At 39.4% G+C, this 72089-nt stretch overlaps 1 protein-coding gene and 1 pseudogene across 2 annotated transcripts; one reads left to right on the top strand and one right to left on the bottom strand.

Moving 5' to 3' along the window:
• Nucleotides 1–33137: 33137 nt before the first annotated feature.
• LOC143587378 (uncharacterized) lies at nt 33138–36461 on the bottom strand. The gene is made up of 2 exons (XM_077068679.1): nt 33798–36461; nt 33138–33702 (listed from the first exon to the last, which is right to left on the bottom strand). The coding sequence occupies exons 1-2, from the start codon at nt 36409–36411 to the stop codon at nt 33311–33313; spliced, it is 3006 nt and encodes a 1001-aa protein (XP_076924794.1). The 5' UTR covers nt 36412–36461; the 3' UTR covers nt 33138–33310.
• Nucleotides 36462–61373: 24912 nt separating this feature from the next.
• LOC143587383 (homeobox-DDT domain protein RLT1-like) lies at nt 61374–72086 on the top strand (annotated as a pseudogene). The gene is made up of 17 exons (XR_013144881.1): nt 61374–61454; nt 65732–65900; nt 66133–66770; nt 66850–66930; nt 67274–67435; nt 67510–67732; nt 67827–67933; nt 68050–68136; nt 68234–68386; nt 68468–68620; nt 68765–68974; nt 69212–69760; nt 69838–70275; nt 70359–70822; nt 70905–71009; nt 71109–71373; nt 71646–72086. The product of XR_013144881.1 is annotated as a homeobox-DDT domain protein RLT1-like (transcript).
• The last annotated feature ends 3 nt before the right edge of the window (nt 72087–72089 follow it).

Genomic DNA, 72089 nt, shown 5'->3' with positions numbered 1-72089 from the left:
TTGTTATTTGATACGTCCATAGGACCTACATAAGACTATACTATATATGAGTCTGACTATACTATATGAAGATAGTGCAACATGGGCATGCTTATTATCTTGAACCCAACTAGTTATAAAGCGAGAATCCAAATACACTAGATAGAATTATGGATAATAAAATTATAAGTTAATTGTTGTTTTGTCATTGAAAATAAAAATGTATAATTATTATGTGATCCGGTTTGCATTAGGTGAGAAGTTGGAATATGATAATTAGGTGTCAATTTAAGGCAGATAGCTTCACAAGCAAGCCACGCAACAGAAAACTTAATGGGTAAGGTTTACCATGCTTTTATCTCTCGTTATGTGGCAATTACCTGCTACAGTATTTGTTTTAGCAATAAAGTTGTATTGTTACATGCTTTGTTGTGTCAAGCGCGCTCGTGTAGATAGGTTAGGGCGTGACTCTTGAAAATATCAAGAATGATTGACTAATCTAAATCTACGAAGCTAACAGTTAGGTTAGTTACAGGAGAGAGGTGGATATGTAAGCAATCTCTAATCTGAGAATCAGTAAGGTATAAGTGATAAGTATAAATAAGAGACGAGAGAGCATGATTCTTTTACAATTTGAAGGAGTCTCTTACTTATACTTGAAAGTGTGTACTGTTTAGCGGGACCTACTACGCAGTTGTTGCCGTCGTACCTTTTGTATAGTTGGTGTCTACCCATTGGGTTGTACCATGTACAATTGTCTGGTACTGTTATTGTGGCCCCCGCGTGTATCCTTTATCTAGGTGGCGTCTTGGGATTGGTCTTTAAAGGGGGGGGGGGGGTTTGTCCTCTTGGCGTTTCCTTCCAACGACTTTGTGTATTCTCTTGGTTAAGATCGTTATTTCGACCCAAACTCAGCCAGGTCCAGCCATCCATGTTGATTTCAGGGCCGTTTATGAGAATCTCAAAAAATTCAAGGGCACGGGATGAGTAAAAACGTGTCTCTAAAATATAAACTCGATAACTCTTATATATAAAAAGTAAATAATACAACGATATTTGTGATAAGAATAAACAAAAGAAAAGTATAGTAAAAAATAATTTAATTTAATACTTAAATGAATCGTGAAGATATCCTTTCATTTTTTTTTTTAAATCAAGGGTCAAGTTATTCTACAAAGGGTAATAAAAATGAGAAGTGTGAGAAGCCATAAATAATTGACATGTGTCAAGTGAGTACCAAAGGAAAAAAGGGTATAAAGGTAATTATACACATTTTATCTCCCCACATGCAAGACACATGTTTATACCCCATCATTTTAGAACGTTTATAACTTTTTCATATGATATTTTTTTAAAAACAAAATTCATCATAATAAAAAGCGTTTTTTATCTTTAATATGAGTATGACTTTTGTTTTATAAAATTTAAAACAAAAATCACGTCATTGTATCTTTCGCACACCATTGTGTCTTTTTCACTTATCATTGTGTCGTTTTTCGTCATTGTGTATTTTCGCACACCATTGTGTCTTTTCGCTTATAATTGTGTCTTTTTTCGTCATTGTGTCTTTTCGCACACATTGTGTCTTTTCGCTTATCATTGTGTCTTTTCGCACACCATTGTGTCTTTTCGCTTATAATTGTGTCTTTTTTTCCTTCACCATTGTGTCTTTTCGCACACAATTGTGTTTTTTCGCTTATCATTGTGTCTTTTTTCGTTATTGTGTTTTTTCGCCATTGTGTCATTTCGCACATAATTGTGTCTTTTCGCTTATCATTGTGTCTTTTTTCGTCATTGTGTCTTTTCGCACAGCATTGTGTCATTTCGCTTATAATTGTGTCTTTTTTCGTCATTGTGTCTGTTCACACACCATTGTGTCTTTTCGCAAACCATTGTGTCTTTTCGCTTATCATTGTGTCTTTTTTCTTCATTGTGTCTTTTCGCACACCATTGTGTCTTTTTTATTCATTGTGTCTTTTCGCAAATCATTGTGTCTTTTCGCACACCATTGTGTCTTTTTTCGCCATTGTGTCTTTTCGCACACCATTGTGTCTTTTTTCGCCATTAATACATGTTACACAATAACTTAAAACGTAAAACACAATGGTGAATACGTATAAAACGGTGACCTAAAACGTAAGACACAATGGCGAATACGTATAACACAATGGCCTAAAACGTAACACACAATGGTGAATATATATTGTAACATCCCAATTTTGTGTTCGGTTAATAATAATAATAAAATATGATATGATAAGTAGGCCTTTTAGATGGAATTAATTATGGACCAAAAGGAAAAGATGGGCCTTAGGTCAATGGGTTTAAGGGCGTATACATACCCCCTTAAACCCTAATCCTTTCCATTTTTATCTCTATACCATTGCCTACACCTTGATAAACACACACAAACTCTATCCTATAACCCGAATCGAGATCCGAAGGCGAAAACCCGAGCTTGTTGGTGCTAGAACGTAGTAACGGACCAAACCTACATCAAAGACCAGCTCGTGTTCGTAGTTCGACTAGTTCAAAGTACGTTTATATCTAGAACTTGTTTCTTGGGTTCAGATTCGTTTAAGTAAATCCTAGATCTATACAAATATGATAAAAACGAATTCAACGAAGCAAACCTCACTGAAATTCATCAACATTTGATAGGTTAATCGAGGGTAAATAGGCCGTAGGTATATATGCTTAAATCGGACCATTAAAAACGTAATATTTGAAAGGTTTGATGGTTGGGGTTTGTTGGCGCTGGAATTCCGAGTTCATTGATACCTAAAACGCGATGTTTCGTTAAGATTTGAGGGTTTAATTGCAGATCTGGCTTAGGTTGACTGTGAGTGTTCTTGGCGATCTTGACTTTGACCCTGAGTCAAAGTCTGGATAAGAATTATGCAATTCGTTATGGTTAGATAACGAATTAGTTCGCCATTCGTTAAGTTCAGATAACGAATCAAATGATTCGTTATTCACCTCCTTCGCTATGTTCAAATAACGAACTAGGTTATGCTAAGATAACGAATTAAGTGATTCGTTACCCGCCAGTTCGCTATGGAATGATAACGAATTAAGGGATTCATTATGTACCCAATTCGTTATGATAAAGTAACGAATCAGAGGGCGAATCAGGTGATGAAAATTTGACGAATTAGGATAAGAAGATAACGAATTAGGCTTAATTCGTTATGGAAAATGGGTTAGCGAATTAGATAATAAATTAAAATCCTAATCGACCCCAGCCAGGGGCTCTGCCCCTTGGACCCTGCTAGGGGATGCCGCCCCTAGACCTCACTGCCAGGGGCGCTGCCCCCGGACCCCCGTTCGCTGTGGGTTATAATTAGACTAAAAATACGATATGGAAAGTGATAGTAATCAATACGCATAATTGTTATACAGTTTTCCGCGCACAACCAAAGAAAGGAGTAACCATTAACGGAAGAAGTAATCGAGTTCAGGTGAGTTTCTAGCCCCATTTCTTGTTAAGTTTTCGGGGCTGTGTGCATACTTGATGTGATAGTTAATACACTTACCTTAACTGGTAAGTGTATGCCATGTATGATATATGTGATAGATACAAATGATTGCTTGTCGGTTCGTGAACGATCTTCGGATATTGCACGAACTGCTAGGTTATAAATAAAGATATGAGTATTGTACGTAATGTAAAGATGATTGCTTGTCGGTACGTGAACGATCTTTGGATATTGCACGCACTGCCAAGTTATAACTAAAGATATGAATATTGTATGAAACGTAAGGATGATTGCTTGTCGATACGTGAACGATCTTCGGATATTGCTTGTATTTCCAAGAATAGTGATTGTCTCCTTATATGGATATTAAATAATAGATTATGTATAGAGTTCCCTATACGGATAATATATAGAGTGTTCCTTTAATGGAAAGCATAGTGTTCATTTAATGAAAAGTACAATGTTCCTTTAATGGAAAGCATAGTGTTCCTTTAATGGAAAACATAGTGTTCCTTCGATGGAAATATATAGGATGTTTCTTCTATGAAAGTATATAGGATGTTCCTTCTATGAAGAATATATATATATATATAGTGTCCTTCTATGGAGAATATAAATAGTAGGGGTAATAGTAATAGTTCTTTTAATAGATATTATGTGACGTTCCTCTCATGGACATTTATACAAGGTTAAGATATGTATATATGTATGATATGTGTATGTATTGGATGCCACCTGATTAACTAGAACTCACTCAGCGTAGCTGACTTTTAGTATGCACGCAGGTAAATAGGTTTAACAAGCTAGCATGAGGATGGCACATGGCATGGATTGAACGGCTGGCATATGAAGATGGAAGAAATGATGTTTTAATATGATGATTTATGTTATGGTTTTAAAGAAAATATTAAATGTTTTGTAATAAACGGTTAAAGTTTTATATTCCCCGAAAGTTTTAATAAACTCTGATTTGTAGAACTGTGTTTATTAGTAAATCCGACGTTAAAGTGAGGCACCGGAAACAGGGCCTTAAATATATAACACAATGACTTGAAATGTAAAACAGAATGGAAATAACATATTACACAATGACACAAATTAACAACAAAAAAAAAACAATTCAAAAACCCATTATTTTTTTTAATTTTTATATAACAATATGATACTCATATGAAAGATAAAAAAACGCTTATTATTATAGTGATTTTTAAAAAAAAAATAATGTCGCATGAAAAAGTTATAGACATTTTAAAATGATGAAGGAATTGGCATGTACCTTACATGTGGAGAGAGAAAGTCAACAAATGTGGGTTATTACCTTAATGCCCGGCCTTTTCAACAATTTTTATTTATTAAATTAATCTCAGCCATTCAAATATAATATCAATGGAATAGATTCCTTCACACCATTCTCATTTTTGTTGTACTTTGTATTTTAACTTTACCCTTTAAATCAAAAGGCCTTTTTTATTTTAATATAGAAAATAAAATAATATGACTATTAACATGGGATCTAGTAAGAATTACGTTCATGACATAGGAATGTCGGGGTGTGAATCGTTGGTTTATAGCTAACAATGTATTATCATGCAATTTAAATACGATAATATCTAATTTATTTATTAAATTCAAAATTTCAATCAAGTAAACCATGTTTAAATAAATTACACGCAATTCCAAATAAACCAAATATCTCTAAGTAATAATACAAACACAATAGTCTTTTTATTAAATTAACTTAAGGTATCTTCAAATGATTCTTTACCTTAGCTTCAAACCAACTGGTAACCTGCATATGCGTACAAAATAATATAGGTTGTCAACACGAGATTGAGTGAGACAAATCACCAGTTTTGATATGATAATAATAATAATGATATGTGATTAAAAGAGCAAAACTGATATTGTGAGCATAAATCAATCAAACCATGAGCAAATAGTTGGTGTCAGCTGACCATTGCTTAGTGAATCAGGCTCTGGCTATTATGACAGTCGTAGAAACATACTATAATGTGATTATGATGGACCTCTCTGAATGAGATAAAATAAAATAACTAAACAAATAGCAATTAGCCATTTAACTGATCAACACACAATATTCACAGTTTACTAGTGTGTATAATATCTAATATGTTAAATATGGATATGTACGTATAAGTCCGCAAAACAATTTTAAAAGCGGTAAAATCAGGTGAGTGATTTACTCACCTTATAACTTAAGCGAGTTAGAGATAATTAGAAATAAACAAGAAACCAAACTTTTAATGTGTTGACCGAGTTAACCCGAACAAACCTGAAACTTGTAGACAATAAAATAAATTAAAACCGAGAACAATACAACTGGAATTATGTTAATTGGATATGTTGAACTCAAGTTATGAGATTTTAAAGGTTTAAGCGAGCTGGTATTGTTCAGAATCCGAACTTCAAGTCGGGAGTCAGGTTTTGACTAATATACTCAAAATTTAACGGTGTAAAAAAAAAGTCTTCTGGCCCGAATACTAGTTCCGACCAGAAGGTAGAAAAATTGATAAGTCGTTATGTTTGATTATCATTCCTTTAACGTGTCGGGATCAAATTGACCCCCGAGACTCCCTCAATCTCAGAAATTGATTGAGGGCTATTGTTAAGTGGATTAAACTACACAAAAACACAGAAGATAATGTCACACCCCTCACTTGGGGCCTAGGCGTGTGACCAATAGTTGGTACCTGTTTTTGTAAATAAATCAGAGTTGCGGTTTATAACGGAAGTCTTTAAAATATTTATATTGAAAACTTACAAAAATCTCGGGTTTAAATACCCGCTTGATATTTCGAATACATTTCTTTATAAAACATAACTCTTTTATAATATTTTTAAATAAAATCTGAGCCACTAGATAGCATCTAATGACTATAACTCCAATCTTCTATTCTTTCTTGCTTGTCTGTTCTAACATTTCTTGTTTCCCTGTAACATGAGGGAAAATACGTCAGCACAAAGCTGGTGAATAACGCTGACTCTAAAAATATCTTTTCAATACCTTTGTGAAACCAACAATAATACCTTTGTGACTACTCATTAGGCACCCAACTACATTAGGATCAAATCACCCTAAGTACCATGTACAATTAATTATATACACAATATCATTTCTCTGAACAGTCCCGTAGACCTTCAGAGGCATGTTGATGATATGCATGGCCTCGGGGAAATGCCGAGTCACCATGTATGTTTGGATCCAGACACACGTATACTCTAAATCAGAGTGCCCGTTTCTTATTATTGTACACAAAGTTTTTAAGGATTCGCAAATCCTATGCAAACATTCAGACTCATTATAAAAGGTTTGGGGCGTATTCACCTTTTCTGTTTATAATCGGTTTCTGGTACTGATTCCTGTTTTCTGTTCTCTTCTTCTTGTTCTGTTACCTCGGACCTATAGTACGAGAATAACCTTTGTATAAATAACTAGATCAACGATCTAGCTTTAGACCTTTAGTCTATTTTTGTATAACTTTAACCTTGATAAAATCATTTGTTTATATAAAACATTTGGAACTTTAGTCATCTTCTTTATTTTATCAATTATATGCTTCGTTTCTTCTTCATGAAGAAACGTCTATACAGAGTTTCTTCTTCAAGAAAAAACATAAATTTCATAACTATAATCTTTTTGTTCTATATTTCTTTGTCGTAAAGAAATACTATTTTGACTATAACCTTTGCTTAAGAAAAGTTATATAATACTAAATTATAATCAAGGTTCAGTTATAACTTCGACTATAGTCTTAAGCCATTTATAATAATATAATAATAACTTAGGCATAACCCCTTACCTCGCATAGGTATTCGGAGTTAGATTTTCCTAAGTTTATACGGGCAGCACTTATACTCTATCTGCACGTTTCTCGAGGCGTTCTTGATCCACCTTCCTTGGCACGCAAATCGAGGCAATATGAAGGTGCCGCCGGGTCGTGCACGTACTTCGAGGCGGATGTCGGGTTACTTTTGGGTGGCACGCACTTCGAGGAAAACACTGGGTATTTGGCACGGATTACGAGGTGATGATTGTCGGGTCGGTGGCACGCAAAACGATGTTCGACACGCAAACCGAGGTAGAGAGAGAAAGTAACTTAGAGAGAGAGAGTATGAGAGGTGTGAGGAAAATAGCCCATGGCCTCCCCTTTTAGAGCTAATTTTGGATGCCATCGCGATACGCGATGGGTCCCTTCTTCGACACCGTGGCGTATCGCGACAGGTGCCTTTCTGAGATCATGCCACGTGTCGCCACGTGGCCTAACACGTCTGTCACGTGGTCTGACACGTCTGCCACGTGTCGCCACGTGGTTTGACACGTCTGCCACGTGTCCTGCCCTGCTGCCACGTGTCACCAGAGTGTGACACTTGTGTGGTGCGTCATCACGGCCCATCGCGCTACGCGATGGCCGTCCCCTTGGACTTATCGCGTGCAAAGTGCGTCATCAAAGCGCCACATTGCGCCCAGTGCCCTTCGCCGTCGCCGTCGCCATTGCCATCGCCCTCGCTCTCTCCCTCGTCCTTGCTCGTGCGCGTCGGGTGCTAAGCACCCTCCGCTAGGACTACTTGGTGCATGATATTCATAAAAGAATATTACTATAGAAAATCTCTTCCTTATAAAGAGCTTCTAATTCTTTACCACTTTTCATGTGGGATGGATTCCATTTCCTTATTTGTACCTAAATGGAATGTTTTCACTTTCTTACATATTCCAATGTGGGATGTGTTTTCTTTATCTTATTTTCTTCATGTAAGAGTACTTAGTTTAGGAAATATTTTTATTTTCTTATTTTTCTTATATTTCCTTATTTAATATTTTCTCATGACTTGTCTTGATATTATTTTTGATCCCTCAACTTTCCTAAGTTGTTAAATTTGGATCGAAATTTTGGAGATATTACAGATAACTTACCCAAACGAGGATCAGAACTAGAATAAGTTCGAAGTCATCGGGTCTTGGAACTTGAAATCAAACCGGAAGGCAAGAGCTTGAAGAAAATACGATACACCGAAGGAGGAGGCTAGGGAAACGATGAAGGTTGATGTTGCAGTAATGTTTTAGGGTTTTAGGCCGTGTTTTGATTAAATACAAGAATTATAACTCGTTTGTATGGTAAAACACTGGATTAAGGTAAATATATAAGCTTATTATCACAAAATCGGGTCAATTAACCGTGAGATTTCGGCTTGATCAAACGAGAATCAATTAACCGTGAAATTTTGGTTTGATCAAACGAGAATAAATTAACCGGGTCAATTAACCGTGAGATTTCGGCTTGATTAAACGATAATAAAAAATCGGGTCAATTAACCGTAAGAAAGGATTTAGCATTAAAGGAGAATCAAAAACGATTTCGCTGATCTGGTCGTTCGATTTACCCGAAGTGACAAGGAGGGTTTCCTTCGAACAACGCGAATGGAGAGTTTCTACCAGATTTTGATTTTTGACAGTTTTAGTCCATGAAGTCCCCAAAATGCGTTTTTAGTCATTTTAAGCAATTTTAAGAGTCTCTAAGGGCTATTTGGCATGATTGAAAGTTATGAATTTATAAACTAAGTTAAAAACACTTTATTACTAATAATTGCATGATTTTATTGATACAAAAGATTTGAAATATATTCCCGAATCGGTTAAACAAATACGAATACGAAAAATCCAAAATGTTACACTAAGGGGTTTTTATGCTGAAGAAACATGGAATGGATCCGGGTTGGATCCATCTCCAAGTTCCCCGGTCTTGAATATGAACGAACCACTGCCTTGATCTTCTTCTCCGGTTGCTCAGATCTGCCATATAAAAGTGGGGGAGTGGAGGTGACTGCTAAGAGAATGAACTCTTGTTTACAGACACAAAAATATGTGGGAGCCAAGGGTCCAAGAGAAGGTCCTTTCAATGAATGATAAAGGTTCCTTATATGGGACTCCATGGCTACCATCATGAACCCTAACCTTTATTGGGCTAGGCCCGGTTAGGGGTTACCTCCACAAACCCCAGCCCAATGGGCCTAATTAGTAGACAATAATAATAATGTAATAAACATAATATATTATGTAATAAATAAAAGGTCGTACCGGGTTTGACGTACTCTACACCTACAAGTCCCCCCAGTCCAGTGCTTCTCCTGGGCGTGCAAGCAGTTTGGTGAAGTGCTGGACTTATAAAGAATGCTCAGGAGCGAGGAGTAGTGCTTTTTTTACCCAATGCTTTCTATATGGGCCTTTTTGCATGTGCGTCTACTTTGTTTCGGGTTGTAAGAAGTTTGAAATCATGATGGTGAGTTTGGCACGCGGGCCTTTTTATCATAAGATGACACGCATGTCACTAATTCGGCGCGTGGCCATAAGGGTTTTTTTATAAGGATTCCCAACCTTTAATTCAGCACTGGCGTTGATATTAGCCTGTAGCCGTGGCGTTGGCATTAGCTTGTAGCCGTGGCGCTGGTATGAGCCTGTAGCACTGGCGTTGACATTAGCCTGTAGCCGTGGCGTTGGCATTAGCCTGTAGCCGTGGCGCTGGTATGAGCGTGTAGCACTGGCGACTGGCGTTGGCATTAGCCTGTAGCTGTGGCATTGGCATGAGCTGTAGCCGTGGCGTTGGCATGAGCCTGTAGCACTGGCGTTGTGGGTGTATTATAAGGTTCCCATCCTCGGGCGAATTATGAGGTGTGCCCAACCTAAGTTGGCGCGTGGCCATGCGGGTGTATTATAAGGTTCCCATCCTCGGGCGAATTATGAGGTGCCCAACCTAATACTCGGATGTCTTCCATCTCGCTAATGTAGCGGTGATACAGCATGATGGTCCCCCAGTTCATTGCTGCTAAATAATGTTAGTAGCATTGAACTTGTAATAATAAACTTGTTAATCAAGTTTTAATCACATGCGTGGACGAGTATAATCAACTTTTTATATCATGACAAAAATGATATTTGTTGATTTAATATGCCACATGAGATTAAATAATTTCTCATAGTCATAATTTACTAATTATCGTTCCAAAGATTTGGTAATATACACGTTTATTAGTAAAGTTTATGACATCTCCATTTCATTTCATAAACTAGTATGTAATATTAGTTATTAATAAGAATGGAAATTGTGTCAAGACATGACTTGAGCACTCCACGCGTTTTATAACGGTATGTTTGCGTACCCGCATGTATGTAAATATATATATTTACGTACCGTAAAAAGTCAAGAAAAATTTGCCACGAAACTTACGTCATTTTTGAAGATGCCAAGAAAGTTCACAACTCTAAAACGCGGGTGTTGTGGTGCTGAAATGTGGTTTCCGAGGTGTTAACGCTCGAGTCTTCATCTAATTATTGTGAACTTTTGCCAAAGCCATCTTGGTGTTTTGTTTCATAATAAATATGACATAATAGTTGAGGAGCCCCTTGTGAAAATTGAAAATTAATTCTCTTTAAAGAAGGTGTGGCCATGTGCTGTTACTGACAATGTTTGAGTGTTTGAATGGTGTACCGGTTCACCACCATTATAATATATATACCATCTTCCTCTTTCATTTCCGTATATATATATATAGTTAGCTTGAAACAGAGCATCTAATGAAAGAATAATAATTTTGTTGAAGCACAGTAGAAATCTGTGGTGACTGATGTTTAGTCCACCGTTGCACATACGTGACCCGTATGATTCATATATGGCCCGCGGTTATGATTCCTACATGACCCGCATGGAGTTTCGCTGAAGCCGTGGCTCACTAGCCAAAGCTTTTCTCGCTGTCTGAGCAAGCTCAAATTGACCCTCCATTGTTTTGCTAATAACTTCTGTGTGATCAGCGGGAACCAAAATTGACCCGTAATTGTTCCGCTATAGTTCACTTGACCTGCGGAAGCTTTGCTTGTGGCCCGCGGTCTTAGTTGTTAGTTGGTTCGAGAGAACGTTTGGTCCGCGGGAGTCAGAATTGACCCACCGTAACTTTGCCCGGCGTATTTGCATGATCCGCAGAAGCTAGAAGCTATGACCGCGGAAGCCGGAAATGACCCACCCTTGTTTTTATCGAAACCTTCACGGGTCTGCGAAAGCTATGGCGCGGAAGCTGAAACGACCCGCCATTGTCTTGCTCAGAGATTTTTAGGTGATCCGCGGAAACTAGAAGAGCTTTGTGAACCAACGTAAATAAGTTGAACGAGGGAAACTTCCGTAATAGACTTCAATCACGTTACCACTCGTTGTAAAGTGAAAGGGCGAAGTGCAAATAACTCAAACCCTTATTTTAATAGCTTCTTTCTTAAAATAAATGAGTACGAAAGTTGAGGGTCTGTTATGAAACTTACTGAAGAAACACTAAATGACCCCGGCAGATCAAGGATAATCTGGGGGTTAAGTAGATGTTTCTCACGAGGGTTAGGTCCAGCAAAGATGGTTATTCTTCTTGACCTGGAAAACAGACACCGTGAGCTCGTCACTGAGAAGGGGGGGGGGGTTCCTCCTTGTGACCACCCTCCGGCGTGAGAATCAGACTTGATTGCTCTGAATATAAGTGTATATAGAGAGAAATAGCAAGAGAAGATAAGATGATGATACCGTTCCAAGGTGTTGGAGTATTTATAGCCGAAGGTAGGTTTCCAAGCAGGTACGGCCAGCTGTATAATATTCCTTTTCCACCAACTACGGACTATGTTCGTGCCACGATGGGAGTTGGTGGGTAGGCAGCGGCTGATAGTGACATTTTGTACTAGAACGTGCTGCTCCTCGTACTATTGTCGGTGAGCTGTCACCCTGTGATTGGTTCATGGGTTGCTTTTGCCAGATCTTGTCTATTTGTCCATACCTTGGTAGGTATAGTACAAAAGATCTTCTAGAAGCGTACGGACTGGCTCTTTTGGGCGGGAATATTCCCGCCCTGCTCATTCCTTCTTCAGGTGACATTACTGAAGTATAAGAGTTAGTGCCTTATGCGTGTAGCCTTACTGTTAGTGCGGGTAGCCCTCCTTGGCTTGTATCCGCAGCTGCGGGAACAGGCAGGGTACTTTACCAAGGGAGGCTTTCCTGCGGGAACAGCTGGCTTACTGCGTGTAAGGTCTTCATCTCTCTGAGCATGGTGGATCCTGCGGATCCAGTTGGTCTTTGCGCAGACGTCCCTCTTCAAGGTGAGTCTTGCGGGTCCAACATGGCTTTGCTGGGACCTACCTCTTCAAGCCCCCCCAATCCATTGTTCTTCTCATGAATTGTTAATGAGGGGAACTTTTGGACTTTAAGCAAGGGGTTTTGAAAAGGGTTTTTCGTTTTTTAAGGTTTTCCGTGGGGATTCTTCCCGCAGTTTTCCTAATGTCACTTGCAGAAATTCCCGACTTTTCTGCCTGATCTTTGGATATGATGCGGGTAGGTGTGTAACCTCCTCGCATGTCGGGAGCATTGAGTTTCACTTGTGTAGATTCTCCACGAGGTTTTGGTAGTTTGACATAGTGATCAGTTATGTTAAACAACCAATTCCACCTTGAAGCTTCAAACAATCTAGTTCTCAACGTTCCCGCCATGCGGGGGTGCTATTTCTCTTTCCGCAAGCATGGCCCATAAGATCCTTCTTGGTTTCAATTCCCTGCAGGTGCTAAGTATGTGAAGGGTTTCGCCTTGACACTGTACCCGCACTTGTCTTACGGTTTCTTGTTTTCCAAGGTAAGGGGGTATATTCCCTCTTATTTTTGAATCTTTTTGGAATTCGGAGAGTTGGTGAAAGGATAAGGACAGTCCAAACGGTTGAAGGGACGTTGGCGTCTTCTGACGGTTTCAGGACGTGCAGGAAATTATGACGACCATGTGGTCAATCAGGACGCTTTTTCAGGCGCGTGGGCTCGAGTTTCATGTCACGCGCCATTCCGACACCTGTTGCCAGCTTGCTTTATCCACACGTGTCGCCGTTTCATTGCACCTGCGCTCTCTCTCTCCTCCGCATTAAATTCATCGCATTCATTGCGATGAGTATATAAGGGGGGAGAGAGTGTATCTCATCCCATACCTTCACTTCACTCTTCTTTTCCTTTTATGCGATTTCCGACGAATACTCATCTTTTCCGGCGAGCATTCTCCTGAAACCGCTTTCTTTAACATTAAAAAAATGTCTTCTTCTACTCATGATCCTGAGGTTAACGTCGAGGAGTCTGACGTTTACTTCGAGAACCCGACGTCTACGTCCGATAAGGACGATAAGAGTACTGCTGGCGAGTGCCAGTGTACTCTTTCTGTCAATGTATACCATTACATCGTCATGAAGTTCATGCTGGAGCCGTATGAGCCAGAGTTTCCGGAGCCCAACCAGACGGTGTACGATGCCCCTAAGGGCAAGATAGGGGTTTACGCTTCGTTCTTCCTATATGGGAATCTAAGATTCCCATTAACGAAGTTCGTGTACCGTGTTCTGGAGAAACACGGTGTTCATTTGACGGAGGTGCACCCAATGGCGATTGCTAAAGTTCGCCATTTCGAATAGGTGTGCCGTATTTTGGACATCGAGCCACGCGTCGACCGTCTGATGACCTTCTACACCTGGAGGTGCATCCAGGGCTGGTATACCCTTGTTACTCGGATCAAGGGGTTGAAGATCTGAGCTACTGAGCGTAGTCTTCGTTCTTGAAAGCGGGAGTTTTTCTACCTCTCCGCTCGCGTCGTCCCCATCGCGATGACATTCAAGAATGGGAGGGCACTCCCTAACATTCACGCCTCCAATTACCAGGAGACGGAATGGTTCGCCAAGATCTCCCAGATCCAGACTCCGGTTTATCGCTTCACGGAGTCTGGGATGGTGTTGCTTGGGATGAGCCGCGCGTGGAAGGATGCCGGGTCTGGGACGCCGCATATACCCATCGTCCTTGAATACGGTTTGAACTATATCCCTTACGGTATGCTCCATCTTTTGTGTTGGTTTAGGGTTTTTCTTCTAACATTGTCTTTTTTTTTTTATTATTTCAGAGGGGAACGACTTACAGTCGCTCTTGCATCAGCGGGAGACTGGTGGTCCCGCACGGTTGGGTACTCGTGATCTCGATGAGAACGAGTTGCCCATTTTGGAGCAGACGGCGGATAGATTCGTAGAGGTCTACCCGCCGGGCCACGAAATTTTAAGCGCCACTCGGCCAGGTAAGGAGTTCTTTAATACTCGTCCTTTCCATGCTCAAACTTCTGCTGGAATTCCTCTGATTTTGTCATCTTCTGATGAGGGATCCGCAGATGGGCCTTTCTTTGTGAGGAAGAAGAAGGCTGCTGGCGTGAAGGGCAAGGCGAAGGTTGCTTCCGTCGTCGACCTGGAGAATCAGTCTGATTCCGAGACTGAAAGTGAGGAGGTGGCGGGGAACCTTGGTGGTGGTGACGAGACCATTGTCTCAGAGGTTGAGACAACGGCTGTCACTTCCGAGCCACCAAGCACTGCGAAGGTGACTGGCGCGAAGAGGCCAGTTTCATCGGGTCTATCTCCGCCTGTCAGGTCTTTCAGGATCAAGAAAGCCAGTAAGTATATTTTTTGTGTACCTTTTCCGCATTTCCTTCCGCCTTTGTTTTTAATATCTTTTGTTTTTCTTCATGCAGGAGTGGACTTATCCGCTTTCGAGAGCGGTGCGGGAGGAAGCGGTTCAGGACCCACGACGATAGGTTTGGTCAACCTATCCGAGGCGATGACCCAGGCGGCTGCGCCTGTTTCTGGTGCTGGTTCAGTTGCTCATACTGTTGAAGCAACTGTTCCAGTTATGACGTCATCTCCGCCGGCCGTTAGTGCCATCTTTACTACATCCTTCACCGGACCGGCGGTGACATTTTCCGCGAGCTCATCTGCGGCTGCTACCACGGTTATGAGTTCATCTCAAATGAGTTCATCTCCGATGGTGTCTACCTCAATGGCTTCTGCATTGTCACATTCGGCGTCAGCGACTACCTCTGGTGGGGCCAGTTCTTCAGGTATGTTTAGAGTTGGGACCTCTAGACTTACCTCTGTTGATGAGGGAGTCCAACCTTTGCCTCCTTCCCATCTCCTTGACCTCTTGGATGGATATCATTTAGGTTTAGGTGATGGGTTTAGCGGCTATCAGCCTGTTATCGACCCTACAGGTGCGTGGGGTTACTTTGGCCTGTTATTCCTCCTGATTCATTTTTTCTTTAACTGTTTTTTGTTGTAGTTTCAGATTCTAATGAGGTCTATGCGCCAAGGTGGAATATCCGCCGAGGCACGACTCTCAGGACGGCTGCAGACTGCGTCGACTGGGCGCGCCATGCCGCTCCAAGCGGTGCACAGGGGGAGGCTATGGCTAGCTACCAGAAGGGCAGGTTGTCCAACGAGCTTCGAATTCTTCTCGCCCGGATGCAGCCGCGTGTCGAGTTACTTTGTCGCGAAAATGACAAGTTAAAGACTGCGCGTAGCCTGGAGGTGGCTCAGGTGCGATCGCTGCGGGAGGAGAACAAGAAGCTTGCCGCCACCGCTGCTGAAAAAGAAAAGGCCTTCAAGGACCATGAGGCCGAGATCCAAGCCAGGCATGAGGCCCGTTCCAAGGCTACTCAAGCTGTTAACGAACAGCTTAGGTTAGCCAATGAAACTGCGCGTAATGCAACCGAAAGGGCCACCAAAGCTGAAGCCGTTGCTGAGCCTCTGCGCGCTGAGAATGAAGAGCTTAAAGCCAAACTGGAGAAGCTTCAGCAGGCTCATGAGGCTTTGGCTTTAGAGGATGCCAAGAAGCTACAGGAGCTCTTGGATCAGAGGGTTGTGCCAAGGACATGTTGCTTGCCAACCTCAACAAGAATGAAGCCGAACGCGCCAGCGATCAAGCTCAAGCTACCCTTCAAGAAGCTCTATCCAATAAGGATTGGCTTCTATGAGAAGCGTTGCCGCATGTACGCATAGCTCCATAATTTCTTTGCTTTGCGCTTTTTTTTATACTTAGAAAAGTTTTTTATATATATATTTTATTGTAGATTGTGCATCGGATATTCGCGAACACATCCTATGATGATGCCATGAGCGCAGCCCTCAACGCTTCTCATGAGGATGGGGAGAAGGCTGGTTTCTTGCTTGGTCTAGGATTTGCAGAGAAAGGCATCCCGCCTTCCAATTTTCCTTTACACGATGTTGAAACTGAAGCTGCCTATGACCAAGCTGTGAACCAGTATGCTGCCTTCCCGCATCCGGTTGTGGAGAAGGTGAATGAATTTGCTGCTGCTGATGACGGGCTAGAGGTTCTCAAAGCTTTCCTCGAACCACCGCAGCCGACTGATGGTGCGGGTTCAAGTGGGTTTGGAGGAAGTGGTCCCGAAGCTTGAATCTTGAGATTCCTTCCAACCGTTAGGATAGATTTGTATTTTTTGTAGGCGGGTAGATACCTAGCCATTTTGTAATGTTTGAACAACTTTTATTGTGAATATAAATGTTTTGTTAACGCCTTGCCATGTAAACATTATATGATTTGCTCATGCATATTTTAGTTTAACTTAGCAATTTTCTAAGTGTTTTGAATAAGTTAACCTTTCGACGCGTGTTAGATAATAGGTTAATGTTCTGTTTCCTCTATCATGATTGTGCGGGTAGGACCGTCACTTTCACTTAGTAGGATGACCAAACTTTATCTATATCTGGCCTGCGTGAAGGTTTTCCTCATCTTCCCCTTAGAAATATTTACTGTTTTTGTGTTTATGCGGGTTGTGCCGCTTTCCACACGCAACGACTTACTTCCTCCCTCACTTATTTATGCGGTGAATACCGGCATATCAGTGTGGTCAGTTCATAAGTATAAAGGTAAGACTATCAACACAATGTGATAAGGAGAATCATTTCCATTAGAAGTGGCTCTAGGCCTTTTCTTTACAAGTTTGGAATTGATCTACATGTAACATCTGCGTAATTGAGCTCCATTCCATGTTCTTGGGATGGGGTGCCATCGAGCCTTTCGAGCCGGTATGCGCCCTTTCCCAAAACTTCTTTAATAATGTATGGCCCTTCCCAGACCGGGGCCAGCTTTCCTGGGCGCTCTTGGTTCGAAGCCTCGTTGTTACGCAGTATGTAGTCTCCGACATTGAAGTTGCAGAGTTTCACCCGCGTGTTGTAGTACTTTTGCATTTGTCGCTTGTAGTTCTCTTCACGCGCTGCGGCTAGGTCTCTGCGCTCTTCGGTTAGCATAAGGTCTAACCGTCTTTCCGCATCATTGTCTTCTAGTTGATTTATGACTCTTGGTGAGGGTAGACCAATCTCGACTGGAACCATGGCTTCAGTGCCATAGGTGAGGCTGAACGGAGTCTCGCCCGTGCTTGCTTTTTTCAGCGTTCTGTTTGCCCAAAGGACATGTGGAACTTCGTCCACCCAGCCGGATCTATGCTCCAAGAGTCTTTTCTTATGCCGTCGACGATGCTCTTGTTTGCTCTTTCCACCTCACCATTACCCTGCGGGTGTGCCACTGAGGTAAAGGTGTGGGTGATTTGAAGCTCTTTCAGCCACTTTTGTAGCTTCTGGTCAGCAAAGTTGGTGCCGTTATCGCTCACCAAATTATGTGGAAGTCCAAAACGACAAATAATAAATTCCCAAATAAATTTTTTGATATGTTTTGCGGTTGTTTGGGCTAAGGGTTTTGCTTCTATCCACTTGGTGAAGTAGTCGATGGCTACCACTAGGAACTGAACGTTCCCTGCTGCTGTGGGAAATGGGCCTGTCACATCGATGGCCCACTTCTGGAATGGCCATGAAGAAGTGACTGGAACAAGTTCGTTCTTCGGGCGCGTGTTGGGTGCGTAAAGCTGGCAGGACCTACATTTTCTAATGTAGGCCAGCGCATCCGTGTGCATCCCCGGCCAAAAGTATCCCGCGTTGTTTAGCTTAGCTATAACTGCGCGTGGACCTGCGTGTACTCCACAGATGCCTTCGTATACTTCCCTGAGGAGGTAGTCGGCATCTTGATCATCAACGCATCTGAGGAGTGGGCCAAGAAAGTTACGCCTGTAAAGTATGTCATCAACAAGTTGATAGTTCAGTGATTTACAGCGTATCTTTCTTGCCTGTGTCTTCGACTCTGGTAGTATACCCGCTGCAAGGTAATTTATGATTGGTGTCATCCATGTTTTCGTGCCGGTTTGGATGACACAAATTTCCTTGTGCGGGACTGATGGTGCTCCAAGAAGTTCAACGCGGATGTCCTTTCCCAAGTGGGTGAAGGCTAACGATGCAAGCTTGCTTAACGCATCCTCAGATTTGTTTTCGCTTCGCTTGATGTGCACAACTTTGCAATCGTTAAAATCGCGCATAAGGGTTTTGGCTTGCGCAAGGTACAGGGCCATTATGTCATTCACGGCCGTGTACGTCCCGTTTATCTGGTTGGCTACTAGCATGGAGTCCACGTGGGCTTCCAAGTTTTTCACTCCCATCTTAGGCGCAATTCTTAATCCGGCCAAGAATGCTTCGTACTCCGCTTCATTGTTCGTACTTGGGAAATCAAGCCGAATAGCGTAAGTGTATTCTTGGCCTGCCGGGTTAATTAGTTTCAACCCTGCGCCTGAACCTTCGTTGTTGGCTGCTCCATCAGTATAGAGTCGTCGGACATCGTTAATGTCTTGTGCTGGAGAGGGTTGAGCCTCTTCCTGGCACTCTTTTTCCCGCGATGCGGGGACTTCCGCAATAAAGTCGGCCAAGACCTGGCCTTTTATGGCTGGTCTTGGCTTGTACTTTATCGCGTATTCCACCAACTCAATTGCCCATTTGGCTAGGCGTCCCGACAACTCGGGTTTGCCTAGAACGTTTGCAAGTTTAAAGTTGGTGAGAATGGTGATTGGGTGACCTTGGAAATATCGTCTTAGCCTGCGTGAAGCCTGTACAAGTGCTAAGACTAATTTTTCCAGGGTAGAGTACCAGGTTTCCACGTCCGTTAAGACGCGGCTTACATAGTAGATGGGCATCTGGATGCCTTTTCGTTCTACTAGTAATACTGCCCCGGTTGCTCTGTCTGTGGCGGAGAGGTAGAGAATTAATTCCTCCCCCACTTCTGGTGCTATGAGCGTTGGGAGTTCGATCAAGCGTGACCGAATCTCTTGAAAAGCTGCTTCCGCTTCTGGTGTCCAGCGGAAGTGCGTTTTCTTCAAGCAATTTCTCAATGTTAACACGAATGGGAATGACCTATCCGCATGGTTTGCCAAAAAGCGGTTAAGTGCGACTAGTCGTCCCATTCAGTGTCTGAGCCTGTTTGATGGTAGTAGGTGATTCCATTTTCATAATGGCTTCGACCTTTTCAGGGTTCACTCTGAAGCCATCTTTGGAAACGATGACTCCTAAGAACTTCCCTTCTTCCATCCCAAAGGAACACTTGCTCGGGTTGAGCTTCATGTTTATTTTTCTGAGCGTGTTGAAAGTTTCTTCGATGTCTGTCAACATCGTCTCTGGCTCAAGGCTTTTGATGACCAAGTCATCCATGTAAACTTCTAAGTTCCTCCCGATTTGGGCATGGAACTCTTTGTCCATCAGGCGTTGGTACGTGGACCCATCATTCTTAAGTCCGAATGGCATCATTTGGTAACAAAATGTGCCATCGGGCGTCCGAAATGCGGTTTTGTCCTGATCGTCAACGGCCATGTGGATTTGATGGTATCCCTTATACGCATCAAGGAAGCATTTAAGGTGAAACGGTGCTAACAAATCTACCTTAAGGTCAATTTCGGGTAACGGGTAACAATCCTTGGGGCATGCTTTGTTTAGGTCTTTAAAATCTATGCACATGCGCCATTGTTTGTTGGATTTCGGTACCATGACGGGATTTGCAACCCATGTTTGATATTTACTAACGCGTACGATGCCTGCGTCAAGGAGTTCCTTGACTTGGGTTCTACACGCGTTAGCCTGTTCCGCACCCATTACGCGACGCTTTTGTATGACCGGCGTAAAAGCCGGGTCACACTTGAGCTTATGCTCCGCCTTACTTCGGGGTACACCAGTCATGTCAGCTAGTGTCCACGCGAAGATGTCAGCATTTTTTGCAATAAGCGTTTGAGTAAGGTGCGCGTGGGATTAGTGATAGTTGGGCCAACGGTAACGGCCTGGTCAGGGTGCTTGCCATTAAAGTCCCATTCTTTCGGCTCGGTAATGGTTGGTTTAGACATCTTTGGTATGGGTTTAGATGAGACAGATGCGATGCATACCTGGGGAATACCCGTGATCATCGCGACACCCTCAGCTGTTGGCCATCCCATCATGCCACGGACCGAAGACACCACGGCATTAAATCTTGCCATCTCATCTCTCCCGAAGAGAATGTCGTATGTGTGGTGTGGCTTCCTCATTACGACGAAGTCCACGTCTTCTGTGCGGGAGTACTTCCAGTCCGTGAGAGTGACGGGGAAAGATAGGATACCCAAAGGGGTGTTTGTGCTGCCATCGAACCCTTCCATCGAGGCTTAAACCGTTTCTAGGCGTTCTTTGTCTTCGTCGTCTAGCTTGTCGAAGAACTGCCTGTACATGACCGTTGACGAAGCGCCGTTATCAGGAAGAGTGCGGGAGGTGATGTAGTGCCCCAGCTGGATTTTGATGACTATGGGGCCTTCTTTGTTGGGCCCTCCTGGCACACGCGGGAAGCGCACTTCAGCTTCCTTCCACGCACTTGGCTCTGTTGTTCGTCGTTTTCTTCCTCTGACGTTGCCATGAACCATGTGAATGCTGATGTCGACGGGCTTTCGTCCATTGTCTTTGTACCGATTGTCATTCCTCCCTCTGTTCTTGATTGACGCTACGAGGTGTGTGAGTTTCCCATCTTTGACGAATGTTTCGACGATATCCTTTAAAGATGTGCACTCCTCCGTGGTGTGGCCTTTGGTCCCGTGGAAGTCACAGGATTTGCTCTGATCAGCGTTATGACGCTGTCGGATTATTGGAGCTTTTGGCCATGGGAGTTTCTCGGTGGCAAATATCTCGGTGACGCTTTTGGTGAGTGGCGTCCATCTGGGATTCCGGTTCGACGGGTGCGTGTTGTCCCTTCCGCCTAAGAGAGGGCGAGAGCCGGATGAGGTGTCGAAGTTTATCCTTAACTGCCAAATACCAAGCTTCCTCTTCTTATTTTGTCAGGCGGTACGAACGTTATTTTCTCTTGTTCTCTGCGTGTAGAGGTTTGTGCTCTGAGGAAGATTTCTACCCAGTTGCTTCTCCGTCTCGGCGAAGCGTTTAGCTGCCGTCATGATGGCATCCCACGTGGATGGCATGCCATCTTTACCCGTCAACGTGCGGATGAGCTCTGGGTACTCAGCGCCCTGGATGAAAGCGGCGCGAACAAGATCTTCGCTAATGGTGCCCAGACTTAGCTTCTTTGAGTTGAAGCGAGTGATGAAGTCTAGCAAAGATTCGTCTTCCTCTCGGACGCAGTTGAGGATTGAAGTGCTGGCTGAACTTGTGCTGGAAGTCTGCCCAATCATAGATGTGGTGGACCGGTAGACGATCAAACCACGCTCTGGCTGCCCCGACGAGCTTCATTTGGAACATGTAACACCACGTGGGTTCCGTCCAATTACTGACGGTTGCCCCCGCTATAAATCTATTCAGGTGATCGTCCGGGTCAGATATGCCATCGTAAGTGCCTATGTTGGACATCTGTTTGGCACTCTTTGAAGCGATTGCTTCCGCAATGTCCCTTGCGAATTTGAACGTTCCCGCATTCGCAACAGTTGGTCTGAAAGTTTTGGAGAAGTCACGTGGGTTTCCCCCCGTGTTCTTTGGTTTGAAGGTTTCCTCGAAATTTCTCTTCGAGTGGAAGTCTTCTTTACGCTTCCCTTTCGCCTTATGACGAGGGTTTTCGTCACCGTCAGATTCTTCCCAATCTTCATCATCCGCATACTCGCAATCATTGCTCATGTTGAGCTGTTGTCGAATGCTTCCGAATTCGTCATTGGCCTGTTGGAGTGAACGTAAACGTTCATCCAACTCGGCTTGGAATTCTTTCTGACGTGCTTCCGCCCAAGCTTTAACTTGTTCTAGTGTTTGGCGGGGAAGCCTCGTCTGTTGTTTCTCCAACTGGGTATCAATGAATCCCAGGGGAGGATTGTTTACTGCACTTGCCCCCGCTTGGGTAACCGGGGTATTGTTCGTAAAAATCGTGTATTCACCGGTGTTTCCCCCAGTAGCTGGGGTTGTGGTTACCGGAGTTTCTTGGTCACTCGGTGGCCTTGGCGTCGGAGTAACCTTAACCATCTTTCCAGAAGTTTGAAAAAACTGAGAAAAAGAATTAGTTCTAGCTTAATGCACGGATGGCGCCAATGAAGAAACACTAAATGACCCCGGCAGATTAAGGATAATCTGGGGGTTAAGTAGATGTTTCCCACGAGGGTTAGGTCCAGCAAAGATGGTTATTCTTCTTGACCTGCAAAACAGACACCGTGAGCTCGTCACTGAGAGGGGGAGGGTTCCTCCTTGTGACCACCCTCTGGCGTGAGAATCAGACTAGATTGCTCTGAATATAAGTGTATATAGAGAGAAATAGCTAGAGAAGATAAGATGATGATACCGTTCCAAGGTGTTGGAGTATTTATAGCCGAAGGTAGGTTTCCAAGCAGGTATGGCCAGCTGTATAATATTCCTTTTCCACCAACTACGGACTATGTTCGTGCCACGATGGGAGTTGGTGGGTAGGCAGCGGCTGATAGTGACATTTTGTACTAGAACGTGCTGCTCCTCGTACTATTGTCGGTGAGCTGTCACCCTGTGATTGGTTCATGGGTTGCTTTTGCCAGATCTTGTCTATTTGTCCATACCTTGGTAGGTATAGTATAAAAGATCTTCTAGAAGCGTACGGACTGGCTCTTTTGGGCGGGAATATTCCCGCCATGCTCATTCCTTCTTCAGGTGACATTACTGAAGTATAAGAGTTAGTGCCTTATGCGTGTAGCCTTACTGTTAGTGCGGGTAGCCCTCCTTGGCTTGTATCCGCAGCTGCGGGAACAGGCAGGGTACTTTACCAAGGGAGGCTTTCCTGCGGGAACAGCTGGCTTACTGCGTGTAAGGTCTTCATCTCTCTGAGCATGGTGGGTCCTGCGGATCCAGTTGGTCTTTGCGCAGACGTCCCTCTTCAAGGTGAGTCTTGCGAGTCCAACATGGCTTTGCTGGGACCTACCTCTTCACTTACAAAACAATTCTGTTTCACCTTGACGTCTCTGCCACACGTGATGTTGTCAGTTGATTGAATGCTACTATGTCATTTAATCATTCCCCTTTTGATTTGAAGAGTCACGATTTAGGCTTAGATATTATTGAATCAAAGCAAAATATGGCCATTCCAAACTCTGGAAGTTTTAAAGAGTATCGTTCTCAGGAGGATGAAGCATGGCGGAGCGGTTTTTTGGCCCGCCAGAAATCATACATGACCCGTTGCCGACGGCTCCACTCACGCAGAGCTAATATGGCTTTCCATGATCCATTTCTTGACGAACAGGTACACGCGAGTGATCCGCGTTATGACATGTGCTGGCCGGATTTGATCCGTGATAGTGCGTCATTGACCCGCTGTGCCTGAGGTTGTGAGCTCGTAACTGGCCCGCGGTGTGTTTTGCTGGTTCTCAAGTGCATGTAACAATGGGATCTAATGCTGGCCCGCCATTGCTTTACTTGAAGTTTTTACATGATCCGCGGGGCGGGAGTGACCCGCCGAAACTTGCATACGGGGATTGGGATTGACCCGCAACTATTGTTGGTGACTCACCGGAGTACATAAATGACCCGCGGATGACACTCATTCGGCGTATCTAAGCGTCCGCTTGGCTCGTATAAGTGGTCTGCATGGCACCCATGCGGCTCGTGGTGGCTAGATTTGACCCGCGAATGTTACGCTTAAGTTGTATACTTGATCCGCGGGCCGGTAGTGACCCGCCGGAACTTGCATGTGGGAGTTGAGATTGACCCGCGGAAGCTTATTCGCGGGCTCGCAGAAGACAGAAAGTGGCCAGCCAATATGGTGCAATCAAACCGCGGATGCTTTTCTTGCGACCCGCGAGAGTCATAATCAAACCGAGGAAGCTTTTTCGCGGTTTGCGGAAGACAGAAAATGGTCCGCCAATATGGTGCAATCAACCCGCGTAAGTTTTTTCGCGGCTCGCGGAAGACAGAAAATTTCCCGCCAATATTTTTCACGTTGCCCGCGGTGACTGAGTTTAGCATTCTGGAGCACCTAAATGATGAACTTCAATTTCATTTTGCACCCGCCACCCTTGTAAGTGCATAAACGAGGACTACTTGGGCCCATCGTGGAAGATACAAAAGTTCTCTAAGCTTGGTTCCTCTGAACATGTAAGTGGCTGAGTTTTGCTAACTTTCCATGACACGCATGTGGCCCATAATGGTCGGTATTGACACGTCGGGTCGTAGTGACAGTTTTAGCACGTCAAAACATGCATGCAAAAAGTGCTTAAGTCACATGTTGGGTGGTTTATAGCGTCACATCTTGCACTCGACTCTTGAAACTATACTTAGTATGCCGGAGCGTACATAACAAGTAATCCGCCAATGTCAATTATGACCCGCCTTTTTGGCTCGGCATGTTGTTGATGATACACAATAACAAGGTAATCCGCCAAGTTTTTTGGTCTGCCAAAACGCAAATGGCTAGCCGTGACGGAGTTTAATCTCCTGGAGCGCGCATGCGGCCCGCTATGGCATAATTGAATCGCCTGTAACGCGCATGCAGCCCGCTGTGACGTTGAACTACCAACACGCATGCATGGATGTGGAATGGTAGTGCGTGAGAACCCGCCCTCGTGGTTGCGGAACAGTATCCACCATTTATCGTTTAGCGCGCATGCAGCCCACTATGACGTAAATCGTCGGAACGCGCATGCGGCTCGTCATGGATTTGCGGTAGCACAGAAGTGATCCGTTAGTTATGATTTAGCGTGCATGCGGCCCGCTGTGGCGTGAATCGCCGGAACACGCATGTGGCCTGCTATGGCGGAGTGTAATCGCCGGGAGCGCTCATTTGGCCCGCTATGGCGGAGAGTAATCGCCGGGAGTGCGCATGTGGCCCGCTATGGCGGAGAGTAATCGCCGGGATCGCGCATGTGGCCCGCTATGGCGGAGAGTAATCGCCGGGAGCTCGCATAGCCCGCTATGGCGGAGTGTAATCGCCGGAAGCGCGCATGCGGAATCTGAAGTTGACTCTCAAGGCTTTGATTACCCCTCGCGGGAACTTTGCTTACGGCTCGCGAAGCTTATCTTATGGAAGCTGAAGTTGACCCTCAAGGCTTTGATAACACCTCGCGGGAACTTAGCTCGTGGCTCGCGGAAGCTTTGCTAATGCTTCGCGCACGATGGGAATGACATGCGGGAGCTTGGTTAGCGATCCGCGGAAGCCAGAATTGACCACGGGAGCGTCTACACGACACGTGGTGACCAAAGTTAGTCCACCAAAGCCTGTGTGTGATTCACAAATCACAGCAACCATGATTGACATGTTGGAACCCGAGCATAGGTTGGTGGAAAATACGGACTACAGCTGATGATACGGATGATATATGATGTGAAAGCGGATGTTAGTGACATCATCAACACACATGAACAAATTTGGACGTAAGTGTATTCCACTTTTGTTGCTCCCAATTTTTGTTTTGGGGAAAAGGACAAAAGATTCCTTCAACAATGAATGCAGATCATAACTCATTATTGCATATCTGAAGGATACGCTTAAGGAGATAATAGCTGGTAACCACAGATCTGGAATGATTTTTACCCGAAACCGTATCCGGTTCAGGCATTTCTTCAAACACCTTGTGTGCATAATCCACTTTCCCAAAACTCAAATACGTATATCAAAAACTGCCACTCATACAAACACATCCAACCATAATCAAACTCAGATCTGAATAAATCAGAACTAGATCTCGCATATGTCACTCCGAAAAAACACAGATCTAGGGGTTTCCCCTAAAGTTTGGTAGTGTTTCTTCTTGTATACTTCCAGATCTGGAAGTATTTTTCAGATCTATGGATTTTTGGACTTCCATAGAACAGATCTGCAATAAGAGATCGTAGATCTAGAGTATTTGATGAACAGATCGGAGGACCGAGATGAAAAACAAAGAGTGATTCGTTGTCGTGTCCCACGGATGGTGCCAATGAAGAAACATGGAATGGATCCGGGTTGGATCCATGTCCAAGTTCCCCGGTCTTCAATATGAACGAACCACCGCCTTGATATTCTTCTCCGGTTGCTCAGATCTGCCATATAAAAGTGGAGGAGTGGAGGTGACTGCTAAGAGAATGAACTCTTGTTTACAGACACAAAAATATATGGGAGCCAAGGGTCCAAGAGAAGGTTCTTTCAATGAATGATAAAGGCTCCTTATATAGGACTCCATGGCTACCATCATGAACCCTAACCTTTATTGGGCTAGGCCCGGTTAGGGGTTACCTCCACAAACCCCAGCCCAATGGGCCTAATTAGTAGACAATAATAATAATGTAATAAACATAATATATTATGTAATAAATAAAAGGTCGTACCGGGTTTGACGTACCCTACACCTACATATGCCCTTTCTTTGGGTTGTGCCACGTCTTGAGGAAGGTCATGTAGTGCGTCATATGGGCTATGTTGCAACTGATTTAATTTTTTCGCTTTTGGATTGAATCGATTGCATGAGTGAATCGCATTGGCCCCGTGAGTTACATGGTTGCCTCGTGTCATCCAAATTTCAAGCCAAGTTTTCAAAAGCTTATTGCGCACATATAGAATGGTTGGTGGTCAATTATTTGATCAAGCAATAGTAACATTTAGTGGCTGTAGCAAGGAGATGACGGGCTTGCCGGTCTTTCTGCCGCATGTGATTTCACTTACTTTTTGACGTGTCACATTCTCATTGGAGCTCACCCATGTAATGGTGCACATTTCCCCGAAAATTTCGTCTCGAATTAATTGTGATGCCTATAAAAAGGACGATCCTCTGATGAACCGGTTATTTTCCTTCATCTTCTCAATTTTTCTTGCGACAATTCCTTGGTATCTTTCACCTTTCTTCTATTTCTTCTCGAAATTAGTTTTTTAAAGTGTCAACGTAGGAACCTCTAAGGGTGGTGTTAAGCATAGTAAAGATACGGTGGTCCCTGCACCGGTGAGACTAACGCCATTAAATGGAAACCAGTGGAGTTCAAGAATCTTGCCAGGTCTGTCAGATTCTGGCCAATTGGGAGTCTAAGTTTCTTGCATCAGGGAGAACCACGGCTAATGTGCCCGTCAGCAAGACCAATCTATGCGCTGATGTCTTCCTTCGGTTTCACTTTTGTCTTCTGGTAACTAAATTTCTTTTGATTTTTTCTTTACTTTTTGCCAAGTACATATTTCTTAGATACATGCCATGGTATATAAAAAGAAAATATTAAAAAATAATTATATTGTTAGTTACACCACTACACGTTTTTTTAAGAAAAGATTAGTGAGAGCTCTTATGTGCACAATAACGTGACATAAACGTTTTTACCTTTTATATAACTACCACACATCGTGTAAGTTTTTAGGTAACGTTTGGTATACATAAATGAAAGTGGGAATGAATTGATTCATTACGTGAAAATAAAGAAAGTGATGTTTGGTTACTTAATGAAATGGAATCATCCATTACACATGGAATCCCATTCCATCAAAACTATTCCTTCATACACCTTTTTTTTTCATTCCATTATTCTCTCACCTTACTTTCTCAACATCACCACCACCTAACAACAATGACCACCACTACCATCGCCACCACCTGACCGACATCGTCACCGTCGCCACCACCTCCGCCACCACCACTTTACCACCAGCGTTACCACCGCCACCTGACCATAACCGCAACCACCACTGTCGTTGCCTGACCACCACCACCTTCGTCGCCACCCTACTATCGACATCACTACCAATGCTACTACCGCCACCCCCCACCACCACAACCACCCCACCTAACCGCCACCACCATCATTTTCGTCGCGGAGCTAACACCACCACCGTTGCCATTTCAGCTTCTTTTTTTTGTAAAAAAATATATTTTGAGATAGGAATATTTTTATTATTTCTATTTCATTCCTACAATTTTTTGGATACCAAACAAGATAAAGTAATTATTCATTTCATTCCCATAGGTTAACCAAACAAGACAAAGGAATGGTAATGATCTTTTTCATTCCCTTTTTCATTTCATTCCATCTCTCATTCCATTCTCTCTTCATTCCATTACTTCCAACCAACATACCCTTAGTATTTTTATTTCGAACTGCAAATTTCATTTAAAAAAACCAAAACACTTTCTACCGAGACAGTAGCAAGGGCAGGAACCAAACACCAAACAATTAAACAACCAAATATTTTCATTTATCCCAATATAGATTAATCAAAATTGGTCCTATTTTCGATCCGTAAGAAAATAACAAAAGTGTTATCATTTTATCAATGAGGCGATTAAATATCATAAACTAAAATTAAAAAGTCTAGTAACTCGGCCAAGCATAACCGTCGTTAGTTATTGAATTCAAGATCTAAATAAACAAGCTGATCACGTATCCTTATCTTCTTCCATGCATGCACCTGAACTTTTATTTTTCCTCATGCATAATTATATATTGTTAAACTTTGAGCAAGCGAATCAAGAATACGAACACAAGATTTGTAGAACTCTCTACGATTCTTTTATTAAGAAAACGACAAATGAGAAAAACTTAATAATTACTAGCACATTAAACTAATGGTATATATAAACCCACAGTTCCTAACCCTATACTAACTCGAATACACAATTTGAATCCAAAACAAATAGAATTAAATAAAATAAGACTAACTTATCTTATTTTAATAAACTAATTATTATATTAAATATTCTTCGAGATATTAGAAGACTTCAATTTGATTTTTTGGTGTTTGACACGTTTAACACTTCCTCTCAACACCAAACTTCTTGTAACCGTGACACACACGAAGCACCTCGACTTGAAACAACCGGCGACTCAACAAAATAGGTCACGTCTTCCGACATCGGCTCAAACGTTGAATTCCAACACTCTCTCTAGATTCATACTTGTTCCTCCAAGGTCATTCATGGCCCGCAACACCCGTATCTCTTTGGACTTGATTCTTGGACTCATCACACGCCTTCACACGAAGTTGCGTCTCAGTTCGTTACTCCTTAATCTACACAAGATCTAGGATATATTCAACTCACCTCCAAACAGCCTTATCGCATGCCTTGATCATCTTCGACGCTCTGTGAACACACAGTTCGTAAATGCCGGTTCAGCCCCAATATCACACCCGATCTTATGGAACTTGTTCTCTTATTTGTGGTCCTGATTTGCAGTCCAAAACCGCTACTATTTGGTACCACTTGACCACCTGTTTAAGCACTTTTATAGCTCCCATGCAACTTCAAAACACCTTGAGTCGTTGCAGCTCCATACGCCATGGTTTTGGTCCCGAATCCGGGCCCCGGACATATGATGTCGATGTCTAGTTTAGACAGTTCGGTGACGCTACCACTCGGGACTATTGGGTCATTGATCCAACCCACTAAACTACCCCGACACACGGATATTCTATCATCCCGACACACGGAGATTTAACCATACCGACACACGATCATGGCACAACATCCTTGCTCGACATAAGGAGATTTAACCATCCCGACACACGGTGATGGCACATCATAACTGCTCGGCACACAAAGTTTTAACCATCCCGACACACGGTGACGACACGTCATCACTGAAACCTTTAACTCGATGAACACCAAAACAAAGTTGACACACAACCTTGTCACACTCCATTATACCGGCGAACTCAAACCACCTTCTAACTCCCTCACCATTACTTGTTTTGTTCTTAAATTCGAACCCAAACGTTCGCGCTTGCTGTCCCTATATGACAGCCTGTTTCCGTTGTTACTCGTAACCTCTTTTTTTATTGTCAAGGCAGCCTCGTAACATCCTCTGATCCACTATCAACTACTACCGGAACCTGGATACATTTGATCGGAAATTTACGGTGATTGAAACACGGACACACCTTCGATTAGAAACTTTCTGTGGTCGGTTCCGTTCCGAAAATTCCAACTTTAATTACTTTTGTTGTATGAACCAGAGGTAAAAGAATGGTTGCACGCCATTTATTTGAACACTCCAGATTACTATTTGACATACAAATAATTCAACTCATTAAGAAAACCAACGTATGGGAAAAACCTTCTTTTTTTTCGCTACTACTTGATACTTCACCGACTTGGCTCAATCTCACACTTAAATCACCATTCAAAAGTAATGTAAAGTTAACTAATCGGCCTATTGCTCCATGGTGACCCTTCATGACATGAGCCATTAGCCAACCAAAATTGACCAACACCATATATCACCTTTATTACATCGACGGACCTAAAACTTGGAAGTGGGTATCTGTAACAACGCAACATACGCGTACCGACTCATGGTTCGTTTGAAGAGCGTTTCTTATTAATTGACTTACGAAAAAGAAAACCATATATTCATTACCAGTCACCCGTGTCGTCATAAGCGGCACTCCCGCACGACAATGATTGACGCGAAACACCTCACCGTCTCTGTCTACTGTGTGTCGCTGTTAGTCTTCTAGTTGTGACCCAAGCCTTTCTTTCACGCATGCTCTCCACCGACTGACACACTCGCCGGTGGAGGCTGCCCCGATCTTCAAACCGCTTCCCGGTACGAGCCCTAAGCTCTGATACCACTTGTTAAACTTTGAGCAAGCGAATCAAGAATACGAACATAAGATTCTAGAACTCTCTACGATTCTTTTATTAAGAAAACGACAAACAAGAAAAACTTAATAATTACTAACACATTGAACCAATGGTATATATAAACCCACAGTTTCTAATCCTATACTAACTCAAATACACAATTTGAATCCAAAACAAATAGAATTAAAAAAAATAAGACTAACTTATCTTATAATAATAAACTAATTATTACATTAAATATTATTTGAGATATTAGAAGACTTCAATATAATTTTTTGGTGTTGGACACATTTAACATACATGGCCAACAAAAATTACACCAAGAAAAACGAGAATCTAGTTTCTTGACAGCATGGTGATTTCCATAGCAAGTTTTTCAACATTCAAATACGAAGATCCATTAGAGTTCGTCGCAATTTCCGCGGCTTTCTTCCACTCCATAGCCTTGTTTCTCATTTTCTCACCCTTTATTCCCTCCATTAACTCCCTTACAAGCTTTTCAACTTCATCCCGCTTCACATTACCCTCAATCTCCATGCCAACCTCACATTCCTGACACATTTGTCTACAATTAACCTGTTGCTCATGCAAGTGAAATGAAACAATATAGATGAAAATTGCAAATTTGAAACTACTGGACTAAAACTGCAGATTTGGACAAACTAGAGGGATGAAAATCGCAGTTCACTAAAATAAGTATTATAATAAAGAAAAGGTGAAAAGACATGTCTACCCCTGACTTAACGATTAAATTTAACGGGGTTAGTAATTTGAATGTAATTGGCAAAAACTGAGAAATGTGGAGGTGCATATGTAAAAAATAAACTTTTTAAACTAAATTTGCATTATTTGTCAAACCACAAAGACGAAAATGACACTTTACTCTTCTTTCCTTTTTAAGTTTTAGTTTCGAAAGGCTTTCCTTTTTAAAATTACAAGTGTATAAATATAAATACAATTTCCCAATACACACACTAACAAGACATGCATTTATTTATTTCCATTCATCAAATTAAACCTATTCATTTATTTCGATGCAGAACTTTTTGAAATTTAAATTTAACATTTTTTTGCTATACTTTATTTTGTTTGCAAATATAAATGACGCTCGGAGCATTTTCAGCCCATCACATAAGATTACGTGAGAAGATCTTGTAAATTATAGAGTGAAGTTGTTAGTAATTATGAGCAAATAAGAAAGAAAAATTAGTGATTTTTTTAAAATCAAATGATAGTTTGTTTGCCCCTACTTATTTTTTTATATTTATTAAAAATTAGTGTAATTAGAAAATGAGAAAACTGTAATGATAAAAATATAAAATAAAACAATATTATTTAATTAAACAGTAAAAAAATATAATCATTTAAAATGTAATTATAAGATAAGGACGTGATACGAGGTGGAATGCTCTTAAATACCCATTTTAAAGTTTAAAAATGAAACTTTATACTATATTTTAATATCATTTATCCTTTCTAATGTGGTGTCGTGGTAGAGAGTATAGGCGGTTGAGTTTTATTATTAGTGGGCCTTCGGGTTGGTGGGTTTTTCCCGAAACTGAAGATAACTGAAGGCAGTTAAGGGCTCCGTAAGGCTGAGTTGAACCAACTAGTGATGACTTTTTGTCATTGGGTCACCCCGTACAAAATTCCTAGACATTCTATATGTTTATTGGCCACTAAAAAAATATGTTAATGTCACTTACCATCAAAAATCAAAATGACAAGCCATTTACACACTGCAAACTGAAATCGCAACCACAATTTATTTTGACTGACATTGCGACATTAATGCTTTGCAACTTGTATATATTAACAACCAGGCTTTTATGACGGAAATTGGTAAAGTTTCCCACCAAAACGGCAACCCGATATTTGATTCTTTTTAACAGCATTTATAACTACCCTCAAGACCTCAATACTTGAGTGAGCGAGCCTTCGTAACAGCGTATATTTTTTAGTAACGTATTTTTCCTAACTTAAATATCATTACATAATTCACCTTTTACAAACCAAAACTCATCTCCCTTGTACAACCCAACAATGCATTCAAAAACCGATGATTTAAACCAAAATAATATATATACTAAACTAAGTCAACAAGTCAACCACACAATTCATCGATGCATCAACAACCCGACATCAAACCACAAAACATCAACCGACCGTACCATGATCCGACGCATCATCGTAATAGTACGGTGTTAACTTCCCATCTTTCGATGTAAACTTCGTGGGATCTACCGACCCGATCTCATGCAACATCTTCACGACTCTTCTCATTGACGGACGGTTAATAGGAAGCGGGCTCGTGCATAAAAGCCCGATGTTGAGCACTTTGCATATTTCTTCCTTAAAACACGAGTCTAGTTTCGGATCGAACACGGCATCTACACCTTTTTGGTCCAATGTGGTGCACACCCATTTGACCAAATCCTTTTCTCCATACTCCGGGTCAACCGGGCGCTTCCCCGTCACGAGTTCAAGAATTACAACTCCAAAGCTATAAATATCGCACTTCTCGTTTACCCTTAGTGTATATGCATATTCTACAAAATGTAACACAATATAGTTTAGTTATCTAAATCATAAGTTTCATAACATTCATAACAATATAACATTGTATCTTATTCTTATGCATTACCTGGAGCGATGTAGCCACACGAACCGGCAATGACCGACACCGAATTACTGCCTTTTGCATCACTATCGACCACCTTCGCGACACCAAAATCCGCCACACGAGCACCAAAATCACCATCCAACAAAATATTATTGGATTTAACATCCCTATGAACTATGGCTGGAACACAATCATGGTGCAAATAAGCCAAACCCTCTGAGGCATCCACCGCGATCTTGTACCGTATGGGCCAGTCAAGCAACCCGCTTTTAGTACTATGAAGCAAATCCCCCAAACTACCATTCGGCATATACTCGTACACGAGAAGTTTACACGTTTTAGTAGAGCAACAACACCAAAGCCGAACAATGTTCTTGTGACGGATCCTCCCTAACGTCTCCACCTCAGCATCAAACCCGTTATCAACAACCGGGCCCGAGCCCGACCCGTTTTCAAGATCCTCATCCTCACCCTTTTTCGACCTGCCCCAGAGCTTCTTAACCGCCACAGCCTCACCATTACTCAAAACAACCTTGTAAACTTTTCCCGACGCACCACGCCCGATCACATTATCCTCATCGAGAGCACCCAAGATCTCGTATTCACTAAAACTTAACTTGTGAAAGGACATTAACGTCCATTTCGATTTGTCAATACTTTGCTTTGAATTCTTGAACTTCCTATATTGAAAGTAGAACCATCCGAAACCAACAATGAAGATGGAACCGGTTAATACAAAGATCGACCGAAGTAGCCAAACATAACCCATGCCTCTAGTGACATTTTTGCCATCACATAAACCCTCAATGTCGCCACAAAGGCCCGGATTACCCACAAAGCTGTTAATGTATATTTTCTTGGCGTAAACGGGTGGGATGTCTCCGGTAAGCAAATTGCTTGATAAATTAAGCTGATTGAGTCTCAAATTCTGTAACCCGTCCGGGATCTTTCCCGAAAACTGATTACCCGAAAGATCAAGATAATTTAAAACCGATAATTCCCCAATCTTATCTGGAATGTTACCCGAAAACCTATTGTTAGCCAAATTAAGCTCGTTTAGCTTCTTTAACGAATCGATTCCGCTCGGGATTCCACCGTAAAACCCGTTATTACGAAGATCAAGCTTAGTCAACTGCTCAAGTTTCAAAATGGTAACCGGCAACGAACCCGAAAACGTATTATCACTACCCGAAAATTCGATCAAATTGTCAAGAAGCCCAATCTCATCCGGGAGCTCACCCGAAAACTTGTTATAACCTATATTCAAAGTACACAAACTCCCCGCACCGGCTATAGATTTTCCAACAACCCCGGAAAATGAGTTCTCAACAAGCTCAAGTAACGTCACACCCGGAAGCCCCCAAAACCCCGCGGGAACTTCACCCGAAAACTTGTTGTAACCCAACCGAACTCGTTTCAAGCTTCGACATTTACTAAAACTCTCCGGAATCCTACCCGAAAACGAGTTATGTATCATTAAAAGCTCTTCTAAACCACCATTTTTACATAAATTCACCGGTATCTCACCGGTAAACATATTATTAGAAACATCTAACCACACTAAAGGTGAGTTTTTACCCAAATCTTTAGGCAGGCTTCCAGTAAATCTATTACCAAATAACCTTAACTCATAAAGATTACTAGAGTTTGAAATAATATTATGAACATTACCTTCAAACTCATTTTCATAAACATGTAAAGATTCAAGTTGCAACCCACATAACTCTTCCGGTAATGTACCGGTCAACATATTCATAGACACATCAATTAACCTCAATGACGTCATCTTTGACCACTTCACCGGTAACTCACCGGTCAACGAGTTGTTATAAAGCTCAATCTGCACCACATTTGTCAACTCTGTAATGGAACTCGGTAACGGGCCGACGAGTTTGTTAATCGCCAGATCTAGATCCACGAGTTTACTGAGTCGACTCAGTGAGTCAGGAATCGATCCGTGTAAGTTACAGTCCGTGAGCCATAACACTTCGAGATTCGTCAGGTTTCCGATTTCCGCCGGAATCTCGCCGGCGGCGAATGGGTTGTAGGATAAATTAAGCTGCTTTAACGTTGTTATGTTACCCAGATTCGCCGGAATATTCCCTCCGATGAGATTATCAACCAAAGAAAAAGCTTCAAGCTTTTTAAACAATCCAATACTCGCCGGAATCTCGCCGGAAAAGTTGTTTCCGGTTAAATCTAGATACTTTAACTCCGGCAACTGAGACAAACTTTCCGGCAGACTTCCAGTGAGGTAATTTTGAGCGAGATTTAAATGAACGAGAGTCCGACACGTGGACAAGTCGTCGGAGAGTGAACCGTTGACGGAGTTATTATACATAGAAACATATTTAAGTCCGGTGAGCCGGCAAAGAACAGACGGAAACGGACCGGCGACATTGGCGTTTGATAAATCAACGGCTACAACAAAGCCACTACCCGGTTCGGAACACGTGACTCCGGTCCAGTGACAGGGAGTGTAGTCGGAAACCGTGTCGTCCCAGTCGGAGAAAAAGCCGTCCGGGTCGTCGAACCCGAGTTTTAGCTCCTGTAGGTAACGGCCTTCTTGGTTTAAAGAATAACCGTAAGGGATGAGTATAATGACCAGGAAAGTAAAGAGTAGAGAGTGTGACATGGTGGTGGTTGAGTTAGAGCAAACGAATGATTTCTTTCATGAATGTTAAGTTTATTGTATAGTGAATGAATAATAAAAGGAAAGAGTAAAGGGGTTATATAGATATATGTATATGTATATGTATAGATATATAGGTACAAATGGAAGATTAATTATGTTTAGTGGGGTGTGATTAAGCCGACAGTGGGTTTTCATTGGGAAATTGAAGTTGCACAAAGATGGTAAAGTGAGAGTGTGTGATTATGTGGTTTTGTGTGTGGTCTTTTTGGGGTTGGGGTATGAATTCGATGATGATGCCTGATGGATGAATGGGATATTTTGTTCATTTTTTTTTTTTTTTTGTAAGTGTTTGTAAATGGAAATTTGCATAAATAGAAGCTTCACTGATAACAAAATAGATGTTAGTAAAACATTAGTTAAATGCACAAAATGCCGGTCACGTGGAACACTTGCAAACATGTCAAGTATGTTTGGTAAAACTAGCTAGTGGTTGGAAGCTGGTAACTAGTGGCCGGTAGTTTTAGCTTTTAGATATATTTAGGTGTTTGATAGAGTAGTTAGAACTTTTAATTAAATTTATAAAATGATTAAAATAGGCATAACTAAAAAAACATAATGTGTTCCCAATTTCATTTAAATAAGGAAATGGAAGGAAAATTAGGGATGAAAAAAATATGGTGTGTTCCTGAGTTTCATTTAAATAAGAAAAAAGAATGAAAAGTTAAAAGAGGTGTTCCCGAATTTCATAAAAGAAAGAAAATGAGGGGAGATAAAAGAAAATAATTAGTAAAATAAAAGAATTTATATCTTTTTAAATTGGAAAGATTTTGAAGGAAAATAAATTGAAGAGAAAGATAAGATACCAAAAGAAAAAAAAGAAAACTTTCTTTTTCTTGCATTTCTTTTCATAAATGAACTCGGGAACACAGCGAATGTATATATCTTGGAGGTTATTTAAGTAGTTTTAAATACTAAAAGCTTGTAGTTTTTTCTAAACGTTAATAGTAGGAGTTTCAAGCTTCAAGTTTTTTCCCATAACCTAAAAGTTTCAAGCTACTACGACCAAACAAGGATTTTTATTGAGTAAGAGTTTTTTCTTAAAAGCTTGAAGCTAAAAGCTCCTAAAAGCTTCCTACCAAACATACACGTCATGTTTTAAAAGTTGCTCGGGTTATACATTTTCAAGTGTCACTTCGTGCCCAAAGGTTCGAGATGTTATCCATTAGCATATAATTATAAGTGAAAAGCTAAGGGTTAAGTGTGGATGTAGTATTCTTGGGGTGGGCTGGCTTGGTCTTCTAATCGTTAGGAAGACCATCCCGGCACCTTGGTACCGAATTGGAACCACACGAGAAGAATTTCGAGATGAATGATGTGAACTAAACAAAATGGGATGGAATTTCGGATGGTAAAAGTGTAAAACCATTCCCATCATCCTAACATTTTGATTGGTTTGAAGAACCAGAATGTAAATTCCTTTGACTTAACAAAGGAAACGAGTTTATTGGAAAAGACAAAAACAGAATAGTTGTTTGAACATGGTTGTATAGTTGTTAGTACTTTGTGCATGGTAAGTTGTACAAAAATTATGTTGCAGGAGTGTCATAATCAAAAGCTAGATTATGCACGAGGCTAGGCATTAAATCAGTTGGGGAGAAAGGCCAAAACTTGAAACAGTGTTAATCACTACCAAAGTTTTAGATTCACTCTCATAAAATACACACACCCAACTCAAAATTATAAAAATACAAGTTAAGTTTTGTTTTTATTTCTTTGTTATTAAATGGTTGTTAATTTATATGCAAAATAGATGTAATACAATTAATTCTGTTATTAACAGATATTGCTTTAGAAAAACTTCTCTTTTTTTCTTTTTTATATAAAACAAATAACTCATGCATACAGTAATCATACTTCTAAATGCACATTGTTATTATTATTGGCCTCTGACTTTTAAAATTCAAAATCCTGAACAAGAGCACCAAACACGATTAGACATATACTATCAAAAAAAATACATAATTAACCCGGTTAAATCAATAGGTTTACTAAAATATCTGTTAACTTTTAAGTTTAGTAAATAGTTCAATCTAATGGAAACATATCATGACTCATATGATACATGAAGTTGGATGCATAATTAACCCGGTTAAACCAATAAGTTTATAACTAAAATGTTCATTATGTTTTTTTAAATATTTTTTTAATCACAATAGTAAAAGTTGTTTGATAACCCAAATTGTTAGAATTTGTGAAACTTAGAGTTACGTATTTTTCTACGTGTATATGTTACAAAAGATGTAGGTGTCTATATAATAAATATATTACTTTTATACGGTATTCTATAAATTCTTGAAGTAGAGAAATTTTGAAAATCTAGAATTGAGTTTAGAAAATCAAGAAAGAAAAAGAACACTCTCCCACCAGTCAACAGCTCTGGTTTTCTTGTTTGGTCTTTGTCTAATGTCTGATCCCAACATTTGATTTATTAATTTCCTTTTAAGTTTGTTTCTTCTTAGAAAAAGTATACCATTATTCTAATTTACACTTGGTAGGTAATTACAATTCTTATTTTGATGGGATTTTCTGATGGTTTCTTCATATGGAGTCTTGGATTTAAATCCCGGCTCATGTGTAAACTCTAAAATATGGGTAGCATCACTATAAAGGAGACTCAAACCTGGATAGTTAAGGTGCGTGATTGAATCGAGAAACAACCCTTAATGAACCCCCAACGGCCAATGGTGCTAAAGACGTTCAAATAATAAAAAGCTTATAGAAAAACCAAATTTGTATGTTTCAAAATGTATTAAAACAAATCACATCAGTCATCAATTCATATTCACTCATATTTCAATTTTCAAATATACTCATTTCCCTCTTTAATGCAATGACTAAATTTTACCAAACATACCTAAAACATCTATATACTACAACTCTTTACACTTTAAAGTTTATTAAACCATTAATTTCAAACATATTTTTGCTACTTAATTGTCAGTAAGGCCTCATAATAATTTCAATAAAAAATGGTTAAAAACAATTATTCTTGGGTTATTTGTACAGTTTGTGTCAATGTGTGTGCGACATAATTTTCGGTAAATATACTAGTCAAGTTGTGTGCGCGACATAATTTTGAGGTTCTTATAAAACTAGTCTAGTCAATTTGTCTAGGGACTGTTTGGTTCAATCAGATCTGAATCAGTCAGATCTGGTTAAATCAAACATCCTCATCTTCTCCATTCAACATCAATCACACGCGGGTTGATTTAGATCCAATTTTATCCATTGGGATATTTTTCTTTTTAAAACAAAACGGTTTGAACTCCGACCGAATCAAATGTTCACCTATTAATGGTTTAATTCAGATGTAGACAATCAACTGCGTGCAAGACATAATTTTCAAGTTTTCATATGCCATTAATCCATGAACCCTACCCCTTTTAACACCCCCAATACCATTAAATGTGTGGTTCTTTTACAGTTTTACCCTTTATCTTTCACTCTTGTGTTTCCTGAATGCAACGTGAGAAGGTAAGCAAATGAAGAAACACTAATCGACCCCGGGCAGATTACGGATAATCTGGGGGTTAAATAGATGTTTCCCACGAGGGGTTAGATCCGGCAAAGATGGTTCTTCTGATAACCTGCAAAACAGACACCGTGAGCTCGTCACTGAGAAGGGTTGTGACCACCCTCCGGCGTGAGAATCAGACTAGATTGCTCTTGAATATAAGTGTATATTAAGAGATTGCTAGAGCAGATATCAGGTATAAGATGTAAGATACAAGATAAGATGAGATGATCATACCATTTGGGGTATTTATAGCCGAAGGTAGGTTTCCAAGAGGGTATAGCCGGCTGAATAGTATTCCTGTTCTACCAACTGTGGCCTACGCACGTGCCATGCTGGTAGTTGGTGGGTAGGCAGCGGCTGACAGTGACCAGGCCTGCTGTGTACTATTCCTTTTCCACCAACTGCAGGCTATGCACGTGGTATGACAGGAGTTGGTGAGTAGGCAGCGGCTAATAGTGACATACAGTACAAGAGCATGCTGCTCACCATACTGTTGTTAATGAGCTGTCGTATCTCTGGTCAGATCTTTTGCCCATACCTCGTCAGGTACAGTACAAAAGATCCTCCAGTATCGTACTGACTGGCTCATTTGGGCGGGAGTATTCCCCCTCCCGCCTTTGTGCGGGATTGTTCCCGGATTTGCTCATTCCTTCAGGTGACTACTGAATTATTTTGAGAGCTAAGTGCCTTGTGCGTGTAGCCTTGCTGCGCGGGTGGCCTTCCCTGATGGCTTGTATCCGCAACTGCGGGAACAGGCGGAGTACTTCACCATTGGGAGGCATTTCCTGCGGGAACAGCTTGCGTACTGCGCGTAAGGACGTCACGTCTCTAAGCATGGTGAGTCCTGCGGATCCAGTTGGTTTCTGCGCAGACGTCTCTCTTCAAGGTGAGTCCTGCGAGTCCAGCTGGGCTCTGCTGGGACCTACCTCTTCAGCAAAGCAAAGGACTACGTAATGCCCCGTGGTCCAATACTCCTATTATTATTGTTGCATGAGTCATGCTTTGTAGGGAACAGTACTTTAAGATAGGGCTAGGAGCTTTATAAGTTTTTCCACAACACAATTCTTAAGATATATTTTCCTAACTTAACGAGCTAAGTGTCCCTAGAGCATCCCAACACACGTATTTGCTTAAACTTTCCAAAACGGCATTTGTGAGAGGGTGGGTCATGGGTGTAACCTTTTAAGTGTTTTGTGAAGTCGTCTTTTTTTCTTTTTCTTTCTTTTTTTTTTTTTGTGTGAGAGAAAGGCAAAACTGGGAAAAAGATGACATGATTATATTTTTAAAAGTTACGTGTTTATATGATGTTACATTTTCTTGTTATATTACAATTACGCCTATCAAAAAGTAATGTAATTAACAATGCCATCATCTCATCCGTCACACGAAAACTATAACATTATTTAAGATGTCTAACCATAGGTGGGCAAATTTATGGAGATGGGTTACATGGACGGGACATGTTAAAGTGACATTTATTGAAATTAATTATGTAAGGGGCTAATATATAAATATAATAATAACTATTATTTATAATAATAACTCAATTACCTAATTACAATCTCTAACCCTAAAGCACGGGTATTTATAATCCAACCTATCACAATTAGACTACAACTAAGATTGCTAAATATTAGGACATGATAATTATACTAACAATTAAATCTAAGCACCTTTAATTGTTTATAATTATCCACTCCATGTTTAAATCATGCTACTTAACCTTGCACGCCAATTAACGTCTTGAACCGAAATTCCCAACAATCACCCCCGGAATTTCAAACTCGAAACTGACAAGTCTTCAACTCCAAGTAATTCCCGCATCTCCTTGAATTTGATTCTCCCAAGAGCCTTAGTCAAGATATCGGCACATTGCTTAACACCGTTAACATGCTCGACACTTACTTCTTCACGATCAACACATTCTCGAATGTAGTGAAACCGAGATTTAATGTGTTTGGTCATTCCATGGAAAACCGGATTCTTCACGAGTGCTATTGCTGATGTATTATCGATACGTAACACCACTGCTTGAATTTCCTTGTCGAATAACTCATTTATCAAGTCTCTTAGCCAAACCGCCTGACACGCGGCTGCGCTTGCCGCCATGTACTCTGCTTCACACGATGAGAGTGCAACCGTGCACTGTTTCTGAGAACACCAAGTAATTGGTGAAGACCCAAGATAAAACACGTGCCCAGTAGTGCTTCTGCCATCGTCTTGGTCAATGTTATGACTACTATCACTATAACCAACTAACACGTTTTTCCCACGAGTGTAAGAAATACCAAAACTGAGAGTACCTTGAATATAACGAAGAATTTGCTTTATAAGAGTTGCATGAGATTGCTTCGGGCTTTGCATGTACCGGCTTACGACTCCGACCGAATACGCCAAGTCGGGGCGAGTTTGTAACAGGTACCGGAGACACCCGACAATCTTTCTATACCTCGTAGCATCAAAATCTTCTTCGTCTTCAAATTTAGAAACTTTTATGCTCGGATCCAATGGAATTTGAGCAGGATTGCAAATCTCTATTCCCGCTTCTGCTAAAATTTTCTTCGCATACGCTTCTTACTTAATTTTTATCCCATCCTTGCTTTGTGAAACTTCAATTCCGAGATAATAAGTTAGCTTTCCCAAATCCGACATCTCAAAGTTTAAAGTCATCTCGCGCTTAAACTCCATTATTAAGTTTAAATTTGAACCCGTCACGATCAAGTCGTCAACGTACATGCCAACTATTAAAAGATCGGTTCCAATTTTCTTTCGGTATACCGCTTGTTCTTCTATGCACCGGTGAAACTTCATATTTATCAAAATACCATTCAACTTTGTATTCCACGCCCTCGGAGCTTGCCTTAAGCCGTACAACGCTTTGGATAATTTGTATACTTTGTGTTCTTCACCCTTTTTAACAAAACCAAGCGGTTGAGAAACAAAAACTTGTTCTTTTAACTCGCCATGTAGGAACGCGGATTTGACATCGAGGTGATGCAATTCTCAACCTCCATTCGCTGCGAGAGATAAAAGTAAAAGAACCTTTCGAGTCTAGCCACTGGTGCGAAAACCTCGTCAAAATCGACTCCGGGTTGCTGAACATAACCCTTTGCCACGAGTCTCGCCTTGTGTTTATTAAGTGAGCCATCCACGTTTCTTTTAACCTTGAAAACCCACTTTAAACCAATCGCCTTTGCACCACGTGGTAACTCAGTCAACGTCCACGTATTATTTTTATTTATCGAGTCAACTTCGATACGCATTGCTTTCATCCACTCCGGTTTCGATTTTGCATCATCAAAACAAACCGGTTCATCATCCGCAACCAATAGCAAATCTGCATCAATTATACTCGAATTCAACACATAATCATTAAAATGTACCGGGGTAACAGTGGCTCGAGAAGATCTCCGAACAACCGGCTCAGGTGTAACCGTGTTGCTTGTACCAACGGGGCTTGTTGGAGCATTTTCGACTATCGGTTCTTCATCGTCTTCTTCACCCCCGTCACCACTTGAACTCGTAGAGTATGACTCAGGGTTCGACCCGATGTTTTCGGTATTAACGGTTCCTTCTCCGGTGTCAATTTCATCACCAAAGTTAACCAAAAACATGCCAGGGGATCGATCCTCCTCATCGATTGTTTCGGTACTTTTACCCCAATTCCAACTTTGCTTTTCATTAAACACCGTGTCACCCGCTCGACTCACAACAATTTTTCTAGTCGATGGATTGTATAAACGATACGCCGCCGAACCTTTCTCGCTTTCGAGATAAACTAAACGAGTCGAACGATCGTCTAACTTCTTAATATTTCCCGCAACTATTTTTGAATACGCAACACGTCCAAAAACTTTAAGAAATTTAAGATCCGGTTTCTTTCATTTTAACATCTCATACGGTGTTTTGTCTTTTAACGCTCGAGTTGGAATTTTATTAATCACATCGGTTGAATGCCTCACCGCTTCACCCCACATATAATTCGGAACTTGTCTCGCTTTTAATATGCTTCAAGTCATATCCAATATTGTGCGGTTCCGCCTCTCGACAACACCGTTTTGTTGAGGCGTATATGGAGCGGTTAAATGCCGAATAAACCCCTCGTTTTCAGAGAACCGATTGAAATCACGAGAAGTAAATTCTCCCCCTCGATCGGTTCGAAACGTCTTGATTTTCTCACTATTTTCCGCTTCCACCATGACTTTAAATCGCTTGAAGGTATCAAAAGCTTCACTTTTTTCCTTCAACAGAAAAGTCCACATGAAACGTGAAAAATCATCTATCAAGATGAACACGTACCTATTTCCGACTATGGTACTAGGAGTAATGGGCCCGCATAAATCTCCATGGATTAGTTCCAACGCTCGGGTTGCTCTAAAAGTCGCTAACTTCGGAAATGGTTTCCTCGTTTGCTTCCCGACTAAGCACGAGTCACAAATTTGATTTTCTTGATCAACTTTTGGCATTCCAATGACCATATTATTTTTCACCATTTGTTTCATAGACTCGAAATTTAGGTGTCCTAGTCTCGCGTGCTAAAGCCAATTCTCGTTATCAATCCGGGCTTGTAAACACACGGGTTTCCCCGTCTTTAATTTAATCGTAAAAAGACGATTCTTGGATCGAGTAACCCGCATCAACAATTTTCTTTGATCATCATACATCAACAAGTAATCATATTTCATACGAATATCACAACCACTTTCCGTTGCTTGCCCAAGACTAATAATATTACTTTGTAAACTAGGAATATAATAAATGTCAGTCAATAATTGTTTCTCCCCCGTTTTACCGACTAGCAATATCGACCCTTTCCCCGCAAATATCAACATAAGACCCATCTCCAAATTTAACTTTGCCACCAACACGCTTATTTAATTCAGAGAAAAAAGATAAATTACCCGTCATATGGTTGCTCGCACCGTTATCCAAATACCACAAGTCTTGTTCGTTCGAACCACTCTCGTAATCTTTTGGTATAACCTTATGTTCATTCAAGTACACTTTTTCTTGAACACACTGCACCATATAGAGGGACGGGTCTTTTTCTTTTGCTTCGGCCATATGTGCCTGCCTCTCTTTCCTTCGTACCGGACACCTCGAAACGAAGTGACCAAATTCATCACAACGAAAGCATTGAACTTCCAAATAATCCTTTTTGCCCTTTCGTTTATCCCCTTCGTTAGACCCACTTTGTGAACCACGGTTCTGACTCCCACGTCCACCACCACGTCCACTACCACGTCCTCAATTCGAACCTTTCCCGCGCCCCTCTACTCGATTCGCGTGAAAACTGATTCGAACTCGAAGAGGATTCAGAATTATTAAACAAAAGTTTACCTTCTTCAGAACGCAACACGTGTCCTTTGATACGCTCCTCATAAGTTTTTAACCTCCCGACAACATCCTCAAAACCGACTGTTTTAAGGTCTAACACTTGCTCGAGGGATGCTACAACTTGGATAAACCGGCTCGGCAAGCTTGTGAAGAATTTCTGGACTAGCTTCCTTTCTTCATACGGTTGTCCAAGTGTGGCTGCTCTAGAAGAGATCGCGGTTATTCTCGAGGCATACTCGTCAATGGTTTCGGTTTCTTTCATCATCAAACCGTCAAATTCACGTATTAGCGTATGAAGTCTAGCATCCTTCACACGTTCCGCACCCATATTTCTTGACTTTATGGCATCCCACATCTCTTTTGCCAATTTAAAATTACCGATTTGAAGTATTCGTTCCTCAGGAATCGACTGGAACAGAAGCGCCTTCGCGATGTTATTTTGCTTCGCGTCATTAGAGCCCGGGTCAATCACATCCCAAACTCCATGAATCCCAAAAATAACCTCCATATGCATACTCCAAATCGTGTAGTTTGTTTTCGTCAAACGCGGACATTGAAACGACCCGGAGATTGTCTCCTTTTTCGCTTGGTTCGCGTCACCCATCTTGGTTCTACGACTATAAGTGTTTGAAAAATCTCGTGACCTTGATTCAATGGTTTCGACACGTGATTCAAATTATTATACACAACCAAACCAAAAATATGAAATTGAATAAAAATTATTCAATTCCTTTTACCACCTTAAATAAATTGACAACATACTTCTGTCAACTTTTTTTTTTAACACCAGAACCAAAGGCAAATAAAACACAATCACGTGATAAGTTAAAACACTTCACCTTGATAACCGTACCCCTTCACAAAGGACCTCAACAAACAAGATGAATATTCAGATCTTTATTTGATTGTTGTTGCTTCCTCACGTCGCAACACAGGTCCAATGAACACAGGTTTTGAGAGCGCCGATTCCAGCCGACGAACCCAATCGATCGCTGCTGCTTCCCCCTTCACGTCACAGGTTTGGATGCTGCTACTGCCGAATCGATTGAACACCGGTTGCAGGTTTGATTCCGAACACATGTCCGATTGTAATAGCTCTGATACCAATTAATGGAATTGGTACCAGGTATCGAACACGAACTCAGACTCGTTAATTTGGCTAACACCCAAACACGAATATTATTATTGAGAAACTTCACAATACTCAATTACCTAATTACAATCTCTAATCCCAAAGCACTGGTATTTATAATCTAACATATCACAATTAGACTACAACTAAGATTGCTAAATATTAGGACATGATAATTATACGAACAATTAAATCTAAGCACATTTAATTGTTTATAATTATCCACTCCATATTTAAATCATGCTACTTAACCTTGCACGCCAAGTAACGCCTTGAACCGAAATTCCCAACACTATGAATTGCCATGTTGATTTGAATTCAAAATATTGATTGATACCTCACAAAGACCGCAACGTCGAATTTAAGTTCATGTTCGGTGTCTTTTGACAGGGTTATACGTTCTATTGATTTTAAGCGATTCTATATTGTATTTTTAAAAATAACAGTTAATGATGAAACAGAAATACAAGTGACAAAGGGGAATGGAAACAGTACGTATAGCGTGGGTGGTTTTAAAAGCAATTCGATCGACTGGCCAGCAAGCCATGATTACAACTCCTTTTGACATTATTGCCATTGAATACCATGTTAGAAGCATATCTACAAAGCAACTAAAGTCAAATCTAAAACACTTGCAAACATCATCATACATGCATGAGTAACATTGTCACTTAAAACATCATAAAAAGTGACTAAGTAAAATAAACTCTTTCGTTTTTCGTATATTCCATCGTCGAGGTTACATGAGGAAAAATTATGAAATGACAAACTCGGAGATCCCATAGGCAACGACATTCTAATGAATTTTAACGTGACATTTTAACAATAAATAAGAATTTGAATGGAGATTAAAGCATGTTATAGAATATTACAGAATTTTATAAATTTAGGTTTATGTCACGTCAAAGACGATTTACATAATCTTTAAAGTACATAACTCCATAACTACATACTGAAAGGACATATGAATTTTTTTTTTTTAAACGATGATTTTCTTGTGTGTTATGTCATCGCACCCTCCAACTTGAGATTATTATAGACACTACAACAATACAACAACTGGAATCAGTTTTGTACTTTCCGAGATGACCCTCGAATATGAAATTCACTTGAAAGTAGTAAGTTCTAGTTGCATAAATTGAATATTTTTATACCGATTGGCTAATGGGAGATTTTGGGAGGTGTAATTGATGTATTCTTTGACATAACTCCACAACCTAAGTCACTCCATAAGCTTTATAATCAACACAAAAGAAACCACCAAGACAATCTATTGTATTAAACATATGGATTGAACTGTATTTGGTTTAGTAATAGTAAAATCAAGTATTCGAAATTTTTAGGTATCCGAATTTGAGCACCCATACAGCATCAACGACAACTCAACTATCAACTACACTAACCGCCTTCACACATGTTGCTATCCATTTGTGGAAAGTTTCTGGCGCTCCCAAGTCGTCAATAGCAACCAACCCAAGCCGTTCAATGACAACCAGCCGATCCATCAACTATTCGATCAAGATCACAAACATGTGTGCGTGTGTAAGGAGGCTTAGCATCCTTTTAGCTTCGGATTCTTGCTTACTGGCTATTGCTAACTGCTAAGAAAGTAATACCCAAGAAATACTCCCATTTATACACCCTTGTGAGATTCCACCTTCTAATATGAGATAAGTTAACCTTTTTTCAAGTTTTTTATTTCAAACAACACCTTGTAAATCGATATTTAATTAACTTTAACTTCATTTTGGACACACCTTTTTAAAAACTAATCAATAATCTACTTTTAAATCCATTTAACTTATATATTGTGAGATTTGAACGGTCAGCCTTCAAACCATTACATTGGTTAGTATATGAAATTATGAACTATGGTGATACTTATTAAATATTTATTTAAAGATAATATATTATGAAAAGTGAAGACGATAAATTATGACATGGATGTAAACAGTAGATCGATCAAGACCAGGGTGTCTATTTAATCTCAAGTTTAAAAGTAAGTTTAGTAAAATAAAATAGAAAATTGCTTGTAAGTATAAGGTTACATAGATTTTAGCCGGTGTAAAAAGATTGTTTATAAAAATTGTCTTAGAACTTTTAATAACAAGGATTTGCTTTTGATGCAAACGAGTTTAATAATAAATCTAATAAATTCTCACACTAGATCTCATGATTGTTTGTTGCCATGAACAACAGATAAAATAACAATGCTACATTCATCGTTTTTGTATATTGACTCTTTAATAAACGCTTAATGTTAGTGTATTAAGTAGGAATTCTCGTATATAAAAGATTAAATGCAAGGATTGCATGCTTAAAAGCACCGTAGTCTATCATTTCAAAAAAAAGAAAATAAAAAACGATTCAATAAAACATTCGTCTCACAGTTTTTCATAAAAGAATATATTGTGCGAGTTTCCAAAAGAAAACTTACGAAAATAGTGACCCACATATATTGACAATATCGATTCCATGTTTGTACTAGGGCCATGAAAGAAACATGTTACATGGGCAGACTTAAGAGCAGCAATCAATTTTGGGACATTCAGGGGCGGACCCATATAGGTTCGATCGGGGTCCCGGGACACCGATGTTTTTTAAAAATTACTTAGAGACGGTATATTAAATTTTGTAAGGACCCCATAAAAATTAATACTTGTAACCCATACTATTAAGATTGAACTGGTACAGTAGAAAGTCCCTTGTTTTACTTGTGAGAGGTTGTAGGTTCAAGCCCCATCAAACTTCTTTTTTGTTGTTTTTTTAATATCCTAGTCTTGGTTATTCAGTTAGGGTATTTGTGCTTTTTGTTAGTTTCTCTCATATAGTCATTATCACCATGCAATATATATAATGTTAACATGGATTTTGCATATTCTTTTATTATTTACCTTGTGTATGTATATTATAATTAATCATTTATTTGTGTTAGAGTTATTTTTTCATGTTTTGGTCAATTATGTAAGACCATGTATATAGATTACGTTCATGTTTTTCGGGTATGAATTAAAAGTGTATGTTTAATCTAGTTTGTAAATTTAGATGCTTTCTACTTACTCGTTTCCAATGACACCATAGTTCCGTGTTTTATTATGTTCCTCGCCTCGACCCGACCCGAATAACGACCGACCCGAAAAATTTTGTAAACCGAAAAAATTGGGACCCCATTAACAAAAAATCCTGGGTCCGCCACTGGGGACATTCAGTAGTTCCTTTTATACAAAATAATGTAAACCTCAATTATTTGTTAGTATTTACTCCATTCTATATATTTCAAAAATTGACGAGCCCACCACGCACTGTATATTTCAATTATATCGTAATTATACTGTTAGGATTAAACGCACACACGAACTGAACACGACACGAAAGCAGTAAACGAACACGAGGATTTAACGTGGTTCGGTCTAAACTGACCCACGTCCACGGGTGGCAACTAGGTATTTCTTTATTGAGTGACCAATATTACAAGTACATAATGTTGTTTATATAGAGACTGAACTAGGGTTAGTAAATTATTATGCAAGAAATCTAAACCGGGCCGGGCTTGGGCCCGACCGCCCACACCCGTCTCCTCTTTTGACTTCATATAATAAACCGGGCCAACAAGGCCTACGAACCCAACAATCTCCCACTCGGAGGCCTTGAGTACTCTCGTCTGCACTCCTGATTGTACTTCTGTAATCTGAACATTAAACTTCTTCTAGTTGCCACCGCCTTCTCATCAATTAACCTGAAGGCCCGTTGAAGCTCCCCGGAGCTCCAACACGTCAGTCATGGCTGAAACTGCCCCTGACCCGTTCTCTGTCCCTACCGGCTCCCACTGTAACGAACTACCAGATTCTGAGAAAACCTGAGAACAAACACTCTCCATATTCAGCAAGTAATTCATTAGAGAGACTTTTACAGCTGGAATACTGGTTTTCTTAATCCACTGTCGACCTGGAACTGTAACTGAAACACGACCTGTGCTCCCACTGTCACGATGTCCCCCAACTGATTTAACCTTCCTAGCTCGTTCATCCTGAATCTTCACTTTGGCTCTGGGTTTGTTACTTGCAAAACGAACCTTCTTCTGCCCACGAGATTCTGTGAACCGGATTTTGTCTTTCACCAAAACTGGATCCACTCCTTTCGATGACATATCGACCATATACAACGAACCCATTTTCTTGCCACGAGCAACAACGAGATTCCCTTTGACTACTTTCCACTGCCCATTCCCGAACTTAACATCGTGCCCTTGGTCATCCAACTGCCCAACTGATATCAAACGTTTCTTCAAACTTGGAATAACCCTCACGTCTTTCAAAGTCCAAGAAGTACCGGCTGAAGTTATCAAATCAACGTCTCCCATACCCGTAACCTCTAAAATATCATCATTCGCTAGTCGAACCTTTCCAAAATCCCCAAATTTAAGATTCTTCATCGTTTCACTACAGTGAGTGGCATGAAACGATGCACCAGAATCCATCACCCAAGCATCAACGCTACTCTCAACACTACAAACCAAAGCCTTTACCCACAAAATTCACTCTCTTCTTCTGCTCAAATAATTACCGAAATCAAATCGGAACTCCTCAACCTTCTTCTTCTAAACTAACACCCTGACCATACTATCACAACAAGTTCTAATCTTCTTTGGTCAGTGATTGAACTGCCGAAAACGAACTGATCGACGGCGTGAATAACTACGGTGGTTACTGGTGGTGTATGGCGGTGGACTGAACCCTAGTCGCGATCGTCGGGCTGGGTTTAGTGGCGGCGAAACAGCGGCGACGTATACCCTAACGACAATCGAAAAAACCGTAGGCGGCGGCGGAACCCTAGCGCAGTAGGGTGGCGGCGGCTGGATGGTTTGGCGGCGACTCGGCTGGTTCAACGTGTTCTTCGCGTGATCTGAACCTGGCTCTGATACCACTTGTTAGGATTAAACGCACACACGAACTGAACACGACACGAAAGCAGTAAACGAACACGAGGATTTAACGTGGTTCGGTCTAAACTGACCTACGTCCACGGGTGGCAACTAGGTATATCTTTATTGAATGACCGAATATTACAAGTACATAATGTTGTTTATATAGAGACTGAACTAGGGTTAGTAAATTATTATGCAAGAAATCTAAACCGGGCCGGGCTTGGGCCCGACCGCCCACACCCGTTTCCTCTTTTGACTTCATATAATAAACCGGGCCAACAAGGCCTACGAACCCAACATATACCTTTGATGTCACACACCACCATGTTTCGTTATAAATGTATAAGTTTCCAAATTTTCATTAACATAGTGGTAATGTGCAATTTATTAAATTTATTTACAAGGATTTGGATGGAAAAAAAACAGTGTATTACTTTTTAAGTTCTATTTAATTTAATTTATGGATTTGGTTTCGTTCTTGAACTCTTGAAGCGTTGTTTATTTTATTATTTAAAATTTTGAAATTACAAAATACATTTGTAATTCGAGGCCAAGGAGTTTTCTGATAAAGGTAACTCGAAAAATAAACCATTAAAATGAATATACAAACTTTTATTTTAATAGCATTATTTTAAATGAAAATTCAAAACGTTACCTATCTAATACAACTCCCAAGTCTGGTATACGAATAGTCGAATAGTATTTATATATAAATATAAAATACGATCTTGTCTAGATTATATATCATTTACGAGTCAATATCCCTTTTAAGCTTTGTTTAGGGACAACTTATTGATGTTGATCCTACATGAGTCATATTTTTGTTAGGATTAAACGCACACACGAAACCGAACACGACACGAAAGCAATAAACGAACACGAGGATTTAACGTGGTTCGGTCTAAACTGACCTACGTCCACGGGCGGCAACTAGGTATTTCTTTATTGAGTGACCAATATTACAAGTACATAATGTTGTTTATATAGAGACTGAACTAGGGTTAGTAAATTATTATGCAAGAAATCTAAACCGGGCCGGGCTTGGGCCCGATCGCCCACACCCGTCTCCTCTTTTGACTTCATATAATAAACCGGGCCAACAAGGCCTACGAACCCAACAATCTCCCACTCGGAGGCCTTGAGTACTCTCGTCTGCACTCCTGATTGTACTTCTGTAATCTAAACATTAAACTTCTTCTAGTTGCCACCGCCTTCTCATCAATTAACCTGAAGGCCCGTTGAAGCTCCCCGGAGCTCCAACACGTCAGTCATGGCTGAAACTGCCCCTGACCCGTTCTCTGTCCCTACCGGCTCCCACTGTAACGAACTACCAGATTCTGAGAAAACCTGAGAACAAACACTCTCCATATTCAGCAAGTAATTCATTAGAGAGACTTTTACAGCTGGAATACTGGTTTTCTTAATCCACTGTCGACCTGGAACTGTAACTGAAACACGACCTGTGCTCCCACTGTCACGATGTCCCCCAACTGATTTAACCTTCCTAGCTTGTTCATCCTGAATCTTCACTTTGGCTCTGGGTTTGTTACTTGCAAAACGAACCTTCTTCTGCCCACGAGATTCTGTGAACCGGATTTTGTCTTTCACCAAAACTGGATCCACTCCTTTCGGTGACATATCGACCATATACAACGAACCCATTTTCTTGCCACGAGCAACCACAAGATTCCCTTTAACTACTTTCCACTGCCCATTCCCGAACTTAACATCGTGCCCTTGGTCATCCAACTGCCCAACTGAAATCAAACGTTTCTTCAAACTTGGAATAACCCTCACGTCTTTCAAAGTCCAAGAAGTACCGGCTGAAGTTATCAAATCAACGTCTCCCATACCCGTAACCTCTAAAATATCATCATTCGCTAGTCGAACCTTTCCAAAATCCCCAAATTTAAGATTCTTCATCGTTTCACTACAATGAGTGGCATGAAACGATGCACCAGAATCCATCACCCAAGCATCAACGCTACTCTCAACACTACAAACCAAAGCCTCATCACTACTGACCCCGTCATCTGTGTCGTCTTCTGTAACGTTCACCTCTTTCTTACCATTCGGACACTGATTCCTGAAGTGTCCTTTCTCTTTACAACCCCAATATTCAATATCCTTACGAGTCTTAGACTGACTCCTCTTCCTGCTCCCACTGCCTCGCTGTTTTCCCCTACCTCTACCTTCTGTGACTAGCATATTGCCTGATGATTCACCTGAACTTCTGCGTCTTGAATCTTCTCCCAGAATCAGATCTCGAATCCCATCGAAAGTAATATTTGTAGACGAACTACAAACTGCAGTCACTGTTTGCGACCAACTGTCGGGCAAAGAGGATAATAACAAGAGGCCTTGAACTTCATCATCAAACTTAATGTCAACTGACACTAAGCGGGACAAGATCGAATTAAGATTATTGATATGAGTTGTAACTGACCCACCCTCTTTCATTCTTGTTGTCACTAGCTCTCGGATAAGATAGACTTTATTCGCTGCCGAAGACTTTTCATACATGTTGGATAGCGCCTCCATCATACCACGTGCTGTGGTTTCTTTCATGATGTTCAACGCCACATCTTCCGACAACGACAGAGTAATACAAGCCCTAGCTTTCTTGTCTAACTTCTTCCAATCTGCTTCTGACAACTTTTCTGGTTTTTCATCCTCAAACACTACATCCAAGTCTTTCTGACAAAGTAGTGCCTTAATCTGCACCTTCCACCAACCGAACTTCTGTCCGTCAAACTTCTGTATCGAAACCTTTCCGTCTTCTGCCATAACAATGACTAAAACGAAAAACTGGATAAAAACAGAGATAGACACAGCAACACGAGACTGAACTTAACGACTGTTCTACTGAACTCTGTTAAAAAATCAACCTATTTTAAACATGCAGCGGAATAACGAACTGTAAATCAGAAACCGAAACTTTAAACTGAAACGATAAACCTGACAAACGCGGTTGGCACTGGTTTTGGTTTCTTTAACGCTTCTTCTAATTGACAACGGTTCTTCAACTAAAACAGGATCTTGATTGAACTGTTATTGGCTCGTTCTTTGCAACTACGATCTTGACCCAAATAATTTCTTAATCCTACCAAAAAAATATTGAACTTGGGCAACAGCCTAAGTCACGGACCAATAGCAAACCAAAAAATAGACCACTGTTAATTTGCTAGGCCCATGTGGGATCTGGTCCAAAGAAACATAAAATATCTCGGTCTCCAACCTACTTGGAAATCACACTCCAAGTCAAAACAAACCTATCTTCACGGGACGGCGCATACGATGAGATACCAATGGTGATGCTCTGATTAATAGCTTTCAACAAAATAAAAGAACATCAAACTAACCATTGATCGTTGGCGACAACAATTCTAGCGATGGCGGAAACTGCCAACCGTTGGTTACTGGTGGTGTATGGCGGTGGACTGAACCCTAGTCGCGATCGTCGGGCTGGGTTTAGTGGCGGCGAAACAGCGGCGGCGTAAACCCTAACGACAATCGGAGAACCGTAGCGGCGGCGGAACCCTAGCGCAGTAGGGTGGCGGCGGCTGGATGGTTTGGTGGCGACTTGGCTGGTTCAACGTGTTCTTCGCGTGATCCAAACCTAAGCTCTGATACCACTTGTTAGGATTAAACGCACACACGAAACCGAACACGACACGAAAGCAATAAACGAACACGAGGATTTAACGTGGTTCGGTCTAAACTGACCTACGTCCACGGGCGGCAACTAGGTATTTCTTTATTGAGTGACCGAATATTACAAGTACATAATGTTGTTTATATAGAGACTGAACTAGGGTTAGTAAATTATTATGCAAGAAATCTAAACCGGGCCGGGCTTGAGCCCGACCGCCCACACCCGTCTCCTCTTTTGACTTCATATAATAAACCGGGCCAACAAGGCCTACGAACCCAACAATTTTCATGTTGTAAATTAAAAACCAGATTTAATGTTAAAGGAGAAACAAGGAGTAAACTCACAATATTTTCAAAATTAGAAAACAACAAGGTCGTGTACTCATTTACCCAGCTCATCTCACCAAAAGTTTAATGAAAAATGGTGTCATTGACATCTCGCAACTATGACAACATGATGATGCTAATGAGGCGGCTCATGCTCATACTACTCGGCTACTTCTACTGCTGGACAATTGGTCGATTGTTGTTGTGCCTATCATGTTGCATGGTGCTACGGAGGCGGCCAAATCACTTTAGCATGAGCCGACTCATGATTCAATATCTCTAGTCCTTCTCCGCCCAAAGATCTGGACATCACCACCAAACAAACTCGGACTCAAACGTGGCCATTTTGCCTACATGGCATCCGACTCCATCTGTTTGTCCTCTTAAGAATTTATTTGTTGTTTCAATAGTTTAATAATTGTAAAAGAAACTTCATAATATGCACCTTACAGAATCTGAACCTTTATTCATTGGGGACTCATAATGCTAGTTTGTATGTACTCATTCTCAGAATGCTAGAATTAAAACGGTTGATACACTTAGCAGGTTAGTTGGCACGGTCTAAAATCTAAATATGTTTTTAGTTATAAAATCAAACTTGAAAGCAACAAACTTAATATTTCAAAATATCATTTTCTATGATGCATGAATCAAATGAAGACCGTGATTTGAATTGAACCGAACACCCTCATTAAGTATTACGAAATAGGGATGAGATGAATACAATATAAAATTTAAAGTAGAAACCAAGTGGCGAATACCATACGGATTTTTTAATCAGTTTGGTACTATTGCCATTAAAAATACCAAAACGAAATGGCATCGATACAAAAAAAAACATGACAAACGAATATTGGCATCGGTACTGATCATTATGTTCGACTATACAAATACAATATCGATACTCGGTATACAATTGCTCATTCTTATTGAGAAACCATTATGTTTTATAGAGTGATCTTCCATTTCTGTCCAAATGGTTCGATCACTTTTGTCATTTTCGTTCAAGAATGTTTTTTTTTGTCCGTTTTCGTCCTCATGGTTTCAAAATATTGTTATTTTGGTCCAACTCAATAACACTTTAATTTTATGTTTAAACAACCTAGAGGGAAATGACAAAAGTGGGAAAAAAAGAATTATGTAGGAACCTTAACTATACTTGCACAAATGTTTTTTCTACATTCTTTTCACTTGTTATGTATAGATTTTAAAAATATGCATTTTACATGCTAGCTATATATAGGATGGTCTTAGCTAAAATTGAACAATTCAAATTTAAAATAACTTTATCAATGATTACAACATTCTTCCTATTTTGCTTTTCTTAAAGGTGATTCTTAATTTACATGAAGTTAGCATTTGTCCAACCCAAAAATATTTCAGTGTCCTTTTGAGATAGGAATATTATAATCAAAACTTAGCATAAACAATTGGCCATTTGAGACACTTTAGAGATTAGGAGCTATCTGCTAGGTGGATGTCACCTATAGAGATTTGTGGGTCCCACGTATCAAGTCTTTCTTTCCCACCAATATCACACATTATATCAGCATTATGTGATGTTTATAACATGAATAATAATCTATGAGGTAATATTATTATATAAAAAGAAAATTGGAAAAGGTACCACCAACACATATTCATAATTGTCATCTCATGGTTCAACCCCACACCCTTCTTTGCACTTTCTTCTTTGCTAGGAGGAATTATGTCTTTCACACCATAGTGAATGAATCATTATGGGATATTCACTTTTTCCATTTTTTCTATTTATTGTTAACTCATAATAAATTAACTATTTTCCAATGAAATGCTGTTTGTGTTTGGCCTTTCTAGATGTTCAAAGTTCTAAGTATCCGTGATATACGATAAAAATGATGTATGAAGCAAATTATATATAGAACAATTAGCAAAGAGATTGTTGGTTGTGATAGAAGTTATACCATATGCTTAGTTAATATATTTTTATTATTGTTTTAAATCTTTTTTAGTCTTAACCCTATGTTTTTCATCGTTTCATTTTAAATCCTAACATTTAACCCATATACTTTTTATAATTGCTGCAACGTACGTTTTTGATTCAACGTTAATTTTTACATATGTTTTTCCACATTTAACAGTCCCGTTGCAACACAAGAGTCCTGAGTTAACTTAGATTTTCTTTTATATATTTTACGTTCTGGTCTAGATTGTGCGCGTTAACACGCCGCAACAGGCGTATGTGGTTGAACATTTTTACCTATACTTTTCGTTCAGTATACCGCCCCCTGCAATGCCCCTTCAGCACACGAGTTCGATACTTTCCAATGATGTTACAGATAAGTGGCAACCATTATAATCGTCATTTGTTGGATTCTTTCACGAAAAGTTGCAACATATTATAAGTATGATGGTTCGATCCTTTTGTAAAAGATATCATTTGGTTTGTTTTAGATACGTAATTACAACATTATGTTTACGAAAATAATTTTTGTTTTCAAATGAGGTTCACGAAAATAATTTCTGCTAATGAGGTTCATATTATGTTCCTTTCTGTCTTATCAGATTATTTACATGATTCAGAAAGCTAATCGGGAATTAACATACTTTACAAATTTTGCTTTCAAATGAGGTTCATAGTTTGATTATGGCCGCATCTCTATCATTAATTATTTATGGTAACAACTTTGAAAAGGGATACCGAATTTCTGATACTACTGAATATATATATATATATATAGCTTATAAGTTTTCATCACACATTAAACCTTGGCTGAGTATTTAATTGACTTGCAAACTCACTTGCTTTAGGAATGGACATACCTTTAGACATCATACTTTGGGATGCATTAATATAATAATATACCAGCTTGAGCAATTGTGAGATGATGACTATGCCAATCCAATGATCTAACTAATGATCATTATAAATGGGTTATCAATAACCTCATCATCTAAGTTTTAAGACTTTAAATATCTCCTTTGCTTTAGTTAAAAACAGTTTTTAGTTATATCAAATGTTAAAAAAAGAATAGCTTTAAGTTCTTGTTACCTTTGATCAATACTACTGCAACGTCCAGTCTTATACATCTCGATAATGTTAGTGTTATTAAGTCATATTAGTTAATGAAGATTAACATAAAACTGAAAGGGCGTCCAGTTTAAATATCGATCTGAGTTAGGAGGTGTTAGATGCATGCTTGATCGAGACAAATTGAATACCTGACACCAACGAGCCTCGAGGATTTCATTAGGGTCACGACCATGTGAAAATACGTTTTCATACTTTAAAACCTCTAAAAATTGCTATTGGTCTAGTTAGTGGCACGACCACGGTTGAACTTGAACAATAGAAACTAATCATAGTAGAAACTGTTCATCAGTACAAACTAGCCTATCTATAGGAATTGTCTATTAAGTGATTAGCAACGACTAATTGATCAACAATTATGGTATGCCCTAATTGTTAACAAAAATAGGGTGATCAACAACTGAATGGTTACAAATAACTTGATTACTACTAACTTCTAAGGTAATTTGTAAGTGGAGAATATATAAAACGTAACGCCTTTTCAAACAAGCAATTACATTTATCTCAAAATCTTTTAGGCTATGTGTAGTGAAGGAGCTACAAAATGGAGCGTTTTGTGGCATCTGACGTCCAGTCAGCAAATAATGGATTTTTGTTTTAGGGTGTAGTGGTGTTGTAGGCAAATATATACATACACACACACACATATATATATATCACACACACACAAGATTATAATAATAATATAAAACAAACACACTAGGCGACATCCAGTTCTCGCCCCCCCCCCACCCCCACCCCACACACACACACATTGCGCCTCATTTGTAGCTTGGGGGCGGTGTTATCGCCCCAAAACTATGTTTATCGCCCCTCATTTCGCCCCATTACATATACCTTTATTGTAACATGCTTCATCTTTGACCAAACCACTAAATCTTCTTGTATTTGTTATCCCAATTTTCTTGTGTTTTCGTACGGTTTCTCTCTTGGTCGATATTAATACACACACTAACACTTAAAATCTAAATTTGTGTAAAAAATGGAGATTCCTTCACGTTACCCCAAATGAAGAAAAATGCATCTAAGACATCTTTGACTTTTTTATTTTATTATTTTCTTATCTAGACTTATTCATTTAACTTGGTACTTTTCAGTTTTCACCTCTTTTATTTTATAATATTCCATATAATAAATTTAGACACTTTACAAATATCCACTTGTTTGTTACATAACATTTGACACCTTTGTATATATCATTAAGAATTGATCGTTGTCATATGTGTTGGATAAATTACATTCTATATGTTTATACATGAAAGCATATAGATTACTTACATATTAAATTATTGCTATACTATGAATATGAATGTATAAACTTAGTGAAACCGCTTGATTATGTTAAAGCTCACGTTGATCAGCTTGGTGGATTTCCCTAAGTAAAATTTTAGGTTGCCTACATTTATCATGCGAGAAATGGGTTATGCACAATGTTTTAAAAATTGATATTTTATTTATACCGGATTAGGCTAAAAATGGTACAACCGGTTGAATCAGATTATATCGAAAGGTTCAACCGGTTAAATAGTTTACCTTTCCTATAAATGCAACTCCAACTCCAAAAATAACCCAAAGGTAAACAATTTCATAACAAAAATAATCCAAAAGTTAATTTATATTAAGAAAATAATACAAAAACACTCAATTTTAAAAAAATAGTCATAAAGTTTACACGTTTGAATGTTAATCGTTTAGTTAAAATTAATTTTGAAAAAATATGGGTCGCAAATATAAAAATTTTCCCTTACTTAAAACCGTTTTACCGGTAAAACCGATATTTTAGAAAAAAAACCGCCAATACGATGTTCTAGCAAACCGGCAAAAAAATAAAACAGGCTCAAAATACCGGTCTGCTGTGTGAAATCCGGTTTAACCGGCCGGTTTGAACCGGTTTTTAAAACACTGGATTTATGCATGCTTTGTAAAGCATAATGTAGTAACAAATTAAAACCATTAAGCTTGTGATTAACTAATAAGTGCAAACGTTGGTGTGAATTCTCCAGTAAACAGGACTTCTTACCAACTACTCCGGTTTTTTTTCTTTTTTACTTTGAAAAAAGGAAAATAACACGGGATTAACCAACATTAAAAAAGAAAACTTACTTTCAAGCTGAGTTATTAATAGCTTGATGTTGATATATAATATTAGTTATATAAAATTAACAATTCAAAAAGGAATTTTCTTGAATGCACTGAATAGCTTAAGAAGATTAGTACGTATTAGTATACATTAAAAAAAAAAAAACAGTAGTGTAATCTAGTTTGTTCTGTACTGTTATAGTATTGGTTTAACATTATCATCAGAGATACTATTATCATCAGAGATGCTATTGCCAATCTAACTTTACTTGTCATAGACTAAATTTAAATAATAACAGTTTATCCAATGTAAATGTTTTATGAGAAATAGACCAACATGTCCACTTTTACATTGTCAATCCCCAAGATGTCGTCCATATAAATCTGATAAGGTTTTAAAAAATATTCATGAAAAACCGCCCATACCACCAAGTTTTTTTAAACAAATCACGAACAGCCACATGTAATAAAACCGTGAATTTTTTGTCCAATAAAAAATCGTCCGCTGCCAAGATTCACAATATCTCTAACACATATGTTCCCGCTGACTTTCAAAGAGCCGCCTAATTTATAAAAATTCCATCGGCTAACACTTTTTCCGGAAGTCACCTGTTTTTTTAGTTTTCCAAATCCCAATTCGTTCTATGTAAGATTGTATCTTTTTAGTTTACTTTGGTGTTTAATCTCTAATGTATTTGTATTCTTTAATCTTCAATGAAATATGCCATTAGGTAATTGTTGGGAATTTAAAACATAAGTTGTAAATTAAATATTAATAATGAAAAATACAAGGCGACTTAGGTTCTTAGGAGAGTTAAAAAGATAAGTTGTTGGCTTGGAAAACTAAGAAAAATAAAACACCATGCATGGAAAAAGTGCTAGCAGGCAGGATTTTATAAACCAGGCGTCTCTTGCAATCTTGACGGGAACATCTGTGTCAGAGGTACTGAATTTTGGCGGCAAGAGGTTCTTTATTGGACATGAATAAGCTTTATTACACGTGGCTGTCCGTGATTGGTTTGAAAAAGAACTTGGCGGTCTGTGCGAGTTTTCATAGTAACCTTACATATTTATACGGACATTTTGAGGATTGGCCCAATGTAAAAGTGTACATTTTAGTCTTCTTCTCATGTTTTATTCACCAAAAATTTAAAGAAAACCGTAAAATAAACATTCTTGATTAATTTGTACACAATCTCGTAATAAACCTGCTTAAAACTTTTATATATAAATTCCTGAGAAGCATATAACGTTTACATCTTCAAAAAAAATAATATAATGAGTATTTATAATTTTGTCACCGTCGTAGTAAAACACTATTATGGCATTTGACTGCATGCAATACTTTCCTTGTTTTCTACACTACATGCATGTTTGTGCCAATTCGATACCTTTTTCCTGTTCCAGTCAACACTTTTGTGACAAAAATAAATACATACATTTATCATCATTCACATGGCCCCTAATATTCTCCACTGAAAGAACAGTAGTGATGGCAAAGCCGTCACAAAAACTTTTATTTCCGTCGCTAATGCTCATCATGACTGGTTTGACATGAAATGAAAGTATTATTGCACCAACAACAAATCTTCATGTTCAATATTTGAAGGATGTTCAATGATTATGCCCAACGTTAATTTCTTGTAGTCTTTATTGGCTTTATACTGATCAGAAAACATATTGTTATACTTTGATGATAATGTGATTTAGTGACAGTATTATGATTTATGTTGTCCAAACATGATACTTGATAAAAGTAATTAATAAATAAAATTTGGACATAAATGTCATTACATAATTGTGTAAATTGTGTAGATGTTTTGTTTTATTAATTTACTAGTTTGAGACCCGTGTATTACACGAGTAGTTTTTGAAAATACAATATTTAATAAATAATCAGTATACAAGAAACAATAAACCCGTTAAACACTATTAATACAATCGTTGTAGAATAGTCTTTAAAACAATTTTAAGGAAAAAGATAATTATGAGTATCAAATGTTTGAAAAAAAAATAGGAAGTAAATATTAAATTAACAAATTTTGAAGCATAGATTTTAAGAATGTTAACTATTAGTTTAGTATTATAATTTGTTAAAAATGATAGGGTTTAATGTATGAGTGACAAAACTTGTAGGCTATTATTAGAGAGTATATATTGAACTCGTTGAACAAAATATAATATACTTGTACCAAAATATAATATATATATATATACTTGTGCCTAAGGTTATACAACATGGATAGGGGTGCAAATGAGCCGAGCTGCTCACGAGCTACTCGAGATCGGCTCGTTAAAAAGCTCGTTTGAGCCGAACTTTATCGAGCCCGAGCCCGAGCCCGAGCTCAAGCCTAAATATAAGCTCGTTTAATAAACGAGCCCGAGCCCGAGCTTTAGTTATCGAGCTCGAGCCAGCTCGTGAGCCTAAACGAGCCTGCCATTTGTATATTTTTTAAAATATATATTTAATAATTATTAATTAATAAATATAATGTTATGAAAAAATAAATAAAAATAACTGAATAATATATATTCTTTTATATATAAAATTATAATAGAAAAAAATATATAAAATAATTATAATTATATAAAAAAAATTAATAAATAGTAAACGAGCCGAGCCCGAGCCGAGCTCGAGCTTCAAAATCCATTCATGAGCCGAGCTCGAGCTTTAAAAATAGAGCTCGAAACGAGCCTGCCATTTATATATTTTTTAAAAATATATATTTAATAATTATTAATTAATAAATATAATGTTATGAAAAAATAAATAAAAATAACTGAATAATATATATTCTTTTATATATAAAATTATAATAGAAAAAAAATATATAAAATAATTATAATTATATAAAAAAATAATTAATAAAGAGTAAACGAGCCGAGCCCGAGCTTCAAAATCCATTCATGAGCCGAGCTCGAGCTTTAAAAATAGAGCTCGAAATGAGCCGAGCTCGAGCTCTGTGCAAGTTAAACGAGCCGAGCTTGAGCCTAGTTGAGCTCGGGCTCGGCTAGGCTCGTTTACACCCCTAAACATGGACATCACATTGTCGCTAAATCTGTCACGGTGACAGCGGCGTCGGCGGCATACACCGCCCCTCCTCATTTTGGCGCTAAACCTTTGCCATTCGTGGGGATCTTCATGCAACTCACTGTTCGGTTGAACGAATGATGTATTTTTATTTAAAAAAAGGGCGGAGTCAGAATGAATGTGTTTCATGGGTTGAGTAAAATGGGGTGAAGGGGATTTAGTGCGATCGTATTGTTTGCGTGACACATAGTGATGGAAGGTTAGCCAGGAGTGGTGTATCCTACGTATTCTAAGGCATATAATCATAGTGGTAGTGTGAGAGAAGGTATAACTGCTACGTACGTAACTGTTTTTTGCATCACATTCAAAGTTTACATGCAACTGAATGTCTGAATTATACAGTTCTCATAATTTTTAACATATTATTGGTTTCGAAATAAACATCCGTTTTCAGTTTACTTAAACCAAATGAAAAATGGCCCGGTTTGAATATTACATTCACAATTAACTTAATCATGAAATCTAAACGGATGTCAAAAGTTGTTAGAGAGAATTCTTTTAACAAAAACACAAAGATTATGTTAGTGTTATCTTAAGGTACTTGCCCTTTTGATAACATATTTTGCTCCTTTAGGCTTTATGTACTATAGCGAAGACACCAGTTTATTTGAGAGCGGACTTTTTAGACAAATGACTGGAGACCACTTTACAAACAAGTTAATGGGCCGTATAGCACGGACCAAAAAGAGCAAGGCCTATTGCAACTTGTCAAGTGTCGTTTATTAGTTAGCCTCCCTTTCCAGACTAATTAAAACAAAAGCTACACATGCCTAGAGGGGCACAAAAAAAAAAAAAAAAACCGAATTCGGAACCAGACCCCCAAAAAAAAAAACCCCGACCCTACCCGGGTCGGGGTTTGGTTTTTCTATACTCGGGTTTTTAATACCCGAACCCGTACCCGACCCTACCCGTAGGGTACGAATATGGTATGCATATTAGTACCAAAACCCGTACCTGAACCGGACCCAATTTGTACCCGGTAATACTTGAAAACCAGAACCGGCTCCATACCCGGAACCGGGTTTTCTAATACGCGAAACCGGGTTGTTCAAATACCCGATCTATACCCGAAATTACTCGAAAAATAACAGGAAAATACCCGAAAAATACCCCTAAAAAGTTTCAATCTATGCCCGAAAAACCCGAAAATATGGTTTTTCAATACCCGGAAATAGGGTATTCAAATACCCGGTTTTGGAATACCCTGTTCTATACCCGACCCGAACCCGCTACATAGGGTATGGCTTTTCAAGCCAATACCCGGACCTGACCCGGGTATTTCTAATACCCGATTTTCCAATAACCGATCATACCCGAACCCGATTCTATACCCGAACTCGGGTTTTTCTAATACCCGATTTGTGCACCTCTACCTCTTAACACATTGAACACTTAGGACTGTACAGGCTTTTATGAATGGGCCTAGAAGCCCAATAACAGAGACAGCCTCTAAACACGTTGACCAACCCGATCTACTCCCAAACAAAACATCACAAAACCAAAACCCAGGAACCAACCAGTAAAATTCATTTTAATTTTACTAATTACTTTTTTTACTAATTACTAAACCCCAAATATAGTAACCTTTAAATTAAAAAAACAACTAAAAAATAAAACAAAACCCCCAAAATTGAACTGCCTTATTGGTCTCACAGATGAAAAACAATAGAAAGAAATTGGTTGATTTGATTCTATTCTATTCTATTCTATTCTATCTCATCCAATCTATCAACTTACGAATCCAAGAAAAAACATAACGTGTTTGTGCTCTATAATTTATACACAACCAAAGAAAAAAGAAAAATTATAAAAATCTTTAATACAAGAAACAAATATGAAAAGATTAATCGGATCAAATGGTATACTCCAACTATTCTTGATCTTCCTTCTCTGTTCCTTTGGAATTGTAATAATAATAATAATAATAATAATAATAATAATAATAATAATAATATCACATCACCACAATATTATTATTTTCTTCTCTCTTCAATATTATTATTATATCCCAACCAAAATCTCATCTGGGTATTCTTTGTTTTTCACCAAGGCTGAATCTTTATGTTGTTTTTCATCTTGGAACCCTAGTTCTTGTTTTGGGTGTTATTATTTTCTTGATAATTTTTTAGGGTTTCGTTCAAGTTTCGATTTTTAACTGGTTTTTGGATATGGGTTCGGAAGGAGACAACAATCGGAACCCTAATGATGATAATATGGCTCAATCTGATGGATCCAAGAAGCCTAAAAGGCATATGAAGACTCCTCATCAACTGGATATACTTGAAAGAACCTATGCTTGTATGTGTCTCAATCTTTCTAATAATAATATTTTAGTTTTTGATTAAATTTGTTGGATGAGTTTGCTAATTGGTAGATTAAGTTGTGATTTTATAGATTATTGTTCATGTTGTTGATATGATTTAGGTTAAGTAAAGATTAGCTATTTGTTGATTGGTAGATTAAGTTTAGTTTTAATGAGATTGTTGTAAGATTATTGTTTATGTTATGGATGATTAATTTTGTTTTGCAGCGGATATGTATCCGTCGGAGGCCGTAAGGGCCGAGTTGTCGCAGTCGTTAGGGTTAACTGACCGACAACTGCAAATGTGGTTTTGTCATCGTCGGTTAAAGGATAAGAGAGAAGAGACTGTGAAAAAGATAGTTGGGGAACAGATGGAGGCGTTAAAATCTTCTAAACAGGAATTAGTTGTTGCTGACCATAGTTCACGGTCTAGGTCGCATCATGAGTCAGGGTCAGGTTCGGAGTCGGACTCGGATTCTAGCCAGTTGAATGAACAGTTGGCGCGTAGCAAGTCGTATGAGCTGACTCAGACGACGGTGAGAAGACTGATTGAGTACGTGGAGGCTAAGTTAGGTGGATCGTTGAGGGAAGATGGACCGACTCTTGGAATTGAGTTTGACGAACCGCCATTGGGTGCATTTGGGATAACGAAAGGTAACGTAAAACATAAACCGTATGGTGCGGATCCTCAGTTACATGACACACCTGTTGGTTACCCGAGTGACCAAAAATTACTTGTTCAAAATGGTCAACCGCCACCACCTTATGTGGGGCCGGGACAGTTAAAGGGTGTTGCTTCACCTAGAAATGATAATGACTTCATTGAACCTAATGAAGAAGTTATGCAAATGTGGAGAAAACGCAAGGTATACTTATGAATCGTTGATAATATTTTGTTTATTGAAATATGTAGCATTTTGTTTTAAAGTTGTTTTTTTCTTGCAGAGTGAAGATGTTGGAAGAGATGGTCAATCCGAAAAGAGGATGAAGTTAGAGCTTGAGAAGAAAGATTTGTTGAGAAAAAAGGTATAAATTCTATATAACATAGAGGAAAATAGAGAAACGCGACAAGAAACACCTCCACAATGATATAGAAAAGTTTATAGAAAACTAAAGTACACCTCTATATTTAGAGGCTCATGTTCAACTCTCTATATTTTGTTGCGAGTGTATTAAAAAGAGGAAAATTAATAAAATAAGTGTTTGTGAGTAGGATAGAGATAGAGATATAGAGTTGGATGTGCGAGGTTTTTGAAAAGTAAACAAAATTTAAAGAAAAGTGTGTTTTTACTTAATTTTAGAGTTAGAGTTGGAGGCTTCAATGTGAATGCTTTAATAAGTTGTGTTATTGTGTTTTATATTTTTTTAGAAAGAACAAATGAAAAAAGAAATGGAGAGACAAGACCGTGAGAGACGAAAGGTAGAAGAAAGAATGATGCGGGAAAGACAAAGACAAGAAGAAAGATTTCAACGTGAAGAAAGGCGTGAAAGCGAACGAAGAGAAAAGTTATTGCAGAAGGAATCTTTAAAGGTAATGATTTACCATTTTACTCTTGTGGTTAATGTTTTGACTTGTTTAAGTATATGCTTTGACTTTTGTAAAAGGCGGAGAGAAGAAGACAACAAGAAGAGCTTCGAAGTGAAAAAGAAGCAATAAAAGTTAAAGCTGCTATTGAGAAAGCAGCAGCAAGAAAATTTGCTAAAGAATCGATGGAGTTAATTGAGGATGAACGTTTAGAATTATTGGAATTAGCCGCTTCTCGTAAAGGGTTGACTTCAATCGCTTCACTTGACTATGAAACTTTGCAAAATCTTGATTCGTTTCGAGGTAAATACCACTTTGGTTAATCTTTATTTGTAACAAGATTCATCTATTGATTTTGTAATTATTGACAACTTATATGATTTAACATTATTCCCAGATCTTTTATGTGTATTCCCACCAAATTCTGTGCAAATGAGATTAAAACGTCCGTTTTCGGTTCATCCATGGATTGACTCGGAAGAAAATGTTGGAAACCTTCTCATGGTAGGGTTTTATGTATCCTTTTTGTTTCTTGAATATGATATTTTTATCATTAGAATTTTCATATTTTATCCAAAGTTCCAAACAGTTTCTTGATTGATTTTCAATGGCATTAACAGGTTTGGAAATTTTGTATGACATTTGCGGATATTCTCGGGCTTTGGCCTTTTACTCTTGATGAGTTTGTTCAAGCTCTTCATGATTATGTTAGTTTCACATCACTCTTCGATTTCACATTTCATTTTCAATACTTTTAATGAAACTGTTTTTCTTATATATATATATATATTTTTAAATTATCAGGATTCAAGAATATTGGGAGAGATTCACATTGCTCTCCTGAAGTTGATTGTAAGAGATATTGAAGAGGCTGCAAGAACACCGTCTGGTGGGCCCGGGACTAATCAATACACGGTTGCTAATCCTGAAGGTGGTCATCCTCAGATTGTTGAAGGGGTAATTCTGTAATTTTAAATTTTATATATAAAATCCTTATATGCTTATTTATAAATGTGTATTTAATTGGTTGCAATATAGGCATATATGTGGGGCTTTGACATACGCAACTGGCTTAAGCATCTAAACCCGTTAACGTGGCCTGAAATTCTTCGACAATTTGCTCTATCTGCTGGTTTTGGACCTCAGTTGAAAAAAGACGCCAAATCATCGTGTTTGCCTGAAAATGATGAGGTGCATATTATATTCTTTTTTTTTGTTATGTAATTAGAATTATTTCAGTGTCACGTAACCACTTCCAAAATGCCAATCCAAACACTTTTAAATACATCTGGAGTAAAGTTAACTTGCGTAGCTATCTGGTTTGTGTTGGTGCAGAGTAAGGGTTGTGAGGATGTAATTGCCATGTTACGGAATGGGTCAGCTGCTGAAAATGCAGCCACTTTGATGCAAGAAAAGGGGGCCCGCCATCAAAGGAAGCCAAAATATCGTATGACTCCCGGGACAGTCAAATTTGCTGCTTATCATGTTCTTTGTCTTGAGGGAAGCAAGGGCCTAAATGTTTTAGAACTCGCCGAAAAGATTCAGGTTTTTATAATTAGATTGCAATTTTTACCTTTCTTTCGTTATAAAGATTATATTTTGACTTTTATTTTTTTATAAAGATTGTACTTTGACTTTTCTTTTGTTATAAAGATTATATTTTTTCTTCTCTTTTGCTATAAAGATTTATGACACTTCTTTTGTTATAAAGATTATTATATGCTGACTTTTCTGTTTATCATAAAGATAGTTTTTTGACTTCTATTTCTTTAACATTTGAAGAAAACAGGACTTCGTGATCTTTCAACTAGCAAGACACCAGATGCTTCGATCTCGGTTGCATTATCAAGGGACCCGGTTTTATTTAATAGAATAGCTCCTTCTACTTATTGTGTTCGGCCCGCTTACAGGAAGGACCCTGCTACTGCTGATGAAGTAATTTCACAGGCTAAAGAGAAGATACAAACATTCACAAATGGGATTTTATCTGGTGTTAACGTTGACGATGTTGAGAAAGATGAACATTTTGAATCTGAGGTTGTTGAGGGTCAAGAAATTGATGATATTGGTACTTCATCTACTATTAAAGGCGCCAACTTTTACAGTCAAGACGTTAAAACGTCCGTTTGTGAAGATGATGTTGAATTGATAACCGAATTTGAAAATGTTAGTCAAGGAAGTACTGAAATTGATGAAAGAAAATCAGAACCGTGGGTTCAAGGCCTTACAGAAGGGGAATATTCAGATCTTTGTGTTGAAGATCGTCTCAATGCTCTTGTTGCTTTAGTTGGAATCGCTAATGAAGGAAATATTATTCGTGTAGTTCTTGAGGTAAATTTAAATATAAAATTTTTAAGCTCCTTTCATAAATTATTTTTAATACCCTTTTTCGTAAAACTGTGTTACAGGATCGGTTAGATGCTGTAACGTCTATTAGAAAGCAAATGTGGACAGATGCATTACTCGATAAAAAGTGCATGAAAGATGAATTTATAACCAAATTACAAGATTCTTCTCTCGTGGAAAGCGGCCAAAGCCCGTCGATTGATAATAAAATCAATGACTGGCCTCCTCAAATGGGTCATGATAGTTCTGCGGGCCAGTCAATGAGCCAAGCTCATAACAATGGATATAATACAGCTGAAAGATCGCGGTTGCAGTTAAAAGCTTTCATTGGTCACAAAGCAGAAGAAATGTATGTGTACAGATCTTTGCCTTTGGGCGAAGATCGAAGGCATAATCGTTATTGGCAATTTGTAGCATCTAATTCTCGACATGATCCCGGGTCTGGCAGGATCTTTGTTGAGTTACAAAATGGTTCTTGGAGGCTCATCGATTCCGTAGAGGTAAGTTTGACAATTTGTATGTATGTTGTCGTTTAAATAATGAATTGAACCTCTTTTAACCATTATGGTTATGTTAAACGTAGGCGTTTGATGCTCTGTTGTTGTCATTGGACACACGTGGGGCCAGGGAATCTCATTTGCACATAATGCTGCAAAAACAGAGATGACGTTCAAGGAGAATGCTAGAATAAATTCAAATAGTATGACGTGTGCTTCAGGTTTTAATATTGAGGTTGGGAGGGACGAATTGGAGAACAGAAAAGCTATGGAACGGTATCAAGATTTCGAGAAGTGGATGTGGAAAGAATGTTTATATTCATCAAGTTTATCGGCTAAGACACATGGTAAGCAACGGTGCACCCCGCTCCAGGGAACTTGCGATTCTTGTCATGCCTCTTATTGCATGGAGAAGACTATTTGTCCTCGATGTTATCTTGAATCAGATGTTCAAGATAATAATATTCATAAAGCTAATGATCCAAATAATTGGGATATCACTGTCCCGATAAGAATCCGATTGATCAAGTCCCTATTAACGTTCTTGGAGGTAAAAAATTAATATTTTCGAATTTTTTATATTCTTATTTGTTTGTTTGTTTTTATAAACTAATTGTGTGGAAACAACACAGGCTGCTCTTCCATCTGAGGCTTTGCAATCTTCTTGGACCGAAAACAATAGGGACACTTGGGGCTCAAAGTTGCAAGGATCATTGTTATCCGCTGATCTTCTGCAGGTTAAACTCACTCAACCGCTGATAATCAACTCTATATGCGTATTAAATTAGTAGTTTTATTTCTCTTAAAATGTCCTTGATAATCATATTTGGCTGCAGGTTCTTACATGGCTCGAGAGTGTGATAAAACGGGACTATATGGCTTTGGAGTTTGAGACAACAAAGGAACTGCTTGGGACCCCGGGGTTATCAGAAATGGTTGCATCAGGCTTCGGTTCGGGTTTGGTCCCGGGTACTTCCATGGATACCTCAAACTATAGCTGCTGTGAGTTTGAGGCTTTTTGAGCTTGATAGCTCGATTATCTACTCTCCTGAACAGAAAGCCGAGCTCAACATCGTACAGGAGTCAAACGATATCACTAAGGTAATTCTTCATTTGAACATGCACATACTTGAGATGTTTTGATTATTGAGGTCAAACATGTTATAGTCAAAAAGTTAAAATAGACATGGATTCTATTATAATAGATACAAATAAGTTTAGCATAAGTAGTATTTGCGTTTGTTTTTAGTTTATTATGCAATTATTTTCGGTTTTTTTAAATAATTGATGTTAATATTATAATTTGGACATGCACATTTTGACCTTCAAAGTCAACCGATGCTAAACTGGTCTCTTAACTTGTTTCTTTACAGAGATCTCGATTAAAGTTTACATTTTTAAAGAACGTTGGGCAAGCTTTAGATACAGATCATGTCAAACCTGTAAAACCGGCGACTCGTGGTGGTGTACGGAGCCGTGGTGGTCGGAAGTTGCAGAAACGGGCTGCAGGCTCCATAACAGCCGCCAGCAGCCGATCCTACTTTAGAGACAATGTTCCAATGAGTGAAGTTATCAAACAACAAACACATGCAACGGGCCGACGAACCGTGAGAAAAAGAAGAATTGAAAATGCTCCCGAAAAAGACGAGCGTGTTAGAAACTTTATCAATGAAGAATGGTATCAAAAACCCGTTGACGATATTCAAACCGAAAATGTGAACTATCATGTCAGTGAAGAAGAAGAAGAAGAAGAAGATGCAAGTGAATCCGATGATGATGATGATGATGGTGGTGACGGAAATGAAGCCGGGTTTGAA

This window comes from Bidens hawaiensis, unplaced genomic scaffold (assembly GCF_021521415.1).
Source record: "Bidens hawaiensis isolate Kalapana, Puna unplaced genomic scaffold, B.hawaiensis_p1.1 tig00035476_1, whole genome shotgun sequence".
NCBI lineage: Eukaryota > Viridiplantae > Streptophyta > Magnoliopsida > Asterales > Asteraceae > Bidens > Bidens hawaiensis.
This window is presented reverse-complemented; position numbering and strand designations above follow the sequence as displayed.

Excerpts from the sequence above, each read along its gene's own strand:
- LOC143587378 (XM_077068679.1), bottom strand. The coding sequence starts at position 36,411 with ATGTCACACTCTCTACTCTTTACTTTCCTGGTCATTATACTCATCCCT. Across the intron at positions 33,703-33,797 it reads GTGTGGCTACATCGCTCCAG|AATATGCATATACACTAAGG; the intron begins GTAATGCATAAG and ends TACATTTTGTAG.